The sequence below is a fragment of the Coregonus clupeaformis genome, chromosome 16, assembly GCF_020615455.1.
Source record: "Coregonus clupeaformis isolate EN_2021a chromosome 16, ASM2061545v1, whole genome shotgun sequence".
Taxonomy (NCBI): domain Eukaryota; kingdom Metazoa; phylum Chordata; class Actinopteri; order Salmoniformes; family Salmonidae; genus Coregonus; species Coregonus clupeaformis.
In genome coordinates, this window is record NC_059207.1 from 30,398,323 (window position 1) to 30,469,537 (window position 71,215).

At 46.1% G+C, this 71,215-nt stretch overlaps 3 protein-coding genes across 7 annotated transcripts in view; all 3 read left to right on the top strand.

The window, feature by feature from the left end:
* Window positions 1-23,962: 23,962 nt before the first annotated feature.
* LOC121584935 (protein limb expression 1 homolog) lies at window positions 23,963-30,402 on the top strand. Of its 2 annotated transcripts, XM_041901200.2 has the most exons (6): window positions 23,963-24,206; window positions 24,861-25,057; window positions 27,485-27,625; window positions 28,113-28,208; window positions 28,879-28,956; window positions 29,189-30,402. In XM_041901200.2, exons 2-6 carry the CDS (start codon window positions 24,875-24,877, stop codon window positions 29,465-29,467), a joined length of 777 nt encoding a protein of 258 aa, XP_041757134.1. In that variant the 5' UTR covers window positions 23,963-24,206; window positions 24,861-24,874; the 3' UTR covers window positions 29,468-30,402. The 2 variants fall into 2 exon arrangements, with proteins under 2 accessions (XP_041757134.1, XP_041757132.2); XM_041901198.2 differs by lacking the exon at window positions 23,963-24,206 and having other exon boundaries at window positions 24,218-25,057.
* Window positions 30,403-33,105: 2,703 nt separating this feature from the next.
* LOC121584933 (ectopic P granules protein 5 homolog) lies at window positions 33,106-60,041 on the top strand. Of its 3 annotated transcripts, none has more exons than XM_041901193.2 (47): window positions 33,474-33,954; window positions 34,312-34,417; window positions 34,601-34,699; window positions 34,848-35,558; window positions 35,677-35,937; window positions 36,068-36,266; window positions 36,423-36,559; window positions 36,673-36,780; window positions 36,974-37,047; window positions 37,248-37,356; window positions 37,472-37,586; window positions 38,014-38,164; window positions 38,271-38,420; window positions 38,531-38,688; window positions 38,859-39,010; window positions 39,120-39,260; window positions 39,393-39,554; window positions 39,652-39,774; window positions 39,852-40,114; window positions 42,241-42,381; window positions 42,606-42,750; window positions 42,915-43,112; window positions 43,276-43,383; window positions 43,593-43,715; window positions 44,048-44,214; window positions 46,275-46,502; window positions 46,583-46,706; window positions 46,993-47,137; window positions 48,006-48,177; window positions 48,277-48,442; window positions 48,621-48,763; window positions 48,870-49,026; window positions 49,173-49,367; window positions 49,528-49,741; window positions 49,853-50,028; window positions 50,129-50,336; window positions 50,454-50,529; window positions 50,749-50,852; window positions 50,935-51,110; window positions 51,320-51,523; window positions 51,695-51,904; window positions 52,182-52,326; window positions 52,411-52,653; window positions 52,835-53,048; window positions 53,126-53,338; window positions 54,956-55,070; window positions 59,305-60,041. In XM_041901193.2, exons 3-47 carry the CDS (start codon window positions 34,652-34,654, stop codon window positions 59,485-59,487), a joined length of 7,755 nt encoding a protein of 2,584 aa, XP_041757127.1. In that variant the 5' UTR covers window positions 33,474-33,954; window positions 34,312-34,417; window positions 34,601-34,651; the 3' UTR covers window positions 59,488-60,041. The 3 variants fall into 3 exon arrangements, with proteins under 3 accessions (XP_041757129.1, XP_041757127.1, XP_041757128.1); XM_041901194.2 differs by having other exon boundaries at window positions 52,838-53,048; XM_041901195.2 differs by lacking the exon at window positions 54,956-55,070 and having other exon boundaries at window positions 33,106-33,954; window positions 59,305-59,455.
* Window positions 60,042-69,302: 9,261 nt separating this feature from the next.
* The window catches only part of dnajb5 (DnaJ heat shock protein family (Hsp40) member B5), a 10,007-nt gene continuing 8,094 nt past the window's right edge, over window positions 69,303-71,215 (top strand). For both annotated transcript variants that reach the window (XM_041901197.2, XM_045225657.1), the window contains exon 1: window positions 69,303-71,208. The gene's annotated coding sequence lies outside the window, so the exon portion shown is untranslated. The remainder of the gene's footprint in view (window positions 71,209-71,215) is intronic.

Sequence of the window (71,215 nt, forward strand, 5' to 3'; positions counted from 1 at the left end):
CCCAGGATCCTTAGCTTAGTGATGAGCTTTGAGGGCACTATGGTGTTGAACACTGAGCTGTAGTCAATGTATAGCATTCTCACGTAGGTGTTCCTTCAGTCCAGGTGGGAAAGGGCAGTGTGGAGTGCAATAGAGATTGCATCATCTGTGGAGCTGTTGGGGCGGTATGCAAATTGGAGTGGGTCTAGGGTTTCTGGGATAATGGTGTTGTGAGCCATGACCAGCCTTTCAAAGCATTTCATGGCTACAGACGTGAGTGCTACGGGTCTGTAGTCATTTAGGCAGGTTACCTTTGTGTTCTTGGGCACAGGGACTATGGTGGTCTGCTTGAAACATGTTGGTTTTACAGACTCAGTCAGGGACAGGTTGAAAATGTTAGTGAAGACACTTGCCAGTTGGTCAGCACATGCTCGAAGTACACGTCCTGGTAATCCGTCTGGCCCTGCAGCCTTGTGAATGTTGACCTGTTTAAAGGTCTTACTCACACTGGCTACGGAGAGCGTGATCACACAGTCGTCCGGAACAGCTGATACTCTCATGCATGCTTCAGTGTTGCTTGCCTCGAAGCAAGCATAGAAGTAATTTACCTCGTCTGGTAGGCTCGTGTGACTGGGAAGCTCGCGGCTGTGCTTCCCTTCGTAGTCTGTAATAGTTTGCAAGCCCTGCCACATCCGACGAGCGTCGGAGCCGGTGTAGTACAATTCAATCTTAGTCCTGTATTGACGCTTAACCTGTTTGATGGTTCGTCGGAGGGCATAGCGGGATATCTTATAAGCATCCGGGTTAGAGTTCCGCTCCTTGAAAGCGGCAGCTCTACCCTTTAGCTCAGTGCGGATGATGCCTGTAAGCCATGGCTTCTGGTTGGGGTACAGTGAGGGAAAAAAGTATTTGATCCCCTGCTGAGTTTGTATGTTTGCCCACTGACAAAGAAATGATCAGTCTATAATTTTAATGGTAGGTTTATTTGAACAGTGAGAGACAGAATAACAACAAAAAAATCCAGAAAAACGCATGTCAAAAATGTTATAAATTGATTTGTATTTTAATGCGGGAAATATGTATTTGACCCCTCTGCAAAACATGACATAGTACTTGGTGGCAAAACCCTTGTTGGCAATCACAGAGGTCAGATGTTTCTTGTAGTTGGCCACCAGGTTTGCACACATCTCAGGAGGGATTTTGTCCCACTCCTCTTTGCAGATCTTCTCCAAGTCATTAAGGTTTCGAGGCTGACGTTTGGCAACTCGAACCTTCAGCTCCCTCCACAGATTTTCTATGGGATTAAGGTCTGGACACTGGCTAGGCCACTCCAGGACTTTAATGTGCTTCTTCGTGAGCCACTCCTTTGTTGCCTTGGCCGTGTGTTTTGGGTCATTGTCATGCTGGAATACCCATCCACGACCCATTTTCAATGCCCTGACTGAGGGAAGGAGGTTCTCACCCAAGATTTGACGGTACATGGCCCCGTCCATCGTCCCTTTGATGCGATGAAGTTGTCATGTCCCCTTAGCAGAAAAACACCCCCAAAGCATAATGTTTCCACCTCCATGTTTGACGGTGGGGATGGTGTTCTTGGGGTCATAGGCAGCATTCCTCCTCCTCCAAACATGGCGAGTTGAGTTGATGCCAAAGACCTCCATTTTGGTCTCATCTGACCACAACACTTTCACCCAGTTCTCCTCGGAATCATTCAGATGTTCATTGGCAAACTTCAGACGGGGCATGTATATGTGCTTTCTTGAGCAGGGGGACCTTGCGGGCGCTGCAGGATTTCAGTCCTTCACGGCGTAGTGTGTTACCAATTGTTTTCTTGGTGACTATGGTCCCAGCTGCCTTGAGATCATTGACAAGATCCTCCCGTGTAGTTCTGGGCTGATTCCTCACCATTCTCATGATCATTGCAACTCCACGAGGTGAGATCTTGTATGGAGCCCCAGGCCGAGGGAGATTGACAGTTATTTTGTGTTTCTTCCATTTGCGAATAATCGCACCAACTGTTGTCACCTTCTCACCAAGCTGCTTGGTGATGGTCTTGTAGCCCATTCCAGCCTTGTGTAGGTCTACAATCTTGTCCCTGACATCCTTGGAGAGCTCTTTGGTCTTGGCCATGGTGGAGAGTTTGGAATCTGATTAATTGATTGCTTCTGTGGACAGGTGTCTTTTATACAGGTAACAAGCTGAGATTAGGAGCACTCCCTTTAAGAGTGTGCTCCTAATCTCAGCTCGTTACCTGTATAAAAGACACCTGGGAGCCAGAAATCTTTCTGATTGAGAGGGGGTTAAATACTTATTTCTCTCAATAAAATGCAAATCAATTTATAACATTTCTGACATGCGGTTTTCTGGATTTTTGTTGTTGTTATTCTGTCTCTCACTGTTCAAATAAACCTACCATTAAAATTATAGACTGATCATTTCTTTGTCAGTGGGCAAACGTACAAAATCAGCAGGGGATCAAATACTTTTTTCCCTCACTGTATGTACATACGGTCACTGTAGGGATCGATGCACTTATTGATGAAGCCAGTGACTGATGTGGTGTACTCCTCAATGCCATCGGAAGAATCCCGGAACATATTCCAGTCTGTGCTAGCAAAACAGTCCTGTAGCTTAGCATCTGCGTCATCTGACCACTTCTTTATTGACCGAGTCACTGGTGCTTGTCCTGTGTAGCTCAGTTGGTAGAGCATGGCGCTTGCAACGCCAGGGTTGTGGGTTCGATTCCCACGGGGGACCAATATGGAAGAAAAAAAAATGTATGCACTCACTAACTGTAAGTTGCTCTGGATAAGAACGTCTGCTAAAATGTAATGTAAAAATGTGCTTTGGTTTTACAGGAATCAGGAGGATAGAATTACAGTCAGATTTGCCAAATGGAGGGCAAGGGAGCGCTTTGAACGATTTTCTGTGTGTGGAGTAAAGGTGGTCTAGAGTTTTTTTCCTCTGGTTGCACATTTAACATGCTGGTAGAAATGAGGTAAAACGGATGTAAGTTTCCCTGCATTAAAGTCCCCGGCCACAAGGAGCGCCGCCTCTGGATGAGCGTTTTCCTGTTTGCTTATGGCCTTATACAGCTCATTGAGTGCAGTCTTAGTGCCAGCATCGGTTTGTGGGGGGTAAATAGACAGCTACGAAAAATATAGATGAAAACTCTCTTGGTAAATAGTGTGGTCTACAGCTTAACATGTCCCTGACTGAGTCTGTAATACCAACATGTTTCAAGCAGACCACCATAGTCCCCGTGCCCAAGGACTCTAAGATAACCTGCCTAAATGACTACCGACCCGTAGCACTGACGTCTGTAGCCATGAAGTGCTTTGAAAGGCTGGTCATGGCTCACATCAACAGCATTATCCCAGAAACCCTAGACCCACTCCAATTTGCATACCGCCCCAACAGATCCACAGATGATGCAATCTCTATTGCACTCCACACTGCCCTTTCCCACCTGGACAAGAGGAACACCTACGTGAGAATGCTATTCATTGACTACAGCTCAGCATTCAACACCATAGTGCCCTCTAAGCTCATCACTAAGCTAAGGATCCTGGGACTAAACACCTCCCTCTGCAACTGGATCCTGGACTTCCTGACGGGCCGCCCCAGGTGGTAAGGGTAGGTAACAACACATCTGCCACACTGATCCTCAACACGGGGGGCCCCTCAGGGGGTGCGTGCTCAGTCCCCTCCTGTACTCTCTGTTCACCCATGACTGCATGGCCAGGCACGACTCCAACACCATCATTAAGTTTGCCGACGACACAACAGTGGTAGGCCTGATCACCGACAACGATGAGACAGCCTATAGGGAGGAGGTCAGAGACCTGGCCGTGTGGTGCCAGGACAACAACCTCTCCCTCAACGTGACCAAGACAAAGGAGATGATTGTGGACTACAGGAAAAAAAAGAGGACTGAGCACGCCCCCATTCTCATCGACGAGGGCTGTAGTGGAGCAGGTTGAGAGCTTCAAGTTCCTTGGTGTCCACATCACCAACGGACTATCATGGTCCAAACACACCAAGACAGTCATGAAGAGGGCACGACAAAGCCTATTCCCCCTCAGGAGACTGAAAAGATTTGGCATGGGTCCTCAGATCCTCAAAAAATTCTACAGCTGCACCATCGAGAGCATCCTGACTGGTTGCATCACCGCCTGGTATGGCAACTGCTTGGCCTCCGACCGCAAGGCACTACAGAGGGTAGTGCGTACGGCCCAGTACATCACTGGGGCCAAGCTTCCTGCCATCCAGGACCTCTATACCAGGCGGTGTCAGAGGAAGGCCCTCAAAATTGTCAAAGACTCCAGCCACCCTAGTCATAGACTGTTCTCTCTGCTACACGACGGCAAGCGGTACCGGAGTACCAAGTCTAGGTCCAAAAGACTTCTCAACAGCTTCTATCCCCAAGCCATAAGACTCCTGAACAGCTAATCATGGCTACCCGGACTATTTGCACTGCCCCCCCACCCCATCCTTTTTACGCTGCTGCTACTCTGTTAATTATTTATGCATAGTCACTTTAACTCTACCCACATGTACATATTACCTCAACTACCTCAACTAGCCGGTGCCCCCGCACATTGACTCTGCAACGGTACCCCGCTGTATATATAGCCTCCCTACTGTTATTTTATTTTACTTCTGCTCTTTTTTTTCTCAACACTTTTTTTGTTGTTGTTTTATTTTTACTTTTAAAAAAAAAATGCACTGTTGGTTAAGGGCTGTAAGTAAGCATTTCACTGTAATGTCTGCACCTGTTGTATTCGGCGCATGTGACCAATAAAATTTGATTTGATTTGATTTGATTTATCATGAGATTCTCTACCTCAGGCGAGCAAAACCTTGAGACTTCCTTAATATTAGATTTCGTGCACCAGCTGTTTACAAATATACAGTAATGCAATGTATAGAAAAGTAATGTATAGAGTTGAAATGCTATAACGTTCTCTTAACGTTCTGTAACGTCAAACACACGCACTCTACACACACACACATACATTGTACTATTGTATTATTGTAAATGGTATATTGTACATTTGTAATAGAGTAATAACGTAACACTATATTTAATTATGTATTGTTTTATGTATGACGTAGGCTGTTGTTTTGCTGTGATGTAATTGTTTTATTCCTGTTTGGAATCCAGGAAGAGTAGCTGCTCTTGTTTCCTGGTGTGCTTAGAGAGGGGGAGGGGGAGGACAATGTAGCAGTTGTAGATGGCACAGAGAGAACAAAGGTCAGTGACCAATCACATCACAGTTTAGGAGGTGAGTGTCCAATGGGAGAGCAGGGATGATTGGAGTTGATTTATGTTCCTGACATCACTAATCAGATTACCCAGCATCCCTAGCGCTACCATTACTGTGATGCATGGGCCTGGCTGGTTGTGCGTGTGTGTGTGCGTGTGTGTTCTGATCATTCAGACCAAGCGGTTACACACATTTCACATCAAAGCACACATATCACTTAGACAAAGTGTGACCTTTTACACTTCTACAACAGTTCAGGCAAAACTGTTTGCCTGAATCAGACTAATTGATTACCTCTATGCTCTTCTCACTCAAACCAATCTGTTTTTAAGTCCTGTCTTCAACGATAAATAGAGGACAGGCATCTAATTGTGTGTTTGTGTGTTTGTGTGTGTGTGTCATCGCTCAGAACCCTCTCTCCTTGCCTGTCACACTCAGTAATGGGATCACTGGGAAATATGTCCTGGATCTTCCACAGCCTGGGAAATACTCATAATCACACACACACACACACACACACACACACACACACACACACACTATGACAGAGAGGGTAATCTCAGCAGGCCTATTAGTTAACAGCACTCTCTATCACTGTGGCATGTTATTATCTAGCCAGGGCCACATTACATCACTCACCCCCTCCCTCCCACACACACACACACACACACACTAACACTAACACACACACACACACACACACCCACACACAAACATACCCACCCACACACAAACACATTCACACACAAACACACAGAGAGCAGCCTGATCACTAGAAATAGACTTCGATTTTGGACGTTTGAAAAGGTCCTGAGAACATCGATATATGCCTTCCTCGGCGCACATAAAAACAAAACAACGATTGCCGTGAGAACTCGTGATGCTCGGAGCCAAAGCGTGCTGCTCAGACCACTGAGCTACGGCAGTTCACAATGCTCTAGCAAGCTGTGAGAATTCTGAGAATACTGATGCTACCTGATGGTAATAGCGAGTCGTTTTTAGGTTGTGTTCACATATAATCCTCTTTAAAAGAACCGATCTCAGTCCTCTTTAAAGTTAACTCTAGGGTAAAAAAAAGCTAAAGAACTCAGTTCTCTTTGTATTCACACTGCCCTTGCCTTTGAATGAGGACTCAACTCTTTTGTCACCTATTTTGTGATCCGAGTCCTCTTTGCATTCACATTGCTATGTTTAGAAAGGAATCAAGGTCTTTTTCCAATATTCACTCAACGCACTCTGGGTTTTTACAAAGTGCAGGACAAGCCTTTCCATCAGATAGCTAGATATACCTACTTACATTTTGGAAGCTAATAGATTGCATTTAGTTAAAAGATGAGACATAATAATTATATACAGAAGATAATATTAACATGTAAATATTTTTGGTAACAGAAGAATATCAGAAGAATACTGCCCCTTTAAGAGTTAGCATTGATTTTGTGGTTAGTGCTATCCATTGATTTTGTGGTTAGTGCTACCCTAAATCCTAACCCTAACCTTAACCACTACCCTAACCATAACCCCTACCCTAACTATAACCCTTACCTAACCTTAACCTTGTACCTTAACCCTTACCTTAACCATTTTAAATGTCAACTTCAATGTAGTAACGTCAGAGTTGGGAAGTCCCAAGGATTCCGGATAGCAAGGACCTGGATTTTGTACCCTATGTCGTGATTCACACCAAATATGTTGCAGTTCTAGGCCCTCTCCTATTCTCTCTATACACCAAGTCACTTGGCTCTGTCATATCCTCACATGGTCTCTCCTATCATTGCTATGCAGACGACACACAATTAATTTTCTGATAACCAGGTGGCGAATCGCATCTCTGCATGTCTGGCAGACATATCAGTGTGGATGTCGGATCACCACCTCAAGCTGAACCTCGGCAAGACGGAACTGCTCTTCCTCCCGGGGAAGGACTGCCCGCTCCATGATCTCGCCATCACGGTTGACAACTCCATTGTGTCCTCCTCCCAGAGTGCAAAGAACATTGGCGTGACCCTGGACAACACCCTGTCGTTCTCCGCTAACATAAAAGCGGTGACCCGATCCTGCAGGTTCATGCTCTACAACATTCGCAGAGTACGACCCTACCTTACACAGAAAGCGGCACAGGTCCCAATCCAGGCACTTGTCATCTCCCGTCTGGATTACTGCAACTCGCTGTTGGCTGGGCTCCCTGCCTGTGCCATTAAACCCCTACAACTTATCCAGAACGCTGCAGCCCGTCTGGTGTTCAACCTTCCCAAGTTCTCTCATGTCACCCCGCTCCTCCGCACGCTCCACTGGCTTCCGGTTGAGGCTTGCATCTACTACAAGACCATGGTGCTTGCCTACGGAGCTGTGAGGGGAACGGCACCTCCTTCCCTTCAGGCTCTGATCAGACCCTACACCCAAACGAGGGCACTACGTTCATCCACCTCTGGCCTGCTAGCCCCCCTACCTCTACGGAAGCACAGTTCCCACTCAGCCCAGTCAAAGCTATTTGCTGCTCTGGCACCCCAATGGTGGAACAAGCTCCCCCACGACGCCAGGACAGCGGAGTCACTGACCACCTTCCGGAGACACTTGAAACCATACCTCTTTAAGGATACCTGGATTAGTATAAAAGTAATCCTTCTAACCCCCCCCACCCCTCCCCCACCCCCCATAAAAAAAAGTGGTTGTCCCACTGGCTATCATAACTTGAATGCACCAATTTGTAAGTCGCTCTGGATAAGTGACATAAATGTAAATGATGTCTTCTCACACTATTCAAACCCCCACAATCGAACAAACAGCTTATGAAGCTCTCTTAGCCTATAGATCACATATTGCAAACAAATAATCACACATATTTTGGAATTTCTGTGCATCCTTGACAATCGCTAATCAATATCCAAAAACAGCTGCATCAGCTGGGCTTTGAGTAGGTTGACCCTCCTCTCTCCGTACTCCTCCTCTGGTCCCTCTATTAACAGCTGTCTGTACTGACCCCTGAGTGAGAGAGAGAGGGAGAGAGAGAGAGGGAAAGGGAGAGGGGGAAAGTGAGAGATAGGGGGGGAGAGAGAGAGAGAGCGAGAAAGAGAGAGAGAGAAAGAGAGAGAGGGAGAGATGAAAGAGAGAGAAATGTGACATATTTATCTTATCTGATATCTTATCTAATCACTAATCAGATCTACTGTTGAAACACTCAGTCTTACTTTAAGACTTCCAACTCCATCTTCAGTTGAGCATTCTCGCTTTGAAGTTTTTGTTGGCAATTACAATACAACAATGATATTGTACTCTCTCTCTGTGTGTGTGTATGTGTGTGTGTGTGTGTGTGTGTGTGTGTGTGTGTTACCTCCATGCTGTCTGTGTCTGAGTGCAGAGAAGCAGCAGTCTGTGTGTGTGTCCCTAGGCTGATTGAGGGCAGTCTGCTTGGGAGTCCTCTACCCTGTACACAAGCAGGCAACCATTTCATTCTCCCCTGGCCACCAGGACAGCCACAGCCACCAGGACCCAGCTAGAGGTGTGTCTAGGGTAGGGAAAGCAGGCCCAACACTTTACAGTCCCACAATATCGGCTACAGTCTGAGGGAGATCATATCATCACACAGCATTTAGCCTAGCTTATCTCTCTACCCACTCTCAGCAGCTTACATGTCTGATCTCTCATTGTGTCTAACGAGAAATACTGATCTATAGATAGTCATTATAAAAACATGATCATGGTTTAATAAGCTACCTCAAAAACACTTCAGAAGGTCCCTTGGATCATGGATTGTGTGGTTTTGACATCAATACATCAAATGTAGAGATAACTCCAGTTCAATTAGAGTCCTCATCACTGCTCTACACAGGAGCTTTCATCACTGTGACCTCTTCTCAGGAGCTTTCATCTTATGCTAATCATACACTCATTAATTCAGGATCAAAGAGCCCTGATTCGCTGGAGGTCCGGGTAGATTATTTAGTATGACATACTGGACATGGTCTAGACCTACACTCCACACTGACACACACACACTCCACCATAGACATGTTTTAGAAATGTGTGGCTTGCATCCTGTGATGACTTCAACCCTGAGCCAGACACATACACACACACACACACATCCTCCTCCCGCTCCCCAGTGTATTAAGGAACCATCTGTCCTTCACAGTAAGTTTTTAGTTCAGGGGGAAAGGGAGAAGAAAGGAGGACAAAGTTCATTACAACCACTGGAAACAAGTTACATTCCTACAGGAGAGAGAGAGAGAGAGAGAGAGAGAGAGAGAGAGAGAGAGAGAGCGAGAGAGAGAGCCAGAGAGAGAGCAGAGAGAGAGAGAGAGAGAGAGAGAGAGAGAGAGAGAGAGAGAGAGAGAGAGAGAGAGAGAGAGAGAGAGAGAGAGAGAGAGAGAGAGAGAGAGAGAGAGAGAGAGAGAGAGAGAGAGAGAGAGAGAGAGAGAGAGAGAGAGAGAGAGAGAGAGAGAGAGAGAGAGAGAGAGAGAGAGACAGGGGAGACAGACGGAGAGATAGGAGAAGTGGGAGAGAGAGAGACGAAGGAGCGAGCTGTTCAGAGCGTGGCGAATGGTTCCCTCTCACACATCTGGCCTGGAGACACAGTGCTCTCTGTCTGTCTGTGTGTGTGTGTGTGTGTGTGTGTCTGACTGTGGGAAAGGCCATTCCGTTGCGTTCCGGATAATTCAACACACAGACAGACTCTCTCCCAGCTCTGCCTGTCTATGATTGGACAGATTCATGGACACACTGGGCTGTATCTCTCTCTGTCATTGGCTGTTTAACGTCAAACTCCAACAGTTCCAAGCGGCCAATACTTCCGGGAAAACTTAACGAAGCAGAGTCAACAGACCAGATCGGGGTTTGTGGTTTGGGAAGTCAATGGGAGAAGTAAAAAAGTATTCCTAAATTGTTAATTTTCTCGAAATCTAAAGGCCCGACCTAGATTTGAGTCAATGTCTTAAGTTGCTAAACATGTCATGACTACAACCTTGTGAAAGTGACAAAATGACACGTTTTCAAATATTTTGTCAAAAACAACTTTATATTGAAGGAGTGCCTTTGATTTGAGGACCTGCACATGCGCAGTTCAGCGTGACACGACCATTAGACCCAATTGCGTGTTTCTGAGCATGAGTTTACCTAGCTATCGTCACCATAACATCGCCTACAAGCATACTCAGGGATTTCTATTGGAGAAGCAGTTTCTGGACCTCTTCGTATACTCTCTTTGGTTGACTCGCATCTGAGAGACAGCACAGAAACTTAGGCAACCCTTAGGACTACCTGACTATACTATGACATCTGACTCTGAACTAGTAGGTCTTCGTACTACAGGCTAATACTAATAACATACATTATCTGTCATTCAGTCAGCTTTATTAGACCACAAGACTGTGAGGACCAAAACAGACAACGCTATAGCACACACACACACACACACACACACACACACACACACACAAACCTGATCATCCACTTACACCACACCAACCAACCACACACGGATAACCAACCACACTAAATATTTTTGAACAGAGGGGAGATTTGTAGTCAACATCAAGTTGGTGGAGATTCGTCCTGAACATGTTGAATGAAATTACAGTATGACAGGATTATCCAATCAAAATCAGATAGAATATTAGATCTAGAAGTTCCACTCTCAGAGTGCTGTCATGTGCCTGCCTTGGCCTGGATCCAGAGGGAGGTAGTGAATGAGTGAGGGAGGAAGGGAGGGAGGGAAAGAGGGTGGGAGGGTGGGAGGGAGGGAGGGAGGGAAAGAGGGAGGGATTTCCTAATAATGTCTCCTTTAGACATGTAGCTCTATTTTAACAAACCTAACACAATGGTAAATCTAACCACTGGTGGTAGCCTATAGGTCAGGGGGTGTGTCAGAAATATGTTTTGCTATTTTCACTGCTTTTGATTTATGAGCTCAATAGCTGGCGGTGGCGCGAAAGGGCTGGGCTTCTGATTAATAAATAAATGATAGGTGTGATGAGGGCTTGGCCACTCACTGGTCAATCAATGCGTTTCATGGCTTAATACTGCATGCCATTGTCTCAAATTCTGTAGGTTATTGACGTCTTTGCGTTGTCATCAACTCCAATTCAGCTGGTGCCACACAATCTTCTCTTCCTAGTCCATTGTGGATTGATTCAGTTTATTAAATAGCATAGGCTACAGTAACAAAAAATAGTAATAAAAAAAAAACATCCAGTGTTTTGACAGTCAACATTGTTGAGTAGGCCTTTGCCCATTGCACTTCTCCCAAAAAAAATACTAGGGTCCAGTAAATGGTATTGTATGTGAGACAAGTTCTCAATAAGCAACATATAGCCTAGGCCTAACGTTGATATGGCATTATAGGACTGAATAATTTAAATATGTTTGGAGGAGCAGGTGTTTGGTAACCAGACAAAATGCACTCTTTGAAAAATGGGAATGGATACAAGCCCAATGGAGTAGCATTTGCAGGTAGGCCTACATTAATTGTGAATAATTCAATGATGGCAAAAGCCTCATGCTGATGAGTAGACCATTTATGGATAGGCTACTTGGCTAAGTCCAGGATAGGAAAGACACCAGACACATTGCTGTTGAACCAGCTTTGGTTATAGTAGGGTAAGGGTAGACTATATGGGCTTTTTCTTTAATCAAACGAAACGGAAAACAAGCAATTGTTACAGGAAAATAACTTAAATATTTCTAAATACCAGTGTCACCGGATCATCTCTCGTTCCATGATGGGAATATAGTCTACATGAAGGGATTGTTACACACATACAAAATAATAACAGGAGCTGGCTAATATAATATGTCACGCAGCCATTCATGTCTACGGCTACTCTCTCTGCTCTTGTCCTTCTGCTCTTGTCCTATTCAGGCCTGACACTACGTTGTTATGGGGATTTATTTGGTCCTCCTTCCATTGATCATGGTGACCAAATGCTAATGATGCCATGTTATATTGAACACCAGAGTGATGAAAACTACCCCACATTGTCTAAATGCTAAATAGTCTACATAGATTCGCAGAAATGACAATGGGCCAAAACAACGCCTTAAGTCCCCTGGTACAGTGTGTGGTACGGTGTGTCACAGCGCCATCTAGGAGACAGATATGGTACTGCAGCCGGAGTCCATTAAGCATTACGTTTTTTAAAGCTCTATCTATAGGCAACCTGTGAAAAGCTATTCATGACGCGCACAAGGACACGTACACAAACAAGCTGCCTACCATCACATATGCCAATACTCACATGTGTGCCATGACACACATCACACAGCCAGCACATGTCAGCGACACGCTAAGGCAGAGACATTTACATTTTTACAATTTAGTAATTTTAGCAGACGCTCTTATCCAGAGCGTCTTACAGTTTTAGTGAGTGCATTCATTTTTTAAAGAGACCCATGCTGAGCACTCAAACACAGACAAACATGTATGATGCAGAGTAGTGTACACTCTCACAGACACACAGACACATACACCTAGTCAACAAATAGACAACCGACACATGATAGATGTTACACAATAAACAACCCTCCAGAGATAGGTCTGACTTTAGCACATCAGCCGACAGCTAAAGGAAGGCAAACTAAATACCTAATGGCCTGACTGGGATGTTAACACACATTAAAACACACACACACAGAGAGAGAGAGACAAGCAAAGATACACACACACACACACACATAGACAAACACACACTCACTCACACACTGAAGGACACATACGGTCAGTGCATACCGGGCTCCTCTTGGACAGCCACTTGCTGAACCACAGAATGTTAAATAAACCAGTGGAGGAATTCTACTAAGTCAACACAGGCTGGGGATGAGAGCGCTGTGTGTGTGTGTGTGTGTGTGTGTGTGTGTGTGTGTGTGTGTGTGTGTGTGTGTGTGTGTGTGTGTGTGTGTGTGTGTGTGTGTGTGTGGAACTGAGAACAGAGCTGTGCCTGTAGCAGGGCAGTGAGGTAAACACACACACACACACACAAGCTCTGTTTAGATTCTACCTCACTCACACACTCTCTCTCCCTCTCACACACACACACACACACACACACACACGGCTGCCTCTGTTTAGATCCTACCTGCCCATGGAATGCTCAGAATCCCGTGGCCATGGCAACATAACACCGCCAGTAAATCTCTCAGTTTAAACCCTCACACACACACACAGGAGAAATACAGTGCCTTCATAATGTATTTACACCGCTTGACTTTTTACACATTTTGTTGTGTTACAAAGTGGGATTCAAATTGATTTAATTGTCTTTTTTTTTGTCAATGATCCACACACAATACTCTGTAATGTCAAAGTGGAAGAAAGTAACAGAGTGGATCAAGACCAACAAGAAGTGCTGGCGTTGTGGAAGGGACCATCAGGCGTCCCAGTGCACCCTCAAGAAGCCCTGCGGTCTCTGCAAGGAACGCATCTATAAGTCCTTCACGAGGTCAATGCCAGAACCCCCAAAGAGGCACCAAAAGAGGAGAGCTGCCTGGTAAGCACAGCCACAGAAGTGCTTTATCTAGACAGACCAGCTGACTGTAATCGCGTCCTACTGAAGGTGATCAGGGTGCTCCTACACCATGGAGACCGTACCCTCGACACCTACGCTATTCTGGACGATGGGTCCGAGCGTACCATCCTCCTTCCAGATGCTGCACTGAAGCTTGGGTTACAGGGGACCCCAGAAGAACTAGCCCTCAGAAACATTCGCCAGGACATCCAGACCCTCTGTGGTGCATCAGTGACCTTCCGCATCTCTCCTACCTCGCAACCCAAGACCAGTTTCCAGATCATTGGGGCCTTCACCGCGATTCACCTTGGACTAGCAGACCATTCCTATCCAGTGACCAGCCTTCAGAAGAGGTACAAGCACTTGGTTGGTCTCCCTCTACAGCCGTTCATCAACGCCAAGCCTCTAGTCCTCATTGGTGCAGATCATCCTCATTTGATCACCCCCATCGAACCAGTGAGGTTGGGTCCTCCGGGCGGGCCAGCAGCTGTCCAGGCCAGACTTGGATGGACGCTTCAGGGTCCGGCAAGGTTGGTGGAGCAACACCAGTCACAGCGGTGTTTAGTGATGTCCATCATCCCCCCAGCTTCCGAGTTGTTCAGGAACGTTGAGAAGCTCTGGGAGGTTGACACCTTATCGTTCCATAATGAGAAATAGGTGACCCGGTCGAGGTAGGACCAGGAAGCCGTGGACCTGCTCGAGACCAAGACCGCACGCATAGAGGTAGACGGAGTGTTTCGCTACGCAAGAGAGACACGCCCTGCTTCCAAGCCCCTAAGGAAGCAGTGATGCAAATCCTTAGAAGCACGGAGAGACGGCTTGCTAAGGATCCAGAGAGAGCTGCAGCCTACAGGGCTGAGATACAGAAGCTGTTGCAGGCAGGCTCAGTTAAGAAGTTAAGCTCCGACATGCTCACTCAAGAAGGCGAATCGTGGTACATCCACCACCACATGGTGAGTCACAACGGCAAGAATCGCATCGTATTCAACTGCTCCTAACAGTTCCAGGGTCTCAACCTGAATGAATCCCTGCTGCCAGGACCTACCTTGGGTGTGTCACTCCTGGGAGTACTGTTGCGGTTCCGCAAGCATGCCATTGGGATCAGTGGCGACATCAAGGGGATGTTTCATCAGGTCCGCCTCCTGCCTGAAGATAGGCCCCTACTACGGTTTGCGTGGTGCGACATGAAGATAGAAGAACCCCCTGATGTCTTTGAGTGGCAGGTGCTTCCCTTTGGCACCAGATGCAGCCCATGCTGCGCAATCTTTGACCTCTAGAGGCATGTCACAGAAAACAGCGAGCCTGGTTAAGATATTCAGTTCTCCACAGAGAGGTGCTTCTACGTTGACAACTGCCTCCAGAGCATGCCAACACCAGCAGAAGCCAGACAGCTAGTGGACAAGCTACGAGAGCTCCTGGCATCTGGCGGGTTCAAGCTATGCCAGTGGTCCAACAACATGCCAAGCATCATCAATCACCTACCAAAGGAGGCCAGATCAGACAACTTCGAGCTTTGGTTTGCCCAAGAGAAAGAAGTTTCACCTGAGTCTACCCCAGGCCTCAGCTGGCACTGCCAGTCGGACACCTTGGGGTACAAGCATCGAGCCGTGGACTACGGAGTGCCGACCATACGGAATGTGTACAAGGTTCTCGCCAGCCACTACGACCCCCTTGGGTTCATTCTGCCGTACATCACCCGAGCCAAAGTGTTGGTCCAGCGCCTCTGGGATAAACATTGGGACTGGGATGACCCTCTTCTCCCTCAAGATCTTCTCCAGGCTTGGAACAATTGGGAAGGAGAGCTACAGATCCTGCCACGCATCACCCTGCCTAGGTGCTAAGTACCTGCAAATGTCTACCAGTCGAGTGTCACCAGAGAGGTTCATGTGCATCAGAGAAGGCCTACGGGTCAGTCGCGTACCTGAGGAGAGAAGATAGGTCTTGTTGTGACTATCTGTCATTCCTGATGGCCAGGTCCAGCGTTGCTCCTAAGCGACTACATTCCATGCCAAGACTGGAGCTCTGTGCAGCCATCACTGGAGCCCAGCTTGCCAAGCTGCTAGAGAAAGAGCTTAACTTGAAGATCGACCAGACCACCCTGTGGACAGATTCCACAACCGTGCTGATGTGGTTGCAGTCGGAATCCTGCTGCTTCAACGTTTTTTCAGGCACCCGGGTGGCCGAGATTCAAGAACTTACAGACCTCCGTAAATGGCGCTATGTGGATTCGGCGAGGAATCCCGCAAATTACATCACAAGAGCAAAGACTCTGAAAGACCTTGCGGGGCCCAACAGATGGGGCCAAGGACCACCATTTCTCCTTCAAAGTCCAGACAAGTGGCCAGCTAAGCCAAACGCTTATCCTGAAGAGGACACGTCTGAACTCCGGAAGCCCACCCAAGACCCAGATGTGAGACAGTGTACCACATGGAAGGAGCTTCTAGAAGTCACTACGCAAGTGCAACACGGGGCGGCAGGTCAGGGTGGTGACCCTACTGCCGAAGACTACCAGAAAGCGGAGACCGTCACCTACAAGAGAGCCCAGCGAGAGTTTCCCAGATGAGCTCCGTCTCCTGAAAGATGGTAAGCCTGTCCCGTCCAGCAGTCGCCTATTTACTTTGTCACCTGAGCTTGACGAGTCCGGAGAGCTCATCCGGGTTGGCGGTAGACTACGTCGTGCCGAAGATTTAGAACATGCTACAGTTCATCCCATCATCCTCGATCCTGGTCATCCAACCTCTAGACTCCTGATCCAAGATTTCGACAACCGTCTGTGCCATCCCGGCCCTGAGAGGGTGTTTGCAGAGATCCGCGGCACCCTTTGGATCCTCCGCGGGCAGGAAGCCATCCGTCGCTTCCAGAACACCTGCACAGAATGCCGTAGATGGAAATCCAGACCTGCTGTCCCCAAGATGGCGGACCTGCCAGCTGCCCGCCTGCGCCTCTTCAAGCCAGCCTTCCCCTCCACGGGCATGGACTGCTTCGGGCCCTTCCAGGTCAAACTGGGGCGGCGCGTTGAGAAGAGATGGGGGATAATCTTCAAGTGTCTCACCACGAGGGGTCTATGCTTGGAGCTCCTGACCAACATCGATGCCGACTCCTTTCTGATGGTCCTTAGAAGATTCATTGCCCGCCGAGGGACACCGGATGAGCTGTTCTCTGACCAGGGAACAAACTTCCTGGGAGGCGAGAAGGAGCTGCATGAGGCCTTCACTGATTTGTCTCCCAACCTGTAATAGCAGCTTGCAAAACAGAAGATTGCCTTCCGCTTCAACCCCTCTGCAGCACCGCACTTCAGAGGAGTTTGGGAGAGAGAGATTAACTCCGTTAAGACTGCCCTCTACACTACAGTGACCGAAGAAGTGCTCAGAACTGTCCTCATTAAAGTGGAGGGTATCCTGAATTCGAAGCCCTTGGGCTACGTGTCCTCCAGTATCGCAGACCTGGACCCCTAACCTCCTGTTGATGGGGCGGCCAGACGGATCCCTGCCGCAAATGGTGCACCCGGAGACTGAGCTCCTCAGCAGACGTCGATGGAGACACTGCCAGATCCTGACGGATCACTTCTGGTCCAGCTACATCAGGCACTACCTACCCAGCCTGCAAGCCCGCCAGAAGTGGAATTCCATCCCTGCCGACCTCAAAAGGGATATGGTGGTTATGTTGGTGGACCCCCAGCTTCAGAGAGCCCTCTGGCCCATCGGACGTGTTATTAAAGTTCACCCAAGCACAGATAGTCATGTGAGGTCTGCCAAGGTCAAGATCAAGGACAGAACATACATCCGTCCGGTTTCCCAGTTGGTAGTCCTCCCAGCTCTCCCAGACAGAGAAGACGACGACAGTACGCCTGCCGTAACCCCTTCCAAGAGCACTTAGCCTTTCTCAGGAGCAAATTAACGTCGCAATTTGGGGGTGGCTGTTCGAAAGACTATTGAGAGTAAATATCAGTTCATCATAGGAGAGCTGTAGCTCCACCCACCGGTGATGTGGAGCACAGCATGCTGGGCGATCTCTAACTGAGGAGAAGGAAGAAACTAGAGAAAGTACACAAGCCGTGATAAGTTCCAGCCATCTCCTGTGATTACCTTTAGTTAGCATTCTTTGTTTAACCAAGGCCAGTATGCGTCCTTCAGAAATGTGAGTTCGATTTTTTTTGGTTAATGAAAAATAAAACACAAATATACTGTATCTTGATTAGTTAAGTATTCAACCCCCTAAGTCAATACATGTTAGAATCACCTTTGGCAGCGATTTCAGCTGTGATACTTTTTGGATAAGTCTCTAAGAACTTTGCACACCTGGATTGTACAATATGTGCCCATCATTCTTTAAAAAATTATTCAAGCTCTGTCAAGTTGGTTGTTGATCATTAGACAGCCATTTTCAAGTCTTGCCTAAGATTTCAAGCTGATTTAAGTCAAAACTGTAACTAGGCCACTCAGAAACATTCAAAGTCACCTTGGTAAGCAACTCCAGTGTATATTTGGCCTTGTGCTTTAGGTTATTGTCCTGCTGAAAGGTGAATTTGTCTCCCTGTGTCTGTTGGAATGCAGACTGAACCTGGTTTTCCTTTAGGATTTTGCCTGTGGTTAGCTCTATTCCATTTTTATACAAAAAAACTCCATAGTCCTTGTCGATTACAAGGATACCCATAACATGATGCAGCCACCACCATGCTTGAAATTATGTAGAGTGGTACTAAGTGATGTGTTGTGTTGGATTTGCCCCAAATATAACGCTTTGAATTCAGAACAAAAAGTTCATTTCTTTGCCACATTTTTTGCAGTATTACTTTAGTGCCTTATTGCCAACAAGATGCATGTTTTGGAATATTTTTATTCTTTACAGGCTTCGTTCTTTTCTCTCTGTCATTTAGGTTAGTATTGTGGAGTAACTACAATGTTGTTGATCCATCCTCAGTTTTCTCCTATCACAGCCATTAAACTCTGTAACTGTTTTAAAATTACCATGGTGAAATCCCTGAGCTGTTTCCTTCCTCTCCGGCAACTGAGTTAGGAAGGATGCCTGTATCTTTGTAGTGACTGGGTGTATTGATACACCATCCAACGTGTAATTAATAACTTCACCATGCTCAAAGGGATATTCAATGTCTGCTTTTTATGTTATTCTTACCCATCTATCAATAGGTGCCGTTATTTGCGAGGCTTTGGAAAACCTTCCTGGTCTTTGTGGTTTAATCTGTGCTTGAAATGCACTTCTCAACTGAGGGACCTTACAGATAATTGCATGTGTGTGGCACAGAGATGAGAAGGTCATTCAAAAATCATGTTAACCATTATGATGGTACACAGAGTGAGTCCATGCAACTTATTATGTGACTTGTTAAGCAAATGTTTACTCCTGTACTTATTTAGGCTTTACATAACAAAGGGGTTGAATACTTATTGACTCAAGACATTTTAGATTTTCATTATTAATTAATTTGTAAACATTTCTAAAAACATAATTCCACTTTGACATTATGGGGTATTGTGTGTAAATCAGTGACACAAAATTTAAATTTAATCCATTTTAAATTCAGGCTATAACACAAGAACATTTGGAAAACGTCAAGGGGTGTGAATACTGAAGGCACTGTAAGTGATTTTGGAAAGGAATGTGTGTCAATGCCCAGTGAAAACTCTTTCACAGCCCAATGTTCTGAATTCAACATCAGTGTTTCACTGTACGTATTCACTATTGAGAGATATCATAATAAACACCATTTATTAGAGCCGATCAAAAGCAGAAAAAGCCTAATGAGCACCACTGCCCTAACTTCACCCATATGCTAGGTCCCATGTAGCTCAGTTGGTAGAGCATGGTGCTTGCAACGCCAGGGTTGTGGGTTCAATTCCCACGGGGGGCCAGTATGAAAAAATTTATGCACTCACTAACTGTCGATCGCTCTGGATAAGAGCGTCTGTTAAAATGACTAAAAATGTAGACTGCTGTGAGATTATTGCATGTTAATATGCCTACCGTGTGATCCGTATTGTGATAGAGTCAAAGCCTGCAGTGCAGACCCTGAATGGGTCTCCAGGACCAGCATATATTGATATTTATGCAGAGATTGAAGAAGCCAATACACTGGTGGTTTGTGCCACAGACTTGGTTTGTCCCAATGATGAGTAGCTACAATTACTAACTTTAAGCACTAGATGGCAGTAGATAGCAACCAAAGTTGTGTCAAAAAGACTATGGAAGTTTACCTGTTCATACTTCTCTGAAGCTTCGGTTGTAACAAGAAAAACTTTGCGAATGCCAACAAGCCTGGTTAACTAGCTACCTGTATAGCAAATCTATTACTATGTAAAACTGTGCTTATAGAGATTAGCTCTGTTTAACTGTGTGACACTGACAGTAGCCTACTGAGATTGAGAACCCTAGTTCGAGTGGCGCAGTGGTCTAAGGCACTGCATCGCAGTGCTAGCTGTGCCACTAGAGATCCTGGTTCGAATCCAGGCTCTGTCGTAGCCGGCCGCGACCGGGAGACCCATGGGGTGGCGCACAAGTCGTCCAGGGTAGGGTAGGGAATGGCCGGCAGGGATGTAGCTCAGTTGGTAGAGCATGGTGTTTGCAACGCCAGGGTTGTGGGTTCGATTCCCATGAGGGGCCAGTATGAAAAAAATTAAATAATAATAAAAAATATATATATAATGTATGCACTCACTAACTGTAAGTCGCTCTGGATAAGAGCGTCTGCTAAATGACTAAAATGTAAATGTAGTTATAAAATAGAGATGAGATGATTACTTGGAACAAAATAATTTCATGAAATAAATGTAATTCACACATCAACTGAAATATTGTATTAAAGTCATGTGAATAAATTATGGTTAATAAGTGATTAGCAGTAATGGGCAGTCACTACCATCATGGGACTTTTATTAATCGTTTTATTCTGTTTTGTTACAGCATTTAACCCACATAATGCATAGTGCATTTAATAATCGAACCGAAATGAACTGACCTCAAAAAGCACTAATCGCTCAGCACTACTTGTTGGGCTGTTAGCAAGCTTTTCTCTCTTGACAGTCTCGCAACAACCAACAACTGTGTTGCAAAAGTGTGTAACTGGGGTATATTCATTATGCCGATTCTGTTGCAAAACGTTTTGTCTGTTGCAAAACGTTTTGCAACAGAAACTGTACGTCACTAGTTACCACAGCAACAAAGTCATAAACCCCGCCTATTTCTACAATTTCTCTTCCTAAAATTTGATTTTAAACCTTTACCTTAACCACACTGCTAATCTTATGCCCAACCTTAAATTAAGACCAAAAGCACAATTTTGTTATCATGAATTCTTACGATATAGCCAAGTTTGACTTTGTGACTGTGGTAACTAGTGGAAACCACAGAAAACGTTTACTCCAAACGGAAAACGTTTTGCAATGAAAACGAACGTTTTTAGTGGACAATTTCAGGTAGGTCCGATAGAGATGAATAGAGGACTCATCATGGATATAACCCGTTTTATACTGAACAAAAATATAAACGAAACATGCAACAATTTCAAAGATTTTACTGAGTTACAGTTTGCTCGCATAAAAACTGTGGATGGAACATGGTTAATGTGTCATTCAAATGTGTCATTCATTTTCCACCACTAGAGCCACATCTCTATCTGACATATCTGTTTTCTTTGATTGGTTATCATGTTGAAGTCCAATGATCTCACCTCCTCCACAGAGACTCAGACAGCTTGCTCCATGTGGTTGAACACAGCGGGAGGAGGACGGACAGTGAGGCTACCGCCGGCAGCGTAGGGAGCTGCTCTACTATACCACCGGTCAGTAGAGCAGTATACACTGACATGGTCGCACGCAATCCCTACACTAACATATGTATTGTTGTGTTGTAGAAGGTGGTTCGTGCGAAGGTGAGGAGACAGCTGAGTAAGCAGCAGAAAGCAGCTCAGAGGAGAAGACTGATGAAGGGAGAATCTAACCTGGTCACCGCGGAGATCAAATCTAGTCTGGAGACTGATGGCTTCTGGGGCTGAGAGGGACGTGAGTGTGTGATTGAGCGCAAGTCAAGCGTGTGTGAGTCAAGCGTCTGCGTGAGTTAGTTGAGTAAGTGATAACCTGGTCTCCGAGGACAGCAGAAGATGAGGAGAACATGAACCACATTGGAGATGAGAGGAGAAGGACCTATTGGAAGAAGGCCAACAGCAATGATCCCCCAGTGTTGAACTCTCCTGCTCTGTATCTTCTGCAGTGTGAATACTTTCAATAAAGACCACTTTAATATGGATGACAATGAGTCCAGGTGTGTATTCACAGTATATAGCTACAGTTCTAAATAACATTTTTATTCACATTTACATTTACATTTTAGTCATTTAGCAGACGCTCTTATCCAGAGCGACTTACAGGAGCAATTAGGGTTAAGTGCCTTGCTCAAGGGTATTTGAATGGGAGTTTAGAATCGTTGCACATATTGCCTATATCTTCCAAACAAATAGTGATTTGCAGACGGACAAAGGGCTGGTAAAAGTAATGGATTGCATTGATATAGTGCTTTTCCAAGTGCTCAAGGTGCTTTACCTTGTAAAGAGAGTACTTGTGTCACTCACTAGCAGAAGTCTTCAGAATGGTGTGTGTGTTAATGATTGTCCTCTAACGGTTCTCAGTGGCTGTGGAATGCAGTGTTGTGTGTCTTAGGGGGGCTGGTTACTTGTGCTAAACTCCTCTAGTCCCAGGGTCTCTGACAATGAAACAGGCTTCTCAATGGATGACATTCACCCCATGTATACCATAGGGCCAGACACACACACACACACACACACACACACACACACTCGTGAACAGAACACACTTGAAGACACATACATCCACCCTCTCAATATCCAATGAGCTCTACAGGGCCAGGCAAGACAAATACACACACTCACACAATACACAAACTCACACTTGCACACACAACCTGAAAATGAGGAATGGAAGTCTTGAGGACAGAATCCCCTCCATTCTGTGATAGTGAGTATATTAATCTGTAAGATATTTGGAGGGAGTGGGTGTCTGGGTGAATGCAGAGCTGAACAATGGCCATTCATACACGCAGCCAGAAAGGAGCTCAGGCCCTGGATCGACAAGAGTCTGAAGTCAACAGCATGGCTCCATCCTGCCCACCCCCATTCACACTGTCACACACATACACAGCATTCCTCTGAGGATGTGGGTTAGTTGGTGTTTGGCTGGGGGGTTAGGGATTAGGATGGGGGTTATTAACGTTGGTTGGTCTTATGGCACATTTCACTATGAGAAGCTCGAGCACATTTCATGGACAGAGGGACCCAGTCAGGGGTGGGACTGTTCTGTCCATTAGGATCCCTGCTGCCAACGGCCCTGGTATGTTTAGGGTGTGACCCAGACCCTTTGTGGCTGTGAGAGAGGAGAGAGGGGCTCCACAGTGACTCTCTATAGAGTGGGGAGAGGGCGGGGGGGGTGGGGGGGGGGGGCACATACCAACAGCAGACCTCAGTGTTTGTGCGTGTGATGGGGCCCCCTAGCTAATTAGCAGAGATTGTGACAAAGGTAGAGCGCTCCAGAGGAGAACCCCTGGGGAGGCCTTCATACGAGAGAGGGGAAGAGAGAGGAGAGGGGAGGAGGAGAGAGAAAGGGGGAGTTGAGTTAAGGGGAAGTGCAGTCTTTATCCTCTTTCATTTAAAAATGATTGAGTGGGGTTGTGTTTGGAGTAGTTTCCCACTGCTTGCTTCGCTCACCATGGAACATGTTTTGAACTAGACAGAGTGTGTGTGTGCATATGAGCAGGATTAAGCCAGTGTGTGAGCTAAACTGAGTGTATGCAGGAAGACTGAGATTGAAGAGGATGAGACAATTTTGGGATTCTCCATACGATAACATGATGTCACACCTTCTGTCCCCAAGTGACTTCGGGTACCAGCCTCAAGGACCGTGAGTAACTACCAATACACAGACACACACATGGAGACACACAAATACATGTAACTATGATGATGTCACCTGCAGTTGAGTCAGTGTGATGGCCATACTCAGACAATGCTTTTGGTAATGCATATGGCTGTTTTATATAGGCATGCATTGCATTTAGTTACTCAAAACACACCGACATAGTGCCAGGGAAATCTTCAGTGAATTGCTTTTATCACAGGAATAATCTGGGTCTGGGAAAGCAGAGTTGGAAAGGCTGATTCATTAGATGCTTTTTACCCAGATAGAACATTCATGTGCCTCTGTTTACTGTATTAGCCATACATGCACACAGTAAAAAACATTATGTTTGATTTGATTTGATGCAAGCAGTGTCGTGTAGAGATTTTCCACTGTATTGAGCTACAGTAGGCATAATCACCTTTAATGCATTTGATTTTAATGAAACTTTTTCACTCAAAGGTAAGTTTGTTGTTCTTGTTCATCAGGATGCATGGCTAGCCTGCCATGACCTGAAGCCATCTCTGCAGCCTTGGCAGGTAGGGTTAGAGTTGAGTGGTTGTGTGGTGTCCCCTTTTCCTAATTCAGTTCGAACAAACTCAGCCTGGGAATGTTCAGTTACAGAAACAGGTTATTTCCACAAACATACACACAAACATGCACACACTCACATGTATAACTGTGGCCAAGACTATAGACGGACGGTAGATGTTATCAGAAGTTAAACAAGGTTTTAATGGGCTGTCTCTACATTAATTAAGAGAAATATATCTACAGTCCATTCCAACAGTGTCCGCTTCATACCCTTATTAAGTCAGCTAGAGGTTCTGTAGAGTAGCTTTGTGGTGCTGAGTCTAGCTGACTTCCTGTGTCTAGTTCTGTGCCCTCAATTGCTGTCGTTATTGAAACTCTAAATCACCCTGACCTCTTATCCCCCTGAACCCCAGAATGACTCCTTATCCCCCAAGCTCTTCATGCATCATTGTGTTTCTACCACAGGCACAGGACATCTCTGAAACTCTGTCATCCTGACATGTGGCTTGTTGTAAAGCCCTGAGGACTCTTTTAGATGTATTTTAATGTGACAATCATCAGGCCTATTTGCAGACTTTCATTATTGTGTGTGTGTGTGTGTGTGTGTGTGTGTGTGTGGGAGTGCATGCGTGTGGGTGTGCGTGTGTGCGTGTCCTCAGTGAACATTGTGGCCATGTTGCGTAACTTTTGGGAGCAGAAACAGGTGAAGGGGTCCGACAGCCAATCAGAGGACTCGGTGAAGGGCTCTGTCAGCCAATCAGAGGGCTTATTGTTGTATGAGTCTGCCCCTTCCCCAGGACCCCCTTACATCTGCTACGTCACTCTACCTGGAGGAAGCTGCTTTGGAAACTATAAGGTGACTGCCATTATAACCATCACAACCACAGCTACCTAAGCCACCTAAACCAGCACTACTCACAAAACATTATCGAGTTCCACTGTGGTGGAAAGCTAGGGTTGTTGTGGACAGGGGTATGGGTGAGGTGGGGAAAGGGGTTGGGGGGTGGGTAGGGGTGAGGTGGGGGGTTAGGGGTTGGTGGTAGGGGTTAGGGTTGGGGGTAAGGGTAAGGGTAGGGGGTAGAGGGAGAGGTGGGGGGTAAGAGTTGGGGGCCAGGTGGTTATTTTCATTATCTCAATGACAGGAGCCCACCATGGAGTAGAGACAGTGTTTCCATAGTGCAGCCAAAGACCACCACTGAGCAGCTTTAAAAGGTGCTCTGTCATTAGTGTGAGTGAGAAAACACCTGTCTGGACAGGGAGTGCTGCTCAGCCTTGCTGTGGGTCTGAATGGTGTGTGGAGGGTCTCATTACTGCACAGCCCCTAAAGAGAGGTCCTTCATCTATACCCCTCAGACCCTGGGCAGTACACACACACAGCCTCTCAACCTGCTTTGATGATTTTATTCAGCTGGAATCCCGTGATGCTTTTCAAAGGGCTCATTGTGGCTCACACAGCCTCCCAAATGGTGAGGCCCCAAATGCCTTCTGATTGGTTCAGCTGCCTGTGATGTCATAATCTGATTCCACATTTGATTGCTAATCCCATGATTTGCTTTTATAAACTCTCACATGTTGAAGAAAGTAATGAGAAACGAACCCAAGCAGAGGCATTTTCTAGATGGCCTTTATTTCTGTTCCAGTCAATCATATTCATGCAAACAGTAATCCCTCATAAACAGACTACTTAAACATAAATGGTACCGTAGCTCTGTCATGATACAACGGGATGCGTGAGGTAACGAGCAGCATAAGTTACGGTGCTTTGGACAAATCATGATTTCACAGGTGTTTTCTTATTTATTTATTTGTTGTATTATTTACCCATCCACCTTCGGAGGACAAATATATATATTTATATATTTTTTACAGCTTTTCTGCTACATATACATACATTTTACATATAAATTTTACATACATGGTACTTTTATATAAAGCAGTCACATAACAATAATACATTACCAAACATAAACTCTTTAATCCCACCCCTCAGCCCTTTCCACCTATCACCATAGAACACCCTCGTTTGGTTTCCATGTGCCATATATTTTTCAATTGTGCTGTGATGTTTTACATACATTTTTAACCTTTCTAATCATATAGTATCCACAGATTGTGAGCTAAAGATGAAAACCTTTCCTACGAGTATTATTATATTATTTATTGACTGACTAGGGCTTTCCAAATCGCCCAACACTGCTATTTGTAAGGTTAATTTTAAGTGAATGTTGTGATTCTTTTACCATTCCTGGACCTGTGACGAGAAACAAGCTACATAGGGGCAATACCAGAATAAATTATCTAGTGATTCTGTCTCTTCGCAGCAAAATCTACAGAGCTGAGATTGTTGTATGCCCCATATATTTAGCATTCTGTTGGTGGCAAGAATTTTATATAATTATTTAAATTGAAAAACTCGGAAGTGTTGAATCAAGTGTTGTTTTTTGTACCAGTTCATAAACCATATGCCATTGAATCGGTACATCGAAAATCTCTTCCCATTTATTTTGCAACCTGTATGGTGCAGCTGTCAACATTTTTGTCCTCAAATGAAACTGGTATATTTTTCTATTTATGCCAATTCCTTTCAGCCAATTTGTATCTTTAATATAAGGCAGGTAAACAAGTTCCCTACCTTCTCCCTTTTCCACAAGCCTCCTCCATTTTTTGTGGTAATGCTGCAATCAGTTGGTTGTAAATTTGGATTGAGAAGACATTCCCATATATTTTCAATAGCTGCATATGTGACATAACTCCACCGTTTATATTAATTATATCATTAATAAATATATTACCAATTTTAAACATTTTATTAAGAATGTTTTTCTATTAATCAGTATATTTGAGTTTAACCATAACATTTGTTGTAATATTTGTTCTATCTTTTCTGGAGGATAAAACTGAAATTGTAACCAGCTTTGTATGGCTTGTTTTAGAAAAGGCGATACTTTAAACAGGTGTTAGCATCCTTTGAATTTCGGAAGGGGAGGGGACATTTGTCCCATAGACCTGCCCCATAACTTGGAAAGAGAGAAGGTGGAGCTCTTCATTCTGGTTCAGATCCTCGTTCTATCTCTTCTCTTAACACGTATGGACCCAGAACAAAATCGAGCATCTTACCAATTACGCGAGACTTTGGTTCTGGGTTGACCGAGATTATGCAAACAGTGATCATCTCAAACCAACAACACTGCACATATAATTTACACAGTGGGACTTATGTCTCCCTCTTTTCTCTCCACTTCCTCTCTCTGCCAACCTCCCACCTATTTCTGTTTCTCTGTAGGAGTGTGAGACCCAGGCGGAAGCTCGTAGGGATGCGGCGCGTGTCGCTCTGATGAACTCTCTAGTGAACGAGCTGCCGTCTAGACTAATCACTCCTCTTTTCATCACACACAGCCTGCAGGAGGCTGCCTCCGCCAGCACCGTGAGTCTAGCACAGGACTAACTCTAGCACAGGACTAACTCTGGCACAGGACTAACTCTGGCACAGGACTGACTCTAGCACAGGACTAACTCTGGCACAGGACTAACTCTGGCACAGGACTGACTCTAGCACAGGACTAACTCTGGCACAGGACTAACTCTAGCACAGGACTAACTCTGGCACAGGACTGACTCTAGCACAGGACTAACTCTGGCACAGGACTGACTCTAGAACAGGACTAATTCTGGCACAGGACTGACTAGCACAGGACTAACTCTGGCACAGGACTAACTCTGGCACAGGACTGACTCTAGCACAGGACTAACTCTGACACAGGACTAACTCTAATTCACAACGACTAAGCATCAGCATGGCAGCATGGATAGGATAGGATATCCTGAGTTATTGATTATGAAAAGCTCTCTTCTATGGGCTGATATCAGATGTGTCAGTGTTTAAGTGTTGTGTTACTGTATGTTGCATCCAGGTCTCTGTGGAGGATGCCTGTGATCCTAGCACCAGTATAGGAACCTATTGTCTCCTGCTCCAGTCATACACTGGCAGAACCATGTTGGAGTTCCAGGTAAGGACAAGATTATCATAGGAATTTGTTATAGGCTAATTACTGTATGTTATAATATATCTTTGCTGGTCTGATAATTATTTTCTCTTGCACTACAAACATGATCTCATACGGACTCTTTTTTTACTTTTTGCTGAACCTATTCTTTGACCTCCACCACCTGTTCAAAGCACTAGCACTTGTTTCATCGCACTAGTTCCATCTGTTTCTGATCATTACCCTTATCATTTATAACACCATCTATGGATACATGGCAGCCATCCAGCCAGACAGTATGCTCTCAATCACAGCTTCAGCAGACAGGCTTGGAACATAAATGTTTCACGTAACTTTTCAAACTAATCACACACAGTTTGGTTAGGGATTAGAAACATACTTTGATAATCTATCATCCCTTTCCTGCGTAATTACACAATTCATACTTGTCAAGTTTCACTGATAATTTTGTATGCCGTTCTTTTATTGCTCAGGTCTATTCACTCTCTCTCTCTCTCTCTCTCTCTCTCTCTCTCTCTCTCTCTCTCTCTCTCTCTCTCTCTCTTCTCTCTCTCTCTCTCTTCTCTCTCTCTCTCTCTCTCTCTCTCTCTCTCTTTCTCTCTCTCTCTCTCTCTCTCTCTCTCTCTCTCTCTCTCTCTCTCTCTCTCTCTCTCTCTTCTCTCTCTCTCTCTAGGAGGGGATGACAGTGTTTCAGTTGTTACACTGGAACGGGACGTTGAAGGTTCTAAGGGAGAGACAGTGTTCCCGCCAGGCAAGTCCCTCATCTGGATATTCAGTTATATAACTGACCCTATAATCCTCTACCCCATGGGTGGCCAATCTTTGATTTGTTTGAATCAGGTGTGTTACTGCTTGGTTGTAACAAAAGTCTGCACCCACACTGGCCCTCTGCGGACAAGATGGATACACCCCTGCTATTCTCACATCAGAGGGTGCTACATCAAGCGCACCGCCTGATTGGTTATTACTCTTTGCCCCCACAGAGTGTGATTGGTTATTACTCGCAGCGGGAACTGGATGCCAGCATGCGCAGCAGCATGGCTCTGGATTGGCTGGGCAGGGAGCGGCAGACTCCAAGGCTGCTGAGGATGGAGCTACGAGCAGCACAGAGGGAACTGGACGTGGCTAGGCGTCATGGCAATGAACTCCGCTTCTACAAGGAGAAAACAGAGATCCTTAGCCTGGCACTGAGTCAAGCATTCACACACCAACCACACACAGATTCACATGAATCACCTGAACCACACATACACCACCAATGAGTCGCACATACACACACAAACTACATGAACCACCTGAACCACACATAAACTACGAACCATTAACAATCCAGACAAAGCCCCTGATCCACACATGAAACCCTGAACCACCATACATACACCCAGCTAAGCCTTTTTACATAGAAAGTGAATGTTGTCCCTGGTGGTAGAGAGATCAACTCAACCATAGAACCTGCGGGTGGAATCAGATGAGAACAACAGATGCCGTGTTCACATACTAGTTGGAACTAGAAAACTCTGAAATTTCCGGCTTGCTCTGGTTGTAGTTGTTTATACATTTACTGCATTTAACGAATCAGCAAGTTGGTCATTTCTGAGTTTCCTAGTTTCCACTAGCATGTGAACAGTGGCAAGAGAAAAGAGGCGCTTCATCAAGAGGGACTGAGCAGGTGATTAGGTCAAAGGTCACCATAAACACTGCCAGGCTACCATCAACATTACACAAACAGAGAACTGTTTACTTTATAGCTGCTGTCAAATTCAAGACACAGCTGAGACAGCTGACTGTGAAATATGTGTGTACATATGAAATAAATACTTTGTCTGTCTGCTATATAATTATATAACATATTTCCAACTAGTTTTCATTGGGAAGGCAGATAAAGCGTTTTTATCAAAAGCAAAGCAATCACTTGTGCATGTGAAAACACCAAATCCTACTCATTACTCCACGTGCTTAATTATGTCACTTTTGTTTTGAGCGTTCAGCATGTTGTTGGAAGACCAAAGCTAAAGTAATATGAAGTTTGGGAACACACAAGTTATGCTTCTTGATAATCATAGATAGATTTAACTACACTATATATACACAAAGGTATGTGGACACCCATTCAAATTAGTTGATTCGGCTATTTCACCCATAGGCCTACCTGTTGCTGACAGGGGTATAAAATCGAGCACACAGCCATGCAATCTCCATATACAGTGGGGGGAAAAAGTATTTAGTCAGCCACCAATTGTGCAAGTTCTCCCACTTAAAAAGATGAGAGAGGCCTGTAATTTTCATCATAGGTACACGTCAACTATGACAGACAAAATGAGAATTTTTTTCTCCAGAAAATCACATTGTAGGATTTTTAATGAATTTATTTGCAAATTATGGTGGAAAATAAGTATTTGGTCACCTACAAACAAGCAAGATTTCTGGCTCTCACAGACCTGTAACTTCTTCTTTAAGAGGCTCCTCTGTCCTCCACTCGTTACCTGTATTAATGGCACCTGTTTGAACTTGTTATCAGTATAAAAGACACCTGTCCACAACCTCAAACAGTCACACTCCAAACTCCACTATGGCCAAGACCAAAGAGCTGTCAAAGGACACCAGAAACAAAATTGTAGACCTGCACCAGGCTGGGAAGACTGAATCTGCAATAGGTAAGCAGCTTGGTTTGAAGAAATCAACTGTGGGAGCAATTATTAGGAAATGGAAGACATACAAGAACACTGATAATCTCCCTCGATCTGGGGCTCCACGCAAGATCTCACCCCGTGGGGTCAAAATGATCACAAGAACGGTGAGCAAAAATCCCAGAACCACACTAGGGGACCTAGTGAATGACCTGCAGAGAGCTGGGACCAAAGTAACAAAGCCTACCATCAGTAACACACTATGCCGCCAGGGACTCAAATCCTGCAGTGCCAGACGTGTCCCCCTGCTTAAGCCAGTACATGTCCAGGCCCGTCTGAAGTTTGCTAGAGTGCATTTGGATGATCCAGAAGAGGATTGGGAGAATGTCATATGGTCAGATGAAACCAAAATAGAACTTTTTGGTAAAAACTCAACTCGTCGTGTTTGGAGGACAAAGAATGCTGAGTTGCATCCAAAGAACACCATACCTACTGTGAAGCATGGGGGTGGAAACATCATGCTTTGGGGCTGTTTTTCTGCAAAGAGACCAGGGACGACTGATCCGTGTAAAGGAAAGAATGAATGGGGCCATGTATCATGAGATTTTGAGTGAAAACCTCCTTCCATCAGCAAGGGCATTGAAGATGAAACGTGGCTGGGTCTTTCAGCATGACAATGATCCCAAACACACCGCCCGGGCAACGAAGGAGTGGCTTCGTAAGAAGCATTTCAAGGTCCTGGAGTGGCCTAGCCAGTCTCCAGATCTCAACCCCATAGAAAATCTTTGGAGGGAGTTGAAAGTCTGTGTTGTCCAGCGACAGCCCCAAAACATCACTGCTCTAGAGGAGATCTGCATGGAGGAATGGGCCAAAATACCAGCAACAGTGTGTGAAAACCTTGTGAAGACTTACAGAAAACGTTTGACCTGTGTCATTGCCAACAAAGGGTATATAACAAAGTATTGAGAAACTTTTGTTATTGACCAAATACTTATTTTCCACCATAATTTGCAAATAAATTCATAAAAAATCCTACAATGTGATTTTCTGGATTTCTTTTTCTCATTTTGTCTGTCATAGTTGACGTGTACCTATGATGAAAATTACAGGCCTCTCTCATCTTTTTAAATGGGAGAACATGCACAATTGGTGGCTGACTAAATACTTTTTTTCCCCACTGTACATACATTGGCAGTAGAATGGCCTTATGAAGAGCTCAGTGACTTTCAAAGTGGCAAGGTCATAGGATGCCACCTTTCCAACAAGTCAGTTCCTCAAATTTCTGTCCTGCTAGAGCTGCCGCGGTCAACTGTAAGTGCTGTTATTGTATAGTGGAAACGTCTAGGATCAACAACGCTGCGAAGTGGTAGTCCACACATGCTCACAGAACAGGACCCCCGAGTACTCACTACCGAATTCCAAAGTGCCTCTGGAAGCAACTTCAGCACAATAACTGTTCGTCGGGAGCTTCATGAAATGGGTTTCCATGGATGAGCAGCTACACACAAGCCTAAGATCACCATGCACAATGCCAAGCGTCGGCTGGAGTTGTGTAAAGCTTGCCGCCATTGGAGCAGTGGAAACGCGTTCTCTGGAGTGCTGAATCACGCTTCACCATCTGGCAGTCCGACGGACTAATCTGGACGGACCAACCTGGGTTTGGCGGATGCCAGGAGAACAATACCTGCCGAATGCATAGTGCCAACTGTCAAGTTTGGTGGAGGAGGAATAATGGTCTGGGGCTGTTTTTCATGGTTAGGGCTAGGCCCCTTAGTTCCAGTGAAGGGAAATCTTAATACTACAGCATACAATGACATTCTAGACGATTCTGTGCTTCCAACTTTGTGGCAACAGTTTGGGAAGGCTCTTTCCTGTTTCAGCATGACAATGCCCCTGTGCACAAAGCAAGGTCCATACAGAAATGGTTTGTCGAGATCGGTGATCGGTGTGGAAGAACTTGACTGGCCTGCACAGAGCCCTGACCTCTACCCCATCAAACACCTTTGGGATGAATTGGAACGCCGACTGCGAGCCAGGCCTAATCGCCCAACATCAGTGCCCGACCTCACTAATGCTCTTGTGGCTGAATGGAAGCAAGTCCCCGCACCAATGTTCCAACATCTAATGGAAAGCCTTCCCAGTAGAGTGGAGGCTGTTATAGCAGCAAAGGGGGGACCAACTCCATATTAATGCCCATGAATTTGGAATTAGATGTTCGAGGAGCAGGTGTCCATATAATTTTGGTCATGTAGTGTAACGTGAGCATTTTTCTACCCTAAAAAATAATAATTACTTGCATGAACACGTAGTTTTTTAAACATAACGTTTGCAACACAAATCGATAGGGTCAGTGCTAGCCGGAATCCTTGGGACTTCCATACCCTTAACCATAACCCTTACCTTAACCATTTTAAATGTAAACGTCAATGGGTTTGGGACGTCCCGAATAGCACGGACCAAATCGATACGGTAACTAACATGAATGTAGGCAGAGAGGTAGAAAGAGTCCCAACTCGGCAGAAAATCTGACTCCCTCCAGCAGGTGGAGTCTTTTCGACAACACAAGCAAGGAGTTTTTGTATGGAGATGCCCCCGATAGGAGGTCAATGAGAGAGTAGATCGAATATAAGTTTCGTAATGCATAAGTTGTTACGCGTCTGATATAAGTAGGACACGTGACATCCGGGCAATTTTGAGAAAAAACACTTTATATCGGAGTTGTCTCGAGATGTCTATGCGTATTCGATGCATAAGGCTAGTAGCGTAGCGCCTCTCTCCATTGAATACAGGCGGTTGACGTCAACAACCCTCATCGAATATTTAGAAATATATTACAATAATGAGATGTATCCATCAGTCCAAAGAAAGGATACGCGGGAGTTAGACAGCCCGCCGTGCCGCTTTGTGCACAACGACTGCCATTGTTAGGGCAGAGAGACATGTATCTTGTCATTATATCCATAATATTTGATGTAGGCTCTTTTTGTGTTACGTAAAGAGGGTGCAGGAGTCATGTGACGAAATATTATCGCGATAACTGTTCCTTCCTGGAACAAAACAAATGACAGCTGATGTGTTGCCAAATGTCATTTCGCTGGCGTTTATCAAATTGTTTTACAAAGGTAGGTAAAATTGTTACTTTTTCTAGGGGTTTATCCTACAGTTTACAGCTGATCATTATAGCTAACGTTAGCTACACCAAAAATACTGGTGGTGCTAGCTAGCTATATGTCCTTGTTTTCGCACTCCTCGAGAGCGCTACTTGTAGCTAGCTAGCTAGTAACGTTAGTTTAACGACAATATATTTTCCCCAGTTTGTTTAAGATAGCTAGATGGCAGAGCTTATTTGGAATCAGCTGACAGTGACAGGTAAACAGGGGTACACTGTGCTAGCCATGATGACAGACGGGAGAGGGGAGGATATGTTTCGTTTTCCCGACAATAGCTAACTCTAAATAGCTAACCCTTACCCTATACAGCTCGACACTGGAGACTGGTCTGAAACCACGCCTATTTGGTCGCAAGAACAGCCTTCATGTAAAGATAACACACATAGCTAGGTGATTGTGTATCATCAGTATTCACGTGAGTAAATGAGTGGTGTTGTTTTGCTGATGCATGAATTACAGGATTATCATTGGCCCTGTTTTGGCAGCCAGGACCAAGATGGCTAATGTGAGATTAGAAAATAATAATGTCCCAGAGACTGTGAGCTGACTGAGCTCTGTTGTGCTCCAATTAAACAGACCCACTGTTTTCTCACTCTAGAAGCCTGAGGGTGAATGTGGTGTGAGGAGCAAGGTGTGAAGGATATGACAGATGGAGGCAGTGAGACAAAAGAAGTCCAAGACCAGCAGCAGGTCTCAGGTATGTACAGTACGTTCCTGTATGTCCCTGAGGACAGACTCCTGTCTGATTATGAAATTATGGGGAAAGCATATGATAGTATGTATTACCCAGTCATTATTCATGAGTATTAACCAGGCAGACTACTGTTGTGTGTTACCCCCAACAGGACAGGAAACAGAGGCAGAGTGGAGGAGTGAAGAGTGCCACAGCTCGCTCTGCTGGTTGTGATGAGGAAGCTGGTGCTGCTACCCCACCCAGCTCTGAGTTCACAGACGTCCCCCTCAGTCTGCCATACGAGGGGACAGAGCAACAACAGGGTCTAGCAGAGGCATCAGAGACTTTATCAGAGACATCACAACCATCAACACAGATATTACCACAGACATCAGAGGAATCATTACCAGCATCACAGACACTATCATCATCCACATTATCACAGACATCGCTGACATTATCATCAACCTCACCCCAGACACTAGCAAAGCCCTCTGAGGCAGAGCCAGAGAAGAGGGATGAGGGGAGAGGAGAAGCCCAAGGGGCTGAGCTCAGAGCCCAACCACAGAGCACTGAGGTGGGGAGAGAGACCCAGAACAAAACCCACATCCAGACCCAGCCCTGTATATCTACAAAGCTTGAGACACCCTTGGCCCCCAGCGCCCCTGCCCTCTACCCCTTACTACCCACACTGGAGGAGGGCTCCCTGATGCAGCTGCATGAGGAGGCTCTGCGGGCCTGTGGGACAAGGGGCCCTGCTGTTCTGCCTCTAGGGGAGCAGGAGTGTCCTCCCAGTCTGGAGCCTGTTGTGGAGGTGGCTCTGTCTGAGGGCTCCAGGACCAGACTGTACCCTGAACTACCCCAGCCCAGCCCAGAACTACAGGTAACCACACACATCCTATGACCCATTGTGGGCTCGAAGCGCTTTATATTACAAATCTATCAATGTTATTTTAATAATATTTATTTATAGTGTCGACTGTGTTGTGTTTTTCCTACAGGCATTCTCATTGGAGCAGCTTAGTGTGTGGGAGCCTGGTGGGGGGATGTGTGTGTGGGTGGAGGGGGTGGAGGTGTGTGCAGCCCGGTTCGCAGTGTTGGCCCGGCAGGAAGGCCACGAGCTGACGGACCTCCTGCAAAACTACTGGCGCTGCCGCAGACAGCTGACACACGCACACACACAGCTCCACACACAAACCTCTGACTGTAACACCACACAGAACCGACTCTGGAGCTTCAGAGATGAACAGCTCACACTTCAGGTGTGTGGTTAAATAGACAATGTTAGTATACAACTTAGCACATAACACAAAAGCTACAAAGTTATACAGTACACTTCTGTTCTTCATCTCTCTCTTTCCCCCACTCTCTAAACCCTTTCTTTCTTTCCAGGGTGTGTGTGGGGACCAGTCCAAGGTGTATGGCTACCACCGCTTCCAGCAGGCTGACTTTAGTGAGGCTGTGTTGGTGGAGCTGCGGAAGCTGTTTGAGGCCCGCACTGAACTCCTGCACCAGAAGGTGGCGCTGCATGCATACACAGCCCTGCTGTCACGTCTTCAGGTGGAGTCATACTTACACTGCCTGCTCCACGGTGAGAACACACTCTCACACAAACACACACACAGACGCACACACTGTACATACAAATACGCACAGGTGGGATTTAATTTAATATTCAACATATTGTACACATGGTTAATGTGTTTCTTTGTTTAATTAGTCAAGTGTGTATGTGTGTGTATTGTAGATATGTGTGATACCCAGAGCCAGCCCAGCTCCCTCCTCCCCCTGAAGGAGAGCATCAGTGTTCTCTTCAGCTTCACACGGAGAGTCCTGGATGACACGCAGTTCCAGACAGACATCCACCTCTGGCTGCAGAGACTGGTACACAGACACACACAGTGAACCTCAACACTAGCCCTGGTACAGCAGTACCAGTTGTCCCACCTGTTGTGCAGTTTAATCACGCTATGTGTGTGTGTGTGTGTTGTGTATAGGTGGCAGTGTTACTGCGTGTGGGGGGATCAGGAGAACACCTCTACATGTTGAACCATCTGCTGTGCTGTTCTGCAGGGGTGGGCAAGTGGGCTGCAACCTTCTTACAGGTGAGACACACCCTCTATCTAGTTTGTTTAATGTTTTGATTTCCTCTAAAGTAGGCCTGGTTTATGAATGAAGGCTCACTCCACTATTTCTGTATGCTTATTGGCAGGTTATCATATTTGGTTAACGATGCCATCATTGCCAGGTAAGGTTAGCAGTCTTAATTAAAACATGCTTGGGGGGGGGGTGTTTCAGATCCAGGTCCTGGGAAATCCCTCAGGAGTTCAGCAGTTCATGCAGGCTCTTGCCATCCTCATGTCTCCAGTCAGGTAAAGAACCCTAACTTCTCACTCTGGCCCCTGACCCCTAACCCTACATGTCACCATCCTCATGTCTCCTGTCAGGTAGCCCTAACCTTGACCTTTCATCCCTAATCCTTACCTATTTACGTGATTTTTTAGTTGAACGTGCACATTTCAAGGTATAACCCTTTGGGTTTTTCCTCTGATCGTTGACCTTTCATCTTTAGACATCGTGCTGAGTTCATGAGCCACATGAAGCCCTGTGAGAGTCAGAGTGCTGCAGCCTCCGGCCCTGAGTCTGGCAACTGGACCCTAGTGGATGAAGGTGGAGAGGAGGTAACCATGCATGTGTTGGTGTGTGTGGTATTTCAGGGAACTGGACCCTAGGAGCGTTGAGGTAGAATTGTTGTAAGGTTGCTGATGTGTGTGTGTGTATGTGTGTGTTTTTCAGGATGAGGACCCAGAGAGCAGCTGGTTGTTACTGTGTGAAGAGGACCTGATCTCTCTGCTGTCCCAGTTCCCCTTCCAACAGCTCTTCACACATCTGCTGGGGATGAGCAAGAAGGGTTTGTGTGTGTGCAAGTGTCTGTGTGTACTTGTTTTCCTACATTATCAGGACCCCAATGTCCTAACATTTCACCCGAATGTCCTGAAAATGTAGGAAAACAATAACTTTTTTGAAAAGTCAGGACCTGAATTTGTTCAAATGCTATTTTAAGTTTAAGGTTTAGGGGTTAAGGTTAAGGGGTAGGGTTAGGATTAGGGAAAATACGATTTTTAATGGTCAAACATTTTTACACTCCAAAAAGTCCTGACATTTCACGAAAATAAAGCTGTGTGTGTATGTGCGTGCGCATGTGTTGTCATGTAGTTGTATTTGACTGACGTAGTAATTCTGTTATTCTAGTGACTGCTTTTTGGCTGTGTCTTCAGATGTGTGTATGCAGCTATGTGACTGTCTCACCAATAAATGGATGTTGTCTGTCTGTCTAGGTGTGTATGAGCCCAAGGCCTGCTCCAGTCAGAAGATGATGCGTGTGTTTGCGTTCGCCTCGTCTCTGATCGAGCTTCTGGCTGTGGGTCTACACACCTACAACAGAGCTCGCTACCGCCAGCTCGTAAAACGCATCGGACACACCATACGGTAAGACACCCACACACAGTACATTTAGATGGAGTAGATATATTTAGATCTAGATGTGTTTGTAAAGGTGTGTAACCACTGTCTCCTGTGCGCTCCCTCTCTGCAGGATGACGGTGTGTTATGTCAGTGATCACTGGGCCCAATATGTGAGTGTTGCTGGTCCAGCCCGGCCCAGTACCATCTCTCTGGAGAAACTACAACTAGAATACGACCATCTGTTCCTCAGAGCTGTGCTACATGTCCTCAGAAACAAGAGGTGAGAGAGGGAAGACATGTAATGTTTTTGGCTATCTATTCTTGCAAGGCAGTAAGAATATTGATTTTGAGAGTATGGGGAGTGTGTATTATCTGACGGTGTTCTCCTAGGTTGGGTATCTGGCTGTTCATGTCAGAGATGCCCTATGGAACCCTGTCCAGTTCCATGCTGTGGAGAATTCTGTATGTGATGCAGTGTGCAGAGACCGCTGCACCAGACACACTCAACTCTACAGACAACACATACACCTGCCTACAGGCCCTCCGAGGTACATACACACATAATGATGATAGGAATTCATTGTATTCATAAAGTACTTTAAAAAAAAAAAAACAATGTGCTAAAAAAACAAACACAGAATAGAGCACAATATCATACATTCACACAGTGTGTCAGCACAGGAGCCATGCCTTAATGATGTACTAACATGTATTGCAGAGCCGAGTCACCAGGAGAGGTTTGAGAAATGGCTGTGTGAGGTCAACAGTTCTGATGGAATCTCTCTCCTCACGGCACTAGCTCACATGGCCATGCCTACCCACCACTCTGACCCCACCTTCATTACCACTATAGCTCTCCTCGTCTTCCAGGTAACACAAACACACACACATTATTTTTTCCCATTTTCACACGGAATGAATAGAGGTCACAGCAAAGCTGGCTGCCAGGGTCACCCTATATTTCTCTCCCTCCCTCCAGGTGTCCTATGTCAGTGTGTCTACGAGGGAAACCTACTCTAAGGTGGGGCGGGAGCTGCTGGCCGCCATAGCAACCGCTCATCCTTACATTATCTCAGTCCTGCTGGACAGACTCAGAGAGACCATAGAGACAGTCGGCATGGTAAGTGTGTGTGTGCGTGGCCTCTGTCAACTGCTGGGGTTGCTGTGGAAAGGAGGGGGGTGAAGACTTCAAGTGTAACAGAGGTGGTTCGGTTAAGTACACCTGCATGTTGATTAGCCTTGTGTATGTTAGGTGGCGCTGTACCTCTGTAAGGAGCTGCCCCTGTTCCTGTGGCGTCCTAGCCCGGAGGAAGTGTGTGTGATCGGGGGCTGGCTGCTCCAAAAACCCCTCTCTGCTGTGGAGAACAGCCTGGCCTGTGTCCTACTGGAGGGGCTGGACTGGGGCTACGCACAGGTACTATACACACTGCTACTATGCACACACACACACCTAACCCTACGTTGAGTTTGAGTGTGTACAGTGTGTAATGTTGAGTGTGTGTGTCTTATAGGATGGGACTCTGGCCCTGCCCTCCTCTCTCCACAGTGAAGTTGCTCTGCTGGTGGCCGAAGCCTATCAGAAATACCTCACAGACAAACCATACAATGGACTCATCTCAGAGGGAATCAAACAGGTAACACAAACACGCACACATCATACACTCATCTCATCTCTGAGGTTAACACGTCTCTCTCTGTCTCTGTCGATCAGGTGTCCTACCTGGCTAGTGTTCTCCGTCTGGGTCTGTCTCCTGAGGCTTCCTTCAGCCAGTGGGCCTGGCAACTGTTGCTAAGGCTGAAGCTCCATGGCAACACCCAGTACCCTCAAGCAGCCTGGTCCACCTCCGGTTCTTCCCCTAACCCCTCCCCCGAGCTCACGCACACCCCCAACATGCACCCTGTTCTAAGGGCCGTAAAGGCGGGCATTCCCATTGGCTGCTACCTGGCCATCGCCATGACAACTGTAGGACACAAGTATGACCATCTGCTCTCTCTCTATCGGAATCACTTTATTCGCCAAGTACATTAACAACATACGTGGAATTTGACTTAATGAATAGGTGCTGCCAGCAATAGACAAATGTACAAACAGAATACAGACAGAGGGATTTAAACAAAGTCAACATACAGAATATACAATATAAATACAGTAAACATAAAACTCTAGAGTATAGGCTGAGCTACAGTGAGGATATACAATTTACAGTGGGGATATCTATATATGTAGAGGGAGGGATGCTGCTGTGACGTGTGTGTGTGTATATATATATATATACACAGTGGGGGAAAAAAGTATTTAGTCAGCCACCAATTGTGCAAGTTCTCCCACTTAAAAAGATGAGAGAGGCCTGTAATTTTCATCATAGGTACATGTCAACTATGACAGACAAATTGAGAAAAAAAAATCCAGAAAATCACATTGTAGGATTTTTAATGAATTTATTTGCAAATTATGGCGGAAAATAAGTATTTGGTCACCTACAAACAAGCACTCTCACAGACCTGTAACTTCTTCTTTAAGAGGCTCCTCTGTCCTCCACTCGTTACCTGTATAAATGGCACCTGTTTGAACTTGTTATCAGTATAAAAGACACCTGTCCACAACCTCAAACAGTCACACTCCAAACTCCACTATGGCCAAGACCAAAGAGCTGTCAAAGGACACCAGAAACAAAATTGTAGACCTGCACCAGGCTGGGAAGACTGAATCTGCAATAGGTAAGCAGCTTGGTTTGAAGAAATAAACTGTGGGAGCAATTATTAGGAAATGGAAGACATACAAGACCACTGATAATCTCCCTCGATCTGGGGCTCCACGCAAGATCTCACCCCGTGGGGTCAAAATGATCACAAGATGGGTGAGCAAAAATCCCAGAACCACACGGGGGGACCTAGTGAATGACCTGCAGAGAGCTGGGACCAAAGTAACAAAGCCTACCATCAGTAACACACTACGCCGCCAGGGACTCAAATCCTGCAGTGCGAGACGTGTTCCCCTGCTTAAGCCAGTACATGTCCATGCCCGTCTGAAGTTTGCTAGAGTGCATTTGGAGGATCCAGAAGAGGATTGGGAGAATGTCAGATGAAACCAAAATATAACTTTTTGGTAAAAACTCAACTCGTCGTGTTTGGAGGACAAAGAATGCTGAGTTGCATCCAAAGAACACCATACCTACTGTGAAGCATGGGGGTGGAAACATCATGTTTTGGGGCTGTTTTTCTGCAAAGGGACCAGGACGACTGATCCGTGTAAAGGAAAGAATGAATGGGGCCATGTATCGTGAGATTTTGAGTGAAAACCTCCTTCCATCAGCAAGGGCATTGAAGATGAAACGTGCCTGGGTCTTTCAGCATGACAATGATCCCAAACACACCGCCCGGGCAACGAAGGAGTGGCTTCGTAAGAAGCATTTCAAGGTCCTGGAGTGGCCTAGCCAGTCTCAGATCTCAACCCCATAGAAAATCTTTGGAGGGAGTTGAAAGTCTGTGTTGCCCAGCGACAGCACCAAAACATCACTGCTCTAGAGGAGATCTGCATGGAGGAATGGGCCAAAATACCAGCAACAGTGTGTGAAAACCTTGTGAAGACTATCAGAAACGGTTTGACCTGTGTCATTGCCAACAAAGGGTATATAACAAAGTATTGAGAAACTTTTGTTATTGACCAAATACTTATTTTCCACCATAATTTGCAAATAAATTCATTAAAAATCCTACAATGTGATTTTCTGGAATTTTTTCCCTCATTTTGTCTGTCATAGTTGACGTGTACCTATGATGAAAATTACAGGCCTCTCTCATCTTTTTAAGTGGGAGAACTTGCACAATTGGTGGCTGACTAAATACTTTTTATCCCCACTGTATACTGTCTTGTGAAGAAGTGTACATGGCGCAAAAGCAGTATAGCGCAGTTTTTAGTATTACAGGTCAGTGATGCAGTGTTCGGTGCAGTCGCTCAATCCCTATGAGCCCTATGGCCGGTTGGTGAGGGCCACAGCACAGTGACACCATACAGACACACATCACCTGTGTGTATAAAGTCTCACTCTGTACTATTGTGTGTAACATCTCTCTCTCTGTCTGTCTGTCTGTTATCCCAGTCTGGAGGTGTTTTGCACAGAGGGAGTGGATCTGTTGAGGAGTCTGATTCAGTCTCAACATCTGAGAGCTGCTGTCCATCTACTGGACAACATCCTCCCTCCTACCTACCCTCTCAGCTTCTACCTGCTGAAGAACACACAGTAAGATATACACACTACACACTATGTCCTAGACACTACATCCTCCATCTACTGGACAACATCCTCCCTCTTTTCTGTTTGATCAGCTTCTACAGTTAACTTTCAGTACCTTTTACCCCTCCCTAAACGAAACTGTAAAATCCCACTAAAATCTCACAAAACTGGTGGGCTGTGGTATTGCTGTGTTTGGACTACAATATACTCCCTCCCTCTCTCTGTGCCAGGTTTGTGGGCTGTGTCCAGTTGTTCCTGCAGTGTGACGGTGTGTGTCCTCAGGGTGTAACACAGCAGGTCACTCACAGGGTGGCGCCACTCTTCACTGGAGGCACCTATGGGGACATGGTACGCCTGCTCAACAGTGTCATACAGGTATGTGTACACACCTAATACATATCCATCAGAACTGGTGTGAAACATGGGGTTAACCAAACTTATGGATCAGTAGTTTGGCCAACTAGAACTGGATGCCATGTTACTGCCTCTGAACATTCCATTAATCTATTCATGATGAGTGTGTGTTTATTATCTTTCAGACTCACGTGGTGGAGAGTTCTAGGCCAGGTCGTGTGGGTCCGGCAGCGGTTCTAGAGTTCTGGGTGGGAATTCTAACCCAGCAGAACCTGTGGTACCGAGACAGAACCGTTGTATTCCTGATGGATCAGATCTGTCGTGCTGCCTTCACACACCACCAGGAGGAGTGTGTACAGAGATTACTGTACCAGCAGCACAAGGTATGTACACACACACACAGAGACAGGAGAGTCCCATATATTTAAGCTGTTATGCTTATTTTGATCAGTGTGTGTTATTTTTGTGTGAAGAAAATGTACACACACAGAGTACACACACACTGTAGCTCAGTCTGTGATGCTCTCTGTCGCACCCCTCTGGTAGATTGCCTTAGGTTATCATGGAGACCGGGGTCTGCTCTCTTCCCTGGTTGGCTGGATCGCTGGAAATGCCACACCCTCATTCATTGAGGGCCAATCGATGAGCGGGGAGGTGAGAACTTTAACCTCAGTCCTATCTAACTTCTCCTATCCGTGCTGTCATTCTGTGTGAAACAGAATTACTTTATTTTGCTGCATTTCCCAATGAAATCTGCACAAAAAAAAGGCTATTGTCTGTAGGTGTGGTTTTATATGTGAAATGATAACTCTGTGTGTGTAGGTGTGGTTTTATATGTGAAAATGATAACTGTGTGTGTGTAGGTGTGGTTTGCGTGGCTGGTTTTGAACATGGAGGGGATGTTTGAGGAGGATTCTCAGCTGAGACGCTGTGTGGAGCACGAACTACTGTCTGACCCCAACCTGTCACCTGACCAGGCCCTGAAGGTACACACACCACACACACTCCAACCTGTCACCTGACCAGGCCCTGAAGGTACACACACCACACACACTCCAACCTGTCACCTGACCAGGCCCTGAAGGTACACACACCACACACACTCCAACCTGTCACCTGACCAGGCCCTGAAGGTACACACACCACACACACTCCAACCTCTCACCTGACCAGGCCCTGAAGGTACACACACCACACACACTCCAACCTCTCACCTGACCAGCAGAACAATAAAACGATGAGAGATTTATAGGCCTTAATCTGAGAAACATGATGTTTGTGTTTCACTATCTTTATGTTTCTTGTGTGTGTGAGACAGAAGGCCCAGCAGCGGTTGAAGCTCCCAGTGGCTCCATCTCTGCAGCGGCTGCAGGTGTACAGGTGGGCGTGTCAGGCTTTGGCCACACCCCCTGACCACCCACTACTCCCCCTCGTCTGGCAGAGGTTCCTGCAGCTCTACCTGAGACAGCCAGGACCTGAGTATGGGTACGACACACACGCCTAACACCATAACCTCTAGGCCAGGGGTTCTCAAACTTTTTGGGGCCGGGGACCCCTTTTTTGATAGCAAATTCATCAGGTACCCCCTCATAATCAGAACACAACTCGGGTGAGATGATAAATAGCATACAAAGTGTTTTACTATGACTTCTGCAGTGCATGGCTGGATGAACCAAGTCTTTGGCCCTACATACATACGTGTGTATATATGTATGTATACATACATATGTATGTGTGTATATATATATGTGTGTGTGTGTGTGTGTGTATATATATATATATATACAGTGGGGAGAACAAGTATTTGATACACTGCCGATTTTGCAGGTTTTCCTACTTACAAAGCATGTAGAGGTCTGTAATTTTTATCATAGGTACACTTCAACTGTGAGAGACAGAATCTAAAACAAAAATCCAGAAAATCACATTGTATGATTTTTAAGTCATTAATTTGCATTTTATTGCATGACATAAGTATTTGATACATCAGAAAAGCAGAACTTAATATTTGGTACAGAAACCTTTGTTTGCAATTACAGAGATCATACGTTTCCTGTAGGTCTTGACCAGGTTTGCACACACTGCAGCAGGGATTTTGGCCCACTCCTCCATACAGACCTTCCCCAGATCCTTCAGGTTTCGGGGCTGTCGCTGGGCAATACGGACTTTCAGCTCCCTCCAAAGATTTTCTATTGGGTTCAGGTCTGGAGACTGGCTAGGCCACTCCAGGACCTTGAGATGCTTCTTACGGAGCCACTCCTTAGTTGCCCTGGCTGTGTGTTTCGGGTCGTTGTCATGCTGGAAGACCAAGTAAGACCCATCTTCAATGCTCTTACTGAGAGAAGGAGGTTGTTGGCCAAGATCTCGCGATGCATGGCCCCATCCATCCTCTCCTCAATACGGTGCAGTCATCCTGTCCCCTTTGCAGAAAAGCATCCCCAAAGAATGATGTTTCCACCTCCATGCTTCACGGTTGGGATGGTGTTCTTGGGGTTGTACTCATCCTTCTTCTTCCTCCAAACACGGCGAGTGGAGTTTAGACCAAAAAGCTCTATTTTTGTCTCATCAGACCACATGACCTTCTCCCATTCCTCCTCTGGATCATCCAGATGGTCATTGGCAAACTTCAGACGGGCCTGGACATGCGCTGGCTTGAGCAGGGGGACCTTGCGTGCGCTGCAGGATTTTAATCCATGACAGCATAGTGTGTTACTAATGGTTTTCTTTGAGACTGTGGTCCCAGCTCTCTTCAGGTCATTGACCAGGTCCTGCCGTGTAGTTCTGGGCTGATCCCTCACCTTACTCATGATCATTGATGCCCCACGAGGTGAGATCTTGCATGGAGCCCCAGACCGAGGGTGATTGACCGTCATCTTGAACTTCTTCCATTTTCTAATAATTGCGCCAACAGTTGTTGCCTTCTCACCAAGCTGCTTGCTTATTGTCCTGTAGCCCATCCCAGCCTTGTGCAGGTCTACAATTTTATCCCTGATGTCCTTACACAGCTCTCTGGTCTTGGCCATTGTGGAGAGGTTGGAGTCTGTTTGATTGAGTGTGTGGACAGGTGTCTTTTATACAGGTAACGAGTTCAAACGGGTGCAGTTAATACAGGTAATGAGTGGAGAACAGGAGGGCTTCTTAAAGAAAAACTTAACAGGTCTGTGAGAGCCGGAATTCTTACTGGTTGGTAGGTGATCAAATACTTATGTCATGCAATAAAATGCAAATTCATTACTTAAAAATCATACAATGTGATTTTCTGGATTTTTGTTTTAGATTCCGTCTCTCACAGTTGAAGTGTACTTATGATAAAAATTACAGACCTCTACATGCTTTGTAAGTAGGAAAACCTGCAAAATCGGCAGTGTATCAAATACTTGTTCTCCCCACTGTGTGTATATATATATATAAATTATTTTTTTGATTTGGCCGTGGACCCCCTGCAGTACCTCCGCGGACCCCACTTTGAGAACCCCTGCTCTAGGCTGCATCTGGTTCTAAATTTAGTAATGTTCTCATTGTCCCCCTGTTTCTGTTGTCTGCAGTCTGGATGCAGGGGGCTGTATTGGTCGTCGGTTCTTCCAGAGCTCGTCTCAGGCTGTGTTACTGAGAGATCTGAGACAGAGACTACAGGAGGTGTCTGACTTCCACCATGCCGCCAGCCAGGCCCTGAGGGTGCCCCCCCCACACACCCCCAGCCAGGGAGAGGACCGCCCCGACTCCCCCCCGCCTCTCTTCCTCACTTCTCCACATCTACACACAGAGCTGGTCAGGTACGTACAGCTACAAGCCCCTCCCCTTAACTCTGTTGTGACTGGCTGTTTCCCAGGCTGATCTGATTGGTTGCTTCCAGGCTGTTTGGTGTGTTTGCCGTGTGGTTGGACGATGAGACTCTTCAGAAGAAGGAAGTGTATCTGCCCTCTCTCCCACCACAGTATGACCCCCACAGACTGGCCAAGGTCATGCACAAACAACAGGTGTGTGTGTCTCGTGTGTTTGTTGTGTATACCGAGAGTTTTTCCTTGCCACTCATGCCTCTGCTTTGCCTTTGATGTATTGCATTGGTTGATAGATGTATTGTATTGGTTGATAGATGTATCGTATTGTATTGGTTGATACATGTATTGTATTGGTTGATAGATGTATCGTATTGTATTGGTTGATACATGTATCGTATTTTATTGGTTGATACATGTATCGTATTGTATTGGTTGATAGATGTATTGGTTGATAGATGTATCATATTGTATTGGTTGAGTGTAGGAGCTGTGGGTGGAGTATGTGGACCAGGAGCGTGTCCAGTATGATGAGAGGGAGGTCCTTGATCTCTGGGAGAAAGTGAAGAATGAACCCACCTTCATACAGAGCAACAACCCTGCCTTCACTGACTACACCAACCCCAGCGCAGGTACACGCACATGAACACAGCCTCAGTACATAGCAGGTACACAACAAAGTTGTGACTGAATGAATTCCATTTTATTTTCGTGTCAAATTGCCAGTTGGCAACCCATCCCTTACGGGATGAATTGACACATAAACAAACATTACAATAATTCACTGTGATAAATCAGTGATCATTCTTCCGGTGTTCTGTGCTGTGCGCACCGCATAAAGAGTGAAAAGGAAATATAGTAAATAAGGTTATCCAAGCAATAATTGTATTCCTAGAGCAGTAATAATACAAATAAATACAGTTAAATAAATACAGAGAAAAGAAACAGAAGGTGTTTGAACCAAGTCTGACACAAAGAGAAGATTCAAGTGTGAGACAAGCCTACACACAATCTGCATGCATACGTGCCATTCGCTATATAGGAGCAAAATATTTGTATAATTTAATTATAGGTCAACCTTTTTCTTTTATTCCAGGCTTTATCAAAAAATTCCGCAAACGGAAATACACAATGGACAAAAAAACATTTCTGTTTTTCCCTCATGGCTCAGCCACATAATGCCAGGGTATATCTGGTGGGCTTTCTGGAATAAGGACAAGCGTATATCGTGGTAGAAAGGACAATAGAGGATCAAATGAGTTTCATTCTCTATTTCATCGAGGTCACAATAGTTACATAGTCTTTCCTCTTCCATTTCACCACAATACCGACCTGTTTCAATACGCAGAGGCAATATCCCTGATCTTACCTGTGCACATAGCAATCTCTTTCTTTTAGGTAGGGTGTACATTGGAAATTAATCTAGTGCTACAAACCAAGCTGTCTTGTTATTGTCATTGTTGCAACCGTGTGTGTGTGTGTGTGTGTGTGTGTGTGTAGCGAGGAAGCGTATTCAGTCTAACCTGCAGAAGCACGCTATCCCTCGGCCACTCCCCCAGCTGCAGTCGCAGAGAGCTCCAGTACCAGACGTCCCCTCCGCCTGCCTCACTGACCCTGCTGCTGCCTCCACTCTCCTACAGCAGGACCTCAGCTGTCTGCAGGAGCAGGCCAGGTACACACACACACACACACACACACCAACCATCGCGCCATTGATGTATACCCGTATGTGATGTTTTGGGACATGGCTCAGTGTGCTTGGTGTGTTCAGGTTTGCAGTGTCTCGGGAGGCCCAGCAGGTGGCACTGGAGTCAGAGCTGCTGGAGAGTCTTCCTCTGCTCTACAGGAACAGACCAGAGCAGGTTACCATGGCGCTTGAGTGCAGAGGGCAGAGGGGGGGCCAGCCCTGCCAGGGAGCTGCACACATCACTGTGACGGTAGGACTTTTATATGAGTCTATTCTGTTTTGATAGAATTTTCAGAATGGGCTGATTCTGCTTGACAATCCCACTAAGAAAGGGTGATACCATGATTATGCCATCCTACGACTGCTTTTAACTGACTGTTCAAATAATGTAAACATGCATCCTCATTCCCATCTGTGTGTGTGTGCAGTGCGAGTGTGTGCAAAAGCAGGAAGCAGTGGAGACTCAGATCGTGTCTCTGCAAAGCGACATTAAGCAGCTGCAGACGGAAGCCAAGACTCCTCCCCCTCAGAGCCTTGCCCAGGCTGCAGTACACACCGAGAACTTCATTACGTCAGTACACACACATTCACACACACCATACTTGTATTAATTATTTCTCAATAATACTTTTTTATAGTCATATGTGCCATAAAGTAAATAAAATGTGTGTGTGTAGGGCTCTGGTGAATTTGTACAAGGCCAAGCCGACGGCAGCAGTGCAGAATGTAGGAGTGGCTGCCTTCTACAAGGTTGTCTCATTTGTCTGTGAAGACACACTCCGCCACCCACCCACCCGCCAGTACCTCTCCTCCTGCATCGAGATACTGGGACAGGTACTACACACACACAAACTCATTTCATACATGTTTGATGTGACTGTGTGTGTAGGTGTTTATCCAGTGTGTGTGTGTGTGTGTGTGTGTGTAGATGTTTATCCAGTGTGTGTGTGTAGGTGTTAATCCAGTGTGTGTGTTTGTAGGTGTTTATCCAGGGCACCCAGGCAGAGTGTGGGCGTGTCCTGAGCACTATCCTTGAGCAGAGACGTCTGTGTCCCCTCCTCTCCCCTTTCTTCACCCCAAACGCAGCGCCCAATCAGCTTGTCTCTCTCTACAAGGAAGTGGTGACATCACTGCACCCTGACAGCGCTGATGTCATCTTCATGCTGCTCACTAAGGTCAGCCTCAACCTTCAGAAAGCCTTGCAGGACCACCTTAACATACAGAACACACACATCCTTCACACAGAACACTTCCACCTCGACACATCACACAGACAACTGGAGGCCTGTGGCATTGCTATGTTAGGATGACCAGATCCTTTCTCTCCCTGTGTAGTTTGACCTGAGTGCATGGCTGAGTAAGGCCGAGCCAGTGTTCTCGGAGCGTAGCAGGCTGGTAGAGCTGGTCCACACTGCTCTGTGTTCCTGTGGCCGTGACCCTGAGGCTGATCTCCTCACGCCCTTTCACCTCTTCACACGACACTGGACCCTGCTGCTCAAACACCACTTCCCTGACCACTACAGCGACTGCCTGCGCCTGCTCATGACCAGTAAGATTTGTTTGTTTGCTCTAAACTGTGTTCGCACATGCACTGATTGCGGACTTCAACATGCAATGTGTATGCAGACTTCTAAAGTCTGTTTGTGTGTGTCATTGTCAGGTTCGACAGAGCAGTTGCTGAGCCCAGAGTGTTGGAGGGTGACTCTGTGTGTGCTGGGCATCTCTCCTGCCCCCTGTAACACCAAAACCACAGCAGAGCCTTCCGGGACCGCCGATACCCCCAAACCCACATCCACCTCCCCCAGCCAAGCCCACATCACCCTCTCTCCTCAGCAGGTGAGTGCTGAAAGTCCTCACTAAATCCACATATTCAATACTGTTCTTTTACAATACAGTTTATTTACCCCTGCCTTGTCTCCTGATTGGCCCTCCTCAGGTGGAGGAGACGGTTGATTGGCTGTGTGAGTATTTTCAGCGTTGTCGTCTCAGTAAGTCGGACCTCCGCAGCTTTGGCCTTTACTCCGCCTGGGCACCATACGTCAGTGAGGTCACCACGTTCTGGGGATATCTGATTGGCTACCTCATCGACCTGCAGCTCAGCGCCTGCGCCAGGGAGCCACTGGGGGGAGCCAGAGTACTGAAAGGTACCAGACACAGTTTCTGCTGTTTTTCATTAAGTCATTCTGCTTTTTTTCCCCAGTCGCTGTTGACAGATCTCCTCCTCCCCACCTCTCATCTCTTCCTCTTTCTGTCTCTCTCAGCCCTGCAGGATCTACACAGTAAGATGGTCCGACTATTTAAGCCCTGGATCCTGGTTCTGGAGACAGACGATGTCAGGTAAACACACCTCCCTATCCCTCCATCTATTTCTCTCCATCTTTGCCACTGTCTTTCTATCTCACTCACCCCTTTCTTACTTCGCCTTGCATAACACTCACAAAAATAGAGGCCTGTGGCATTGCGCTGTTTGGACTAGAATATGTTCTCTTCTCTCTCTCCTCTCTCTCTCACACGGTCTCTCTCTTTTCTTTCTGTCCTCCTTTCTGTCTCTCTCAGTAATCCAAGGTGTTATCCCTGGTTGGAGTCAGATGCCAGCGCTGCAGGCTGTCTTGTGGGACTCTACACCCAGCTCACCCAAACACTACACTACAAGTTCAGAGGTTTGTGTGTGATGTTAGATGTCATGAAAGTCATTCATGTGTTTGAGCCTACATTTAAGATACCCATAAACGTGTGTTCCAGACCGCCTCCTCCCCGGGCAGCGTGGAGTTCTGTGGCTGTGTCTGATGCAGTACTGTGACAGCTGCAGCTCTCCTTGTACTCCAGAGTACCTCCTCTACCTTTACCACACACACCTCCGCAGCCTGCCCTGGACACACCTGCACCCCGATACACACCTCATGGAACAGCTCTTCAATGTAAGACCCTAGCCCTGACCCCTTACTCTGACCCCAGTCCTTAATCCCTAACCTCAACCCACAACTCATTGGATTCCTAAAACAAACTGACTCCTCGTACACTTTGAGTATCACAGTTAATAGGACTTGTTTGTGGGTAGTGCTGTGTGATGTAGCATAAGGGAGGTGTAGAGTGTTTCTTTACCCAAGGTTAATCTGTTCTCCTGTAGGTGGAGAGAGGAAGTCCTAAGAGCTGCTTCCTGTTCCTGGGGGCAGTCCTCTGTGAGGTCAACTGGGTCAGCGTTCTGAGTGACAGCCTGCAAACTCCGGCCAGCTCTAACAGGAACATACACACAGACTCACACAAGATGCTGGTGTATCTGCTCTACATGCTGGTGTTCCTTACTAAAGAAGAGCAGCTTCTCAGCCAACCGGTGAGTGAGTATTAGGACACTGGATAGATGCATTTGTGTTTGTACACGACTTCATATTCGCGTTGTTTATTTATTTATGTATTACCTCATTATGACTGGTGTGTAGCTCTGTTAAAAACTCCCCATGTCGGTGGGTCCCTGGTTTAGCTTATTTTCCCCTCTGTCCTCCAGGACTCCCCTCTCCTTAGTCTGTTGGTCCAGTCCGCTTCCCTGCCATGGCACCAGGTGGACCATTCCTCCTACCAAGGGATCATGGGATATGTAGGTACCCACTACCCTCACGCTCTGCTGCTCAGCACAGACTCCGCCCCTCAGACGCTTCTCCAATCACTACGCAGCGCTGCTGGGCTACAGCCACGCCCCCACGGGACGCCATACCAGGTGAGAAAGAGGGAACACAGAATGTCACCGTCCCTCGCTTTCTCTAGTTTTATCATTAACAGACAGTCAATCTCTCCTCACTCTATTATAGACAGTCTCTTTCATTACCACAGACAAAATGAATGCACTAATCTCCCTCTCTCTCTCTCTCTCTCTCTCTCTCTCTCTCTCTCTCCCTCTCTCCCTCTCTCCCTCTCTCCCTCTCTCCCTCTCTCCCTCTCTCCCTCTCTCCCTCTCTCCCTCTCTCCCCTCTCCCCCTCTCCCCCTCTCTCTCTAGGAGGAGACGTTGAAGGCCGGTGTGTGTGTGCACTGGTGTGTCCAGTGCCTGGTCTCTCTGGAGCAGAGTGGCAGCATCAGTCTTGGAAACCTGGAGACGCAGCTAGAGACACTTCTGGACAGCATCATCACCTTCAACCCACCTGGTAAGAAATCTTCATATTCATCATCATCATCATCATCACCTTCATCAATAACCTCGCTCTGTCTCTCTCTCTGTGTGTGTGTAGAGGTGGGCTTGGAGCAGAGGCACATGGCGTTCTGTAGTCTGTTCTGTGATTCGTTGGCTTTGCTGAACGGAGTGGGCGTGTCTACAGGCGAGGCCCTGGCAGCTCGTGTCATTGGCTGGCTAGACAGGAAGGGGCAGGGTTTCCCAGTGCTGCCGCTCCTGACAGCTTGCTCCCGTTGCCTAGCGTCCGTACGCCACATGACCCGCATCACCGAGGCTTGCATCACCGCCTACTTCACCCATGGTAAACACGGAGACAGTAACCATGTGAGGGGTTTAGCAGGGAAGGTCTTAGGGGAGGATCTATGTCAGGGTTTGTTAGCAGGGGGTACTGGTGACGGACAGATGTATTTTATTTCACACATGAGGTGAAAACCTCACTATCTCTTGCGCTCCCCTCCATCTCTCCATCTTTCTCGCTCTAGCAGAAGAGGAGGGTGTGGGGTGGGGTCCTGTGTTGGCGTCCCTGCAGGTGCCTGAGCTGACCGTGGATGACTTCCTGTCTGAGAGCCAATCAGGAGGCAGCTTCCTGACACTCTATGCTTACATCCTGCAGCGCCTCAACACGGAACACACAGCGGCCAATGAGAAGAGGACGCTCGCTCTACTCAACACATGGACCAGTCAGGTCTTCCCCAGGTCTGACCCCCCCCCATGTGTGTCTCTGTGTGTTTATGTGTGTGTTTGTTGTTAATATCATTTTTTCTCTCTCCCAGTGGTCCCTATGATGAGGCCAAGTTGTTCCTCTGGTGGCACAAGGCCCTGTGTGTGTCTGTGGAGCATCTGCAGCAGGGGCTGGGGGAGGTCCCAGCCGTGGTAGCGGGGCTGCGGCAGCTGCAGACACGGCTCTCTCAGATGGGAGAGGAGAGACTCAGCTCAGGACTGCTGGGGGCTATAGGATTGGGCCGCCGATCACCCCTATCCAACAGGTACACACACTCACAGACATACTGTATTCAGACCCCTTGACTTTTACAGCATTATTCTAAAATTGATTTAAAAAATAATAGTCCTCTGCAATCTACACACAATACCCCATAATGACAAAGCGAAAACAGGTTTTTAGAAATGTTTGCAAATTTAATAAAATAAAAAAACTGAAATACCTTATTTACATAAGTATTCAGACCCTTTGCTATGAGAATCAAAATTGAGCTCAGGTGCATCCTGTTTCCATTGATCATCCTTGAGATTTCTCTACAACTTGATTTGGAGTGCACCTGTGGTAAATTCAATTGATTGGACATGATTTGGAAAGGCACACACTTGTCTATATAAGGTCCCACAGCTGACAGTGCATGTCAGAGCAAAAACAAGCCATGAGGTCGAAGGAATTGTCCGTAGAGCTCCAAGACAGGATTGTGTCGAGGCACAGATCTGGGGAAGGGTACCAAAAAATGTCTGCAGCATTGAAGGTCCCCAAGAACACAGTGGCCTCCATCATTCTTAAATGGAAGAAGTTTGGAACCACCAAGACTCTTCCTAGAGCTGGTTGCCCGGCCAAACTGAGCAATCGGGGGAGAAGGGCCTTGGTCAGGGAGGGGACCAAGAACCCGATGGTCACTCTGACAGAGCTCCAGAGTTCCTCTGTGGAGATGGGAGAACCTTCCAGAAGGACAACCATCTCTGCAGCACTCTACCAATCATGCCTTTATTGTAGAGTGGACAGACTGAAGCCACTCAGTAAAAGTCACATGACAGCCTGCTTGGAGTTTGCCAAAAGGCACCTAAAGACTCTCAGACCATGAGAAACAAGATTCTCTGGTCTAATGAAACCAAGATTGAAGTCTTTGGCCTGAATGCCAAGCGTCACGTCTGGAGGAAACCTGGCACCATCCCAACGGAGAAGCATGGTGGTGGCAGAATCATGCTGTGGGGATGTTTTTCAGCGGCAGGGACTGGGAAACTAGTCAGGATCGAGGCAAAGATAAACAGAGCAAAGTACAGAGAGATCCTTGATGAAAACCTGCTCCAGAGCGCTCAGGACCTCAGACTGGGGCGAAGGTTCACCTTCCAACAGGACAACGACCCTAAGCACACAGCCAAGACAATGCTTCGGGACAAGTCTCTGAATGTCCTTGAGTGGCCCAGCCAGAGCCCGGACGACTTGAACCCGATCGAACATCTCTGGAAAGACCTGAAATAGCTGCGCAGCGATGCTCCCCATCCAACCTGACAGAGCTTGAGAGGATCTGCAGAGAAGAATGGGAGAAACTCCACAAATACAGGTGTGCCAAGCTTGTAGCATCATACCCAAGAAGACTCAAGGCTGTAATTGCTGCCAAAGGTGCTTCAACAAAGTACTGAGCAAAGGGTCTCAATACTTATGTAAATGTGATATTTTATTTTCAATAATTTTGCAAACTATTCTAAAAACCTGTTTTTGCTCTGTCATTACGGGGTATTGTGTGTAGATTGAGATAAAAAAATAAATACAAATGTGTATAAAGTCAAGGGGTCTGAATACTTTCCGAAGGCACTGTATATACACCTTCTGTGTTTACTGTGTTTATCTTTTGGTAACTCCGGTGTGTGTGCATGTTTAGGTTCAGGGTGGTGGTGCGCAGTCTGTCTGCGTTTCTCTCAGTCCAGATTCCCTCAGAGGACCAGGTCCGCCTCCAGCCCAGCACTGACCAGCAGCTGACTGCTAAAGCACAACAGGTACACATACAGTGGCTTGTGAAAGTATTCACCCCCCTTGGCATTTTTCCTATTTTGTTGCCTTACAACCTGGAATTAAAATGGATTTTTGGGGGGGTTGTATCATTTGATTTACACAACATGCCTACCACTTTGAAGATGCAAAATATGTTTTATTGTGAAACAAATAAGAAATAAGACAAAAACAGAACTTGAGCGTGCATAACTATTCACCCCCCAAAATCAATACTTTGTAGAGCCACCTTTTGCAGCAATTACAGCTGCAAGTCTCTTGGGGTATGTCTCTATAAGCTTGGCACATCTAGCCACTGGGATTTTTGCCCATTCTTCAAGGCAAAACTGCTCCAGCTCCTTCAAGTTGGATGGGTTCCGCTGGTGTACAGCAATCTTTAAGTCATACCACAGATTCTCAATTGGATTGAGGTCTGGGCTTTGACTAGGCCATTCCAAGACATTTAAATGTTTCCCCTTAAACCACTCGAGTGTTGCTTTAGCAGTATGCTTAGGGTCATTGTCCTGCTGGAAGGTGAACCTCCGTCCCAGTCTCAAATCTCTGGAAGACTGAAACAGGTTTCCCTCAAGAATTTCCCTGTATTTAGCGCCATCCATCATTCCTTCAATTCTGACCAGTTTCCCAGTCCCTGCCGATGAAAGGTGTTCTCGGGGTGATTAGAGGTGTTGGGTTTGCGCCAGACATAGCGTTTTCCTTGATGGCCAAAAAGCTCAATTTTAGTCTCATCTGACCAGAGTACCTTCTTCCATATGTTTGGGGAGTCTCCCACCTGCCTTTTGGTGAACACCAAACGTGTTTGCTTATTTATTTCTTTAAGCAATGGCTTTTTTTACCCACTCTTCCGTAAAGCCCAGCTCTGTGGAGTGTACAGTTTAAAGTGGTCCTATGGACACATACTCCAATCTCCACTGTGGAGCTTTGCAGCTCCTTCAGTGTTATCTTTGGTCTCTTTGTTGCCTCTGATTAATGCCCTCCTTGCCTGGTCTGTGAGTTTTGGTGGGCGGCCCTCTCTTGGCAGGTTTGTTGTGGTGCCATATTCTTTCAATTTTTGAATAATAGATTTAATGGTGCTCTGTGGGATGTTCAAAGTTTCTGATATTTTTTTATAACCCAACCCTGATCTGTACTTCTCCACAACTTTGTCCCTGACCTGTTTGGAGAGCTCCTTGGTCTTCATGGTGCCACTTGCTTGGTGGTGCCCCTTGCTTAGTGGTGTTGCAGACTCTGGGGCCTTTCAGAACAGGTGTATATATACTGAGCTCATGTGACAGATCATGTGACACAGGTGGACTTTATTTACATTTTTACATTTTAGTCATTTAGCAGACGCTCTTATCCAGAGCGACTTACAGGAGCAATTAGGGTTAAGTGCCTTGCTCAAGGGCACATTTACGTCATTTAGCAGACGCTCTTATCCAGAGCGACTCACCAATTGGTGCGTTCACCCTGTAGCCAGTGGGATAACCACTTTACAATTGGGGGGGTAGAAGGATTACTTTATCCTATCCCAGGTATTCCTTAAAGAGGTGGGGTTTCAAATGCCTCCGGAAGGTGGTGAGTGACTCCGCTGTCCTGGCGTCGTGAGGGAGCTTGTTCCACCATTGGGGTGCCAGAGCAGCGAACAGTTTTGACTGGGCTGAGCGGGAACTATGCTTCCGCAGAGGAAGGAGCCAGCAGGCCAGAGGTGGATGAACGCAATGCCCTCGTTTGGGTGTAGGGACTGATCAGAGCCCGAAGGTACAGAGGTGCCGTTCCCCTCACTGCTCCATAGGCAAGCACCATGGTCTTGTAGCGGATGCGAGCTTCAACTGGAAGCCAGTGGAGTGTGCGGAGGAGGGGGGTGACGTTAGAGAACTTGGGAAGGTTGAACACCAGACGGGCTGCGGCATTCTGGATGAGTTGTAGGGGTTTAATGGCACAGGCAGGGAGGCCAGCCAACAGCGAGTTGCAGTAATCCAGACGGGAGATGACAAGTGCCTGGATTAGGACCTGTGCCGCTTCCTGTGTAAGGCAGGGTCGTACTCTCCGAATGTTGTAGAGCATGAACCTGCAGGAGCGGGTCACCGCCTTGATGTTGGCGGAGAACGACAGGGTGTTGTCCAGGGTCACGCCTAGGCTCTTCGCACTCTGGGAGGAGGACACAGCGGAGTTGTCAACCGTGATGGCGAGATCATGGAACGGGCAGTCCTTCCCCGGGAGGAAGAGCAGCTCCGTCTTGCCAGGGTTCAGCTTGAGGTGGTGATCCGTCATCCATACTGATATGTCTGCCAGACATGCAGAGATGCGATTCACCACCTGGTTATCAGAAGGGGGAAAGGAGAAGATTAGTTGTGTATCGTCAGCGTAGCAATGATAGGAGAGGCCATGTGAGGATATGACAGAGCCAAGTGACTTGGTGTATAGGGAGAAAAGGAGAGGGCCTAGAACTGAGCCCTGGGGGACACCAGTGGTGAGAGCACGTGGTGCGGAGACAGCTTCTCGCCACGCCACTTGGTAGGAGCGACCGGTCAGGTAGGACGCAATCCAGGAGTGAGCCGCGCCGGAGATGCCCAGCTCGGAGAGGGTGGAGAGGAGGATCTGATGGTTCACAGTATCAAAGGCAGCAGACAGGTCTAGAAGGACAAGAGCAGAGGAGAGAGAGTTAGCTTTAGCAGTGCGGAGAGCCTCCGTGACACAGAGAAGAGCAGTCTCAGTTGAATGACCAGTCCTGAAACCTGACTGGTTTGGATCAAGAAGGTCATTCTGAGAGAGATAGCAAGAGAGTTGGCTAAAGACGGCACGCTCAATAGTTTTGGAAAGAAAAGAAAGAAGGGATACTGGTCTGTAGTTGTTGACATCAGTGGGATCGAGTGTTGGTTTCTTGAGAAGAGGAGCAACTCTCGCTCTCTTGAAGACGGAAGGGACATGGCCAGCGGTCAAGGATGAGTTGATCAGCGAGGTGAGGTAGGGGAGAAGGTCACCGGAGATGGTCTGGAGAAGAGAGGAGGGGATGGGGTCAAGCGGGCAGGTTGTTGGGCGGCCTGCAGTCACAAGTCGCAGGATTTTATCTGGAGAGAGAGGGGAGAAAGAAGTCAAAGCATAGGGTAGGGCAGTGTGAGTAGGACCAGCAGTGTCATTAGACTTAACAAACGAGGATCGAATGTCGTCAACCTTCTTTTCAAAGTGGTTGACGAAGTCATCCACAGAGAGAGAGGAGGGGGGGGGGGGGGAGGATTCAGGAGGGAGGAAAATGTGGCAAAGAGCTTCCTAGGGTTAGAGGCAGATGCTTGGAATTTAGAGTGGTAGAAAGTGGCCTTAGCAGCAGAAACAGATGAAGAAAATGTAGAGAGGAGGGAGTGAAAAGATGCCAGGTCGGCAGGGGAATTTAGTTTTCTTCCATTTCCGCTCCGCTGCCCGGAGCTCTGTTCTGTGAGCTCGCAATGAGTCATCAAGCCACGGAGCTGGAGGGGAGGACCGAGCCGGCCGGGAGGATAGGGGACACAGAGAGTCAAAGGATGCAGAAAGGGAGGAGAGGAGGGTTGAGGAGGCAGAATCAGGAGATTGGAGGGAGAAGGATTGAGCAGAGGGAAGAGATGATAGGATGGAAGAGGAGAGAGTAGTGGGAGAGAGAGAGCGAAGGTTGCGGCGGCGCATTACCATCTGTGTAGGGGCAGAGTGAGTAGTGTGGGAGGAGAGCGAGAGAGAAAATGAAACAAAGTAGTGGTCGGAGACATGGAGGGGAGTTGCAGTGAGACTAATTATGTGACTTCTGAAGGTAATTGGATGCACCAGATCTTATTTAGGGGCTTCATAGCAAAGGAGGTGAATACATATGTCCCCTGTAGCTCAGTTGGTAGAGCATGGCGCTTGCAACGCCAGGGTTGTGGGTTCGTTTCCCACGGGGGGGCAGTATGATGTATGCACTCACTAACTGTAAGTCGCTCTGGATAAGAGCGTATGCTAAATGAATAAAATGTAAAAATATGCACGCACCACTTTTCCGTTATTTATTTTTTAGAATTCTTTGAAAAAAGTTATTTTTTTAATTTCACTTTACCAATTTGGCCTATTTTGTGTATGTCCGTTACATGAAATCCAAATAAAAATCCATTTAAATTACAGGTTGTAATGCAGCAAAAGAGGAAAAACGCCAAGGGGGCTGAATACTTTTGCAAGGCACTGTACACACACACACACACACACAACAGTTGCTCAGCTTATGTGTTTCATGTGTGTTTCTAGGCTCTGGTTGTGTTGGAGTCCATGCCCAGCAGTAAACAGTATGCTGATCTAAAGGACTCTATAGGAAAAGCTGTCCAGTTCATCCACTACCCAGGACACTGTCTTAGAGATGGACCTCGCCTCCTTTCTCTGCTGGCCAACCTCCTCTACCCAGACCACAGATACCTCAACATCATACGATAGCAGTGCCAGTTAGCATCGGCTAGCACTGTTACACAGTATGCTAAACAGGAAAAGTTAGAAATAGCAATCTATCCTGTGGTCAAAATTAGGGAACTACATTGGGAATATAGTGTCATTTGAGATGTGCACCGATATGCTAGTAGCCTACTAGCCATTGAATGCTGGAGCTGGACTGATAGCCATAATGGACTAGCTCTGACTGGACTGGACTGGATCTCAACAAAGAACATGATTTGACTGTTAGTGATTGTGGGACAACTATAAGTTTATCAGTTAAAGCTCTAGTTTATTAGTGTGTCATACTTAGGCATAGATTCAGTCAGATCAAGCGTTAACCGGCAATAGCCGACAACCGCATAGCTGATGTTTTGGCTGTGTCTGGAGTGTAACTGCGTTGGAGCTGTCAAATCGGTGAGTAGCTGCTCTTGATCATTGTCACGAAGCCACACCCGTCCCACTCACGTTAGTTCAGAATGAAAAAGTGTAGGCTATATAGAAATAATGAAGCTCAAATTGAAAATCATTCGAGATTACATCTCACATTCCAGTGTTCCAACTTGTAAACAAAAAGGCTGCATGGGATTTCTCTTAATGGCAATGCCAGCTTAGGTATAATGCCAGGAGCCACTTGTGGATTTCACAGCTATAAAGCAGTTCCACCTCAGACACTGTCAAAACAACTATGCGGATGTCGGCTAAATCGGCTCTGATTGAATAGAGCCCTTACTCTCTGTGTTTGGCTTCCTATTTCTCTCTCTCTCTCACAAATATGCTTTTTTTAAATGTTTGAAAGGTTGTTTCCTTTTATTTTTAATTACTTCAGCAGTTCCTCCACATTTTGCCTATGGCTGATGTTGCAAGTGTTTGATGACAATTATGAAGCAGAGTTAGTATGAGAAACAAACTCTCATACATTACCATAAACCAGTGCCACTGATTTGACTTATTCTCTGTGATCAACATTTAATGATGGAGATTATAACTCATGTTGTTTAAGTTCATCCCCAGTGGTGCATGTGGAGAAAGTTTTTACATAACAGTATTAATTGCCCATATTGAATGCCAGAGGATCAACCCATCAGCTAGGTGGCCTGCTAAGAGTGAAGGGTGAATGGTTGAATTGGCTAAAAGTGCTTTTATTGTTTGTGCCAAATACACTCAACTTATCAATTAGCCTTTGGAGAAACCAACTTGTCTTGTACGCTTTGGAGAAGTACAGTTATTCAGGTAGCGTTCCAAATGGCACCTTATTCCCTTTATAGTGCAATACTTTTGACCAAGGCCTATAGGACTCTGGTCAAAAGTAGTGCACTATATAGGTAATTGGGTGCAATTTGAGACGCAACCAAATATTCTGAGTACTCTGGTATGACGCAGCAGCAGGAACAACAGCAGTGATATGATTGTACAGTATGTAACCTGCCTTACTGTCAGCCTGTGCTTCACTTTGTGGTGACTGTGTGTTGTTAAGGTCCATAAGCGTTTCTGTATGACTCACTGACTATGGGCTGCCAGGGGCTTGCTCAGGGGGGAGCAATGTTATAGGGCGATCAGATAGGTGTAAAACAGACATGACTCCTTGTTCAGTAGTCTAGAATAGGGTCTTGCCCCCCTGAATGTACCCCTCGCTGGCTGGCTGTGTGGATAAGATCAGCCTTGTCTACAGGCATGCCTAGCAGAGGATCATAATATACTGATGGGTTATGCGGGGAGTGGATTTGGAAAATAATCACTAGGGAATTCACTCTGGGAACAGTGTTTACACACATTCTCCCCTAATTCCACCCCTGGTGATATAGTGTCTAGAAGTGAAATAATGCAATTTGGATCTGGAATAAATGCTTTTTCTGAAATGAAACCGTGTTTGAGTCTCGTCAATCATGTGTTAATGTGGCTCGTCTGGCACCTCGTCTGTCTGTGAAAGGAGCATGCTGCACTTCAGATGCCGGCGGTCTCCATGGAAATGGGATGGATAGAACTTAGAGGAGAAGAGAATGGTGTGTACCGTACTGAGCCCATCAGATGGAGGAGAGAACCTACACACACACACACAGTCTGTCACTCCAGACTCCATTAGGTCTGTATATGAGTGAGTCAGTCAGGTTTACACCTAGACCAAAACAATTATTTAAAGAAAATGTAACCTCTATTTTATCAGGGAGTCATACTGAGGCCACGGTCTCTTTTACAGATGAGCCCTGAATTACATAAATTACACACATCAATATAAATACAAAATGCAAGCAGAAAGAAAAACATGGTCATAAAAAACAAACACATTCATCAGTAATACGGTACTCAATCAGCTTTCTGAATTGCCCTAGAGGCACCAAAACATCAAATTTAAAGAACATTTTGAAGATCCACAAATAAAGTGTAAGAAAGGTAAATCAGCTTTTAGTTAACTCAGTAGAGACCAAAGGAATTTCCAGTTAACCATCCCTGAGACCGGGTGTGGTAACTCGTATGTCTAAAGTTTCGTAAAGATATTACGTACAGTGGAACTTTTTGTAAAAGGGCTTTGTAAATGAAAACATAGCATTGTATCAACCTACGTGACATCAAAGAGGGCCAACCATTTAACTAACTTATGTTGTCAAATATGAGAACATGGAGACATTGACATCAATACAACATCTCCAGTCCTTATCCCTCCCACCCACCCCACCTTTTTTTATATATACTTTATACGTTTTCAAATATGAGAACATGGAGACATTGACATCAATACATCATCCCCAGTCCTTATCCCTCCCACCCATCCACCCACCCCACCACACCACACCACACCACACCAAGCCATCATACAAAAAAATTAAACAGCACAAGAACAATGACAGAAACAAAAGAATTTAACTAAATACAATATACAGTTGAAGTCGGAAGTTTACATACACCTTAGCCAAATACATTTAAACTCAGTTATTCACAATTCCTGATATTTAATCCTAGTAAAAAATCCCTGTCTTAGGTCAGTTAGGATCACCACTTTATTTTAAGAATGTGAAATGTCAGAATAATAGTAGAGAGAATTATTTCTTTCAGCTTTTATTTCTTTCATCACATTCCCAGTGGGTCAGAAGTTTACATACACTCAATTAGTATTTGGTAGCATTGCCTTTAAATTGTTTAACTTGGGTCAAACGTTTCAGGTAGCCTTCCACAAGCTTCCCACAATAAGTTGGGTGAATTTTGGCCCATTTTCTCCTGACAGAGCTGGTGTAACTGAGTCAGGTTTGTAGGCCTCCTTGCTTGCACACGCTTTTACAGTTCTGCCCACAAATGTTCTATATGATTGAGGTCAGGGCTTTGTGATGGCCACTCCAATACCTTGACTTTGTTGTCCTTAAGCCATTTTGCCACAACTTTGGAAGTATGTTTGGGGTCATTGTCCATTTGGAAGACCCATTTGCGACCAAGCTTTAACTTCCTGACTGATGTCTTGAGATGTTGCTTCAATATATCCACATAATTTTCCTTCCTCATGATGCCATCTATTTTGTGAAGTGCACCAGTCCCTCCTGCAGCAAAGCACCCCCCACAGCATGATGCTGCCACCCCCGTGCTTCACGGTTGGGATGGTGTTCTTCGGCTTGCAAGCAACCCCCTTTTTCCTCCAAACATAACGATGGTCATTATGGCCAAACAGTTCTATTTTTGTTTCATCAGACCTGAGGACATTTCTCCAAAAAGTACGATCTTTGTCCCCATGTGCAGTTGCAAACCGTAGTCTGTCTTTTTTATGGCGGTTTTTTCACAAGGTCCTTTTCTGTTGTTCTGGGATTGATTTGCACTTTCCGCACCAAAGTATGTTCATCTCTAGGAGACAGAACGCGTCTCCTTCCTGAGTGGTATTACGGCTGCGTGGTCCCGTGGTGTTTATACTTGCGTACTACAGATGAACGTGGTACCTTCAGGCGTTTGGAAATTGCTCCCAAGGATGAACCAGACTTGTGGAGGTCTACAATCTTTTTTCTGAGGTCTTGGCTGATTTCTTTTGATTTTCCCATGATGTCAAGCAAAGAGGCACTGAGTTTGAAGGTAGGCCTTGAAATACATCCACAGGTACACCTCCAATTGACTCAAATTATGTCAATTAGCCTATCAGAAGCTTCTGAAGCCATGACATCATTTTCTGGAACGTTCCAAGCTGTTTAAAGGCACAGTCAACTTAGTGTATGTAAACTTCTGACCCACTGGAATTGTGATACAGTGAATTATAAGTGAAATAATCTGTCTGTAAACAATTGTTGGAAAAATTACTTGTGTCATGCACAAAGTAGATGTCCTAACTGACTTGCCAAAACTATAGTTTGTTAACAATACATTTGTGGAGTGGTTGAAAAACAAGTTTTAATGACTCCAACCTAAGTGTATGTAAACTTCCGACTTCAACTGTATATACAGTACCAGTCAAAAGTTTGGACACACCTACTCATTCCAGGGTTTTTCTTTATTTTTACTATTTTCTACATTGTATAATAATAGTGAAGACATCAAAACTATGAAATAACACATATGGAATGTAGTAACCAAAAAAGTGTTAAACAAATAAACATATATTTTATATTTGAGATTCTTCAAAGTAGCCACCCTTTACCTTGATGACAGCTTTGCACACTCTTGGCATTCTCTCAACCAGCTTCATGAGGTAGTCACCTGGAATGCATTTCAATTAACTGGTGTGCCTTGTTAAAAGTTAATTTGTGGAATTTCTTTCCTTAATGCGTTTGAGCCAATCAGTTGGGTTGTGACAAGGTAGGGGGGTATACAGAAGATAACCCTATTTGGTAAAAGACAAAGTCCATATTATGGCAAGAACAGCTCAAATAAGCAAAGAGAAACGACAGTCCATCATTGCTTTAAGACATGAAGGTCAGTTAATCCGTAAAAATTCAAGAACTTTGAAAGTTTCTTCTAGTGCAGTCGCTATGATGAAACTGGCGCTCATGAGGACCGCCACATGAAAGGAAGATCAAGAGTTACCTCTGCTGCAGAGGATAAGTTCATTAGAGTTAACTGCACCTCAGATTGCAGCCCAAATAAATGCTTCACAGAGCTCAAGTCACAGACACATTTCAACATCAACTGTTCAGAGGAGACTGCGTGAATCAGGCCTTCAATGGTCGAATTGCTGCAAAGAAACCAGTACTAAAGGAAACCAATAAGAAGAAGAGACTTGCTTGGGCCAAGGAACACAAGTAATGGACATTAGACCGGTAGAAATCTGTCCTTTGGTCTGATGAGTCCAAATGTGAAATATTTGGTTCCATCCGCCGTGTCTTTGTGAGACGCAGAGTAGGTGAACGGATGATCTCCGCATTTGTGGTTCCCACCGTGAAGCATGGAGGAGGAGGTGTGATGGTGCTTTGCTGGTGACACTGTCTGTGATTTCTTTAGAATTCAAGGCACACTTAACCTTCATGGCTACCACAACATTCTGCAGCGATACGCCATCCCATCTGGTTTGCGCTTAGTGGGACTATCATTTGTTTTTCAACAGGACAATGACCCAAAACACACCTCCAGGCTGCATAAGGGCTATTTGACCAAGAAGGAGTGTGCTGGAGTGCTGCATCAGATCACCCGACCTCAACCCAATTGAAATGGTTTGGGATGAGATGAGAAAAAGCAGTTAACCAGTGCTCAGCATATTTGGGAACTCCTTCAAGACTGTTGGAAAAGCATTCCTCATGAAGCTGGTTGAGAGAATGCCAAGAGTGTACAAAGCTGTCATCAAGGCAAAGGGTGGCTACTTTGAAGAATATAAAAACTCATGTCCTGACATTCTGGCTCTCTCGGAAACATGGTTAAATGGTTCTGTTGCTGATAAAGACATTGAAGTAAATTATTAATGTATTTAGATGTGACAGATTACAGAAAGGGGGAGGAGTGGCCATATAATGTATGTAAAATCTAATTTCATGGAGTCCCAATCTCAAAATATTTCTCTTCCCAAGAAATAAATGTATATTCTGGTTTATGGACACATCTAAAACCAGGAGCTCAAATTTATTGGGAACAGAAATATTTTGAGATTGGGACTCCATGAAATTAGATTTTACATACAGTATATGGCCACTCCTCCCCCTTTCTGTAATCTGTCACATCTAAATACATTAATAATTTACTTCAATGTCTTTATCAGCAACAGAACCATTTAACCATGTTTCCGAGAGAGCCAGAATGTCAGGACATGAGTCCTGTACCCAAATGGCAATTGTGTCCATTTTTTTTTAAGTCAGAGGGGGTATTCAGCTCATAAGAGCTCACAGGCATAGGGTCATCTGCAGTTACTTGTTGAGTGAGCTGAGACTTTGCCAATGTCCCTGGCCAACCACGTGAGAGCAGAGCAGACTGAGCATTTGACAGACCTCCCTCAAGTCGCTGGCTGCAGGTGCTGGGGCGGGAACTGGGCGAGCAGTGTTGGCAGTGCTCAGTCCACCCGACCGGAGTGTCTGCCAATGCTCCATTCTGGGTGTGCACAGGAGGCCTTGGTGTGGCTCCTGTTGCAGGGTTGGGGCTGCCATGGGGGGCAGGAGTGTCCCAGGCCTGTCCTGGTGATGGGAGTAGGGAGGGTAACCAAAACTAGCCTGGGACAGAGGTTGTGGGGGGAATTGAGGAGGGTGGTGTGGAGGGCAGTGTGGACTGCATCATGTGGTGCACTACCCTCAACAGTGTTTTGCCAGACCCTAGGGTAGTGGTCGGTGCTGTGTTGAGCTGGGCTGAGTTGAGGTGGGCCGGGTCTGGTAGAGCTGTGCTGTGATCGGCCGGGTCTGGTAGAGCTGTTCTGTGATGGGCCGGGTCTGGGGGAGCTGTGCTGAGGCGGGCCGGGTCTGGTAGAGATGTGCTGTGATGGGCCGGGTCTGGTTGAGCTGTTCTGTGATGGGCCGGGTCTGGGGGAGCTGTGCTGAGGCGGGCCGGGTCTGGTTGAGCTGTTCTGTGATGGGCCGGGTCTGGTAGAGCAGTGCTGTGATGGGCCGGGTCTGGGGGAGCTGTGCTGAGGCGGGTCTGGCAGCATGGGAGGGAGGTTGTAGGGAGAATTGAAGAGGGTGGTGTGGAGGGCAGTGTGGCCGGCGATGCTCCAAACTCTGCGTCGGGCCTCTTTGACTGCGTATGGCTTGGGCATTGTTCAGTGTGTCTGCATGCAGTTCCTGGGAAAGAAGTGGTGGAGGTTGGTGTGGGGGGCAGTGTGGCTGGCTGTTCTCCAGTCTCTGTGAGGCGCCACTGGATGCATGTCTAAAGGAGCGTCTGATTTGTCTCAAAGGATGTTGCTCAGCCACCAACTCCCTAAGGTCCTGGCGAAGGTGGGGACTGTCTCTTTGTACAGGTGTACATTGTCGTAAAGACAGTCCAGGCTGAGGGTGGGATGGTGGGCCGGGTGTACGTTGGGCCATAGCACACAGTCCCCGAGAGAGGCTGGCATTTACCCTCGATGGTGGAAATCACAGGAGGCTGCTGAGGGGAGGAGGGCTCATAATAATGGCCGGGAACGGAGTGTATGGAATGTGTTTGATGTATTTGATACCATTCCACCTTTTCCGCTCAAGCCATTACCACAAGCCTGTCCTCCCCAATTAAGGTGCCATCAACCTGTGGTAGAAATCTCTCCTCTGGAGCAGGGTAGATATTACAATCTTTGCAAGGGGGAAGATGGTGGAGGCCCTCTCTCACTCCCCTTAGTGATGTGGCCACCCTCTCCTGTTGTGCACACAGGTCATTGGTCCCCGTGTGAATGATGGGGAGACATGCTGGGCCACAGTCAAGAGCTCCATACCTCTCTCTGTTGTGGGGCATCATAATTTTGCCACCTTTTTATTTTGGAAAAGTTGATTTCTAGCATAAACTTTCCATTGGAGTCCATCATTAATATAATGTCTGGTTTCTTGTGAGGTCTGTGGAGTATGGCAGTAGTGATGGGAGTAATTATAGGCTGTGAGATGGGGATCGAGGGGGTCAGCTGGGTTGGTGCATTGGTTGGTTGGTTCTGATTCAGCTGTTGGCTTGGTTCTGGGTTTTTGTGGGACTCTTTGTAGAGTGGATGATGGGGGTGGCTGAGAAATGATTTCCTTAGCTCATGTAGCTCCTTCTGCAGGACGTGCATGTGGTTGGTGTTGACTGTGCTGGACAGTTCCACTCTAAGTCTGCACACTTCCATCCTGAGAGCCTGGTTGTCCTCCTCAACATTTTTCATTGCACACTGCAGCTCTCGGATCTCATCCCTATGCTGGCACAACAGGCTGATCTCCTCCTCTATAATGTTCTGTGGTACTGCATGTGTCAAGTGTGAGAGAGACATGCTCAGGGCTGTGTCTGCTGCAGGCGAGGGAGGGACACTGGGGACTACATACTGTGGTACAGAGGGAGTGGAAGCTGTTGTAGGTAGTGACAATGGAGAGGTTTTAAGTTCAGCAACAGGAGGTTTTATTTGGTCGAAGTAGTGGACAAATTGATCCAGACTGGCCTCCGAACCTTGAACCATCACAGTGCCGTTATTATAAATATTCATGTTAAATTTGGGGGTGGACTCAATTTACAGTTGCCTCATTGTTCTGTTTTCGGACATTTTAAGTTAATTGTTGGTCTTGTGGAAAGCTGTGTGCCAAGCATTAGGATCATCCGCTTTTAGAATTAAGTCTGTCCTCAGAGTCTCTGGGGATTCTCTTAGCAATTTCTTTTTTAATTTCTTTTTTCCTGACTCACTTGTAAAATTTTCAAGATATGTGATGGCAAGGTCTCTGAAACAATGCTTAGAGAATGCATCCATCTTCATCTCCATGGTGACCTCATTAAACAATGCACTCTACTCTAGAATGATGTGCATGTGCCTCTTAATAAAAACGCTTATTTAAATAATGCACCAATAGATAAATTAACTTTTTAAACAATTCACGTTTATGAATAATACAAATAAAGATATGAAATGTGTTTTTCAATTAAACAACACATTACACATAAATTAAGATACTCTCTCAATGTTCAGAATGTTCCCACCTCCTTGTTCGGTTGTTCGTCTGAATGCTTGTTTCCCTATCAAGGCCTGAACTATCCTCCAGAAATTCCTCAGAAATCCTTCCTCTTTCTCCCTTTGTTGGTTTTGTGTTTGTTTATCTATGTCCTAATTATTGTTGTCCTTGTTGGCTTTATAGTCTCCCTATCCTTGTGTTGCCTGAGGATTCTGCACTGCAGATGAGTCTTGCAAGAACCAAGTCGATCTCAAAATCTTTCCAAACTATTTCCACAAAAGAAAAGTATCTTCCAATTCATCTAAATGGGCAGAACACAGCAATGCACTAAAATGACTAAACTGTTAACATATAATACACCTTTTTTACAGAAATGGCAATTTAAGGAGGAGCTATTCTTAAGTGCTGCTGCTCATGGAATTGGTTGCTAGGAGATCTATGTGTGAGACTATGTGACAAGTTCTGTTACCCCTTCTGCTGGGACACACGCTCACCACCCTCACACACACACAGGACCAGGCTGAGAGAGGACCAGGCTGAGACGGAGACCGAGGACCAGGCTGAGACGGAGACCGAGGACCAGGCTGAGACGGAGACCGAGGACCAGGCTGAGACAGACAGAGACCAGGCTGAGACAGACAGAGACCAGGCTGAGACAGACAGAGACCAGGCTGAGACAGACAGAGACCAGGCTGAGACAGACAGAGACCAGGCTGAGACAGACAGAGACCAGGCTGAGACAGACAGAGACCAGGCTGAGACAGACAGAGGACCAGGCTGAGACAGACAGAGGACCAGGCTGAGACAGACAGAGGACCAGGCTGAGACAAACAGGGAGCAGGCTGAGACAGAGACCAGGCTGAGACAGACAGAGGACAGGGCTGAGACAGACAGAGAGCAGGCTGACAGAGAGCACTCAGAGGGCTCCACTGTCTAGCAGCTCCTCCTGTTGTCATGGAAACAAACATTGGGTCAGCAGTCAGTAGTGTAGTGTCTAGAGCCTTCCTGTGTACACTCACAGAAATATTACACTCACAGAAATGTTACCCAATGTGTTAATCCCCTTATAGGATTAATAACGTTTATTCAATTAAATTGATTCAAATTACCCTATTGCTCTCACACTCACTTTTATGTCTATAGTAAAACACAACTATACACACAATTGACAGCTGTACAGGGTATCTCTGCTGCCACAGGGAAACCCAACTGGCCACAGGGGAATGTCTCAGGAAATGTCAACAGAAGACAAACTGTACTGTATGGTATGTACTCTGACACCAGAACCAGTGTACATACTGCATGGATGCATGTGCACGGTTTATCAGACAGACTCCTCCCACGAGAGCTGCTCTTCTCTACCGAGTCACTTGTTTCTTTCACATCTCCTCACCACCGAAGTGAAAGGGATGACTCAAGCTATAGCCAGACTAATCCTGGGGCAACTTTCTCGCTCTCTTCCTCTACTTTCTCTGTCTCTGTCTCTCTCTAAGATTCCCCCTTAGCCTCTGTCTCTCCCCCCTTTCCTCTCTGTCCACCTTGAGTGACATGCCTGCATCTCTACCTCTCCACCCATTCCACCTATCTCCACCTCTTCAACCCTCCCACACCTCCTAATGGTTCTGCGCTCTCTTATCTCTCTTGGAGGTACATTTACATGTATAATCATCTTCTCTTTCAAATGGGATGTAAGTACTAAGCAGGTGGTTAATGTCCTTAACGGTAAAAATGTCAAAGAAGATATTCTTACAGCATAACTCTCTACTGATGACATAACACATCCTCTTGAAAGAGGAGAAAGGAAAAGGAGAAGAGGTAGACATGTGGGCAGATATAAATACAGTATATATAGAGCAGAAGATTGGGAAGGAGACACAGGCTGCATCTCAATAGTCTAAAATGGCCTCCTCTCCTTGTCTCCTCTCCTCTTCATTTGTACTGAACTGACAACATTGGATGAATGGAAGTGATGTAAGATTTATGTAAATTAAGGAAAGGACACAAGGAGAGGAAGCCACTTAAGACTATTGAAATGTAGCCCTTGTCTCTGTGCTGAGTGAGAGACTGACTCACTCCTCAGGCTTCTGTGTGTGTGTGTGTGTGTGTGTGTGTGTGTGTGTGTGTGTGTGTAGGTTCTAGTCCCTGACTGCCAGTGATCACACGTACCAACTCTGTTTATATCACAGCTCAGCCTGGAGTACCATCCAGGGGCATACACACAAACACACACCGCCTCAGCCTCCAGTACCATCCAAGGGCATTGGAAAAATCTGCCTAGGCTCTGCTATCACACTCTCTCACATAGAGGGAGAGAGAGAGACTCCTAATATGTCTCTGTTTTCTTTTAGAGTAGAATCCCAGCTCTCTCAGAGTGAAGCAGAGCCATGATATAGACTAGTCCAGGCTGTTTATCTCCTCCCAGGAATGGAAGTCAAGTAAACCAACACCTCACTGAGTGGATCAATGATTAAATGGATTGGATAAATTGACTCGGGTGAACTGAATTGGGTGAACTGAATTTGATAAACGCCTCAGTCAGCGCAACAAATGATGTAGACAGTCAGGCTGTCTTTTCCCATCGGTGGGATTGTGGATTGGAACAATCCGACCGTCTGCCCGACGGATTGATGGGCGGGTCCTCCGTGGCTGACATCGCGCTTTGAACAGGCGGAGTTCCACCGGCAAATACTCAGCTGTCGCGCGGAGGAGCGGCGAGGGACAGTTGGTGAAGTCCAGAGACAGTCACTAGGATTCGGTAAGAC

Excerpts from the sequence above, each read along its gene's own strand:
- LOC121584935 (XM_041901198.2), top strand. The coding sequence starts at position 24,737 with ATGTATTTTAATGTGACAATCATCAGGCCTATTTGCAGACTTTCATTA. Across the intron at positions 25,058-27,484 it reads GCTGCTTTGGAAACTATAAG|GAGTGTGAGACCCAGGCGGA; the intron begins GTGACTGCCATT and ends GTTTCTCTGTAG. Across the intron at positions 28,209-28,878 it reads GAACCATGTTGGAGTTCCAG|GAGGGGATGACAGTGTTTCA; the intron begins GTAAGGACAAGA and ends CTCTCTCTCTAG.
- LOC121584933 (XM_041901193.2), top strand. The coding sequence starts at position 34,652 with ATGGAGGCAGTGAGACAAAAGAAGTCCAAGACCAGCAGCAGGTCTCAG. Across the intron at positions 51,111-51,319 it reads TCATGGAACAGCTCTTCAAT|GTGGAGAGAGGAAGTCCTAA; the intron begins GTAAGACCCTAG and ends GTTCTCCTGTAG. Across the intron at positions 53,049-53,125 it reads ACCAGTCAGGTCTTCCCCAG|TGGTCCCTATGATGAGGCCA; the intron begins GTCTGACCCCCC and ends TCTCTCTCCCAG.